Source organism: Benincasa hispida, chromosome 10, assembly GCF_009727055.1.
Source record: "Benincasa hispida cultivar B227 chromosome 10, ASM972705v1, whole genome shotgun sequence".
NCBI classification, from domain to species: domain Eukaryota; kingdom Viridiplantae; phylum Streptophyta; class Magnoliopsida; order Cucurbitales; family Cucurbitaceae; genus Benincasa; species Benincasa hispida.
The window spans coordinates 45235215-45307303 of NC_052358.1; the positions used below are offsets into that span (position 1 = coordinate 45235215).

A 72089-nucleotide genomic window follows, 5' to 3' on the forward strand; every position below is an offset into this window, starting at 1 on the left:
CTTGCTAAGATATGCATAACATGGTCTTCATGGGATACTCTTCAACCAGCTGCCTTTAACGAATCAACTAGGGCTTTGATTTTCTGAAAATACTCCTCCAATTTCATGTTCCCCTTCTTCATTGTTTCCAAATTTCCTTTTAAATCAAGAACACGAGCCATATTGCGTGAAGCAAATCTTGCAATAAGAATACTCCAGATTTCTTGAGACGTTGAACAATCCAACATTTCAGACAAAATTTCTTTTGACATAGCTCCAAAAAGCCAAGAAACAATAAGACTGTCTTGCCTTACCAAGAAATCATACTCTGGATTTAGTATTCTTGTAGAAGACGATGGTGATTCAGTTGAAATAAACTTTGGTGGAGCAATAGTTTCTTGGTTGATGAATCGTTCAAGCTCATATCCTCTCAAAGTCGTTGTAATCTGAAGTTTCCAGGATTGATAACTTTGAATGGAGTTGGAGAAGAAATTGTTTCAGACGAAATTTGCTCTCTAGTGGGAGTATCCATTGCTGAAGAGACCTACCAGAAAAAGGGGAAAATTTTCAGTTGATTAGACTTCAAGCTCTGATACTATAAAGGAATTCTAAACAAAACAGAATTCTAACAACAGGGAATTTGATCACAAAAATACGTTTTTATTCAGATGATTAAAAGTGAGCAACATAGTGAGTTTATATAGAGAACTCACTATGAAAAAGAAACAAACAACCCAACAACTGATTAACAGAAAATGAACAACAAATGAATCAGTTGTAACAACAAATAAAATACAGGAAAATCAACTTAGTGAGCTCTCTTAATAATTTATACTAGAAGAGACAAAACAAATTTTTGAGTTCATGTAAAGCTTGTAACCACATTTAACAGAGTATCGTCCTTTTTTGTCATAATGCCAAATCAGTCTATCCTTGAGCTTCTTATTTAGGGGATTTTTTTTTCTGATAACCCCAATATCTTCATAGGTCACAGCATCTTTCAACTTATTTAGCATCCACCTATTGTTAGGAGAAATGAAATAAACAGCCATTGATTCATAATCGGGATTAAAAACCAAAGGTTTGAATGTAGAAGGCCTTGGCATCCATGGATCCTAGAATAGCCTCAATAAATTACCATTTCCTACTCAGTATCTTAGTCCCATGGACAATAACTCTCTTCCCCATAAAAGGCTTTTCCAGACATATGAAGAATTTGGATTCAACTTTGCTGTTATGATCTGGGTTATTAATGATTCTCCACAATTGTTTAGCCACTAGAGCTTGGTTGAAACCAACTAAATCTCTAAAATTTAGACCACCAATCGATATAGGAAGGCAAAGAGAGTCTCAGCACTTCCAATATAATTTCCTCTTTTCAGAAGTTGAACCCCACCAGAATCTAGAGAAGGATCTGGTAATTTTACTGCAAAACTCTCTTGGTAATTTGAAAATGCTCATTGTGTATGTTGGAATAGCTTGGCTTCCTTTCCTGCCACAGGTAAAAGTGATCTTTTCCAACCTTTGATGACTCCCCATACTTTCTCAACAATGTATTGGAAACCTCTAGATTTGCTTCTTGCAAGTGTAGATGGGATGCCAAGATAAAAACCAAAATTTTCAACCATATTAATGCCCCAAGTGTTTCAGGTTCTCCATGCTCCATGTTTACATTTGATTAGAAGATCATTGATGACTTTGATAGGTTGATGCATTCTCCAGAGGCCATTTCATACATCTATAGGATGTTTTTTAGATAAAGCAATTGACTTCATTTGCTTTGCGAAAAATCATACTATCGTCTGCAAATAAAAGGTGTGTTATAATAGGACCATGATGAGGGAACGACATTCTTGAAAGTACTCCTCTTTAGCAATTAAAATAAAAAGATGAAGACCTCTACTAGGATATATTAAGCTTCTTGCTTCTCCATTAATAAGAATAGAAAAGTTAACTGTTGAAACACATTCCACAAAAAGAGAAACAAAGTTAGTGTCAAAACCAAGACGAACCGTCATGGTTTCAAGAAACGATCACTCAATACGGTCATATGCTTTACTAAATCTAGTTTAATTGCAGCCACTTCATCTTTTCCTTGTTTTTTGTGTTTTATATAGTGAAGGCATTCATGCCCAATTATGATATTATAAAAAATGGATCTCCCTGGAATAAAAGCGGATTGAGTTGGAGATATAATGTGATCAATAATCGTTTTTAAGCGATTTGCAATCACTTTTGTAACAATCTTATAACAAACGTTACAAAGGTAATCACCAACCATTCTAGGATGCTTAACCTTTGGAATAAGCACTATATTAGTGTGATTCCATGGCTTTATACTACCTTTATTATTTAGAATCTCCAAACAACTATTGATTGTGTTTTTCCAACTACATCCCAATATCTTTGGTAAAAAAGAGCTGGGACATATGGAACCGGGGCTTTCGTTGGAAACATTTGAGAGATGGCAATTTCAACTTCTTGTTTTCTGTAGGAAGTAATAAGTTCTTCATTCATTTCTTAATCAACGTTTGGAATTACAGTGTTCAAATCAACATTTATTTGCCTTTTTTTTTCTTTTTGGATTAGAATAAGTGAAAATATTTTTGTAATATGAGATGATTCTTCAATGATCAAGGGATCAATAGTCCAGCAACCATCCTTATCAATGATTCCTGGAATATCATTTTTTTGTTCTTCTCATAGATGATACACCCCTTCCCATATTACCCTTTTAATCTAAAAAAAACTTGGACTAATACGGACTAATGAAAACTTGGCAGATCCTTTGACGAAAGGACTAGTCAGAGAAAAGATTTTCAAAACCTTATAAAGAATGAGACTCATGCCTTTAGAAAGATAAATCATGTGTGAGGAAAATCAAACATGTTCAAAGGGTAATAACTGACCATAAGTGATATGAAGTGAATCATGCTAAAAACACTACAGAGTTCCATTGCTATGACCCAAAGTCATAGCATGATATCCCGAAGCGTATGAAAGATTGAACTTAGTCCTTAAAGAGATCTATACTTGATGTCAAATGGAGTACCTAGCTATATGAGTACTTTGATAGACTCACCTTTGTGAATGTGGAAGTGGGAGCCGCTTCCTATGAAATTTTAGTCAAATTCTCTAGAGCGTTCACTAAATTGGAATACGTATGCTAGGCATTAAAGCATAGATTTTCAAACTACACCCTAATAATATTGTGTGTGAAATGTTGTTAGAGATAGAGTTTAAAACCAAGAGTACTATAGTATGTTCTACATCATCTTCACTACATAAAGGTTCAAGTTGTAAGACACCTTTGCTTATGCACAATCTTGTACAAACTGATATTGCTCGAAGAAAATAGTTTCTTGTGTTTTTAAAATTTTCAAGTGGGTGATTGTTGGTGAAAACTTATTATTTTTTAATGAAGGAAAAAGAAAAGTGGAGAATCCCACATTGGTTGGTACAACAAGGAGATGCCTCCTTATTACCTTTATCTTTTCTCGTGAGTTTGGCCCAAAGGGGCATTGAGTTTTGGAAGTGGTGAGAAGCTAAGAAAATTAGGGTTTGATGGCTTTTCCACACATGCTTGCTTTGGTCGCTATTGTCTCGGCAGGTGTGGCATGACTATGGAATAAATAGTTTATTTAATTATTATTTTAAAAAAGCTTCCTTAAATTATTAATTTTTTGACCCATGATACTGGTCAATAAATCACCCGTATTTTCCTCTAATCCATTTTGCCCATTCGGTTTGTGCCCCCATTAACATGCCACGTTACTCTCGATTTTGTGCATTCACCGTTGGCCTTCAAGGCCCATAAATTGGGCTTCGGTTTTTCAAAGGAGAGACGCATAAAATAATAACAGTTCTTGTATTTTCTTTCTCAATTACAATTCTTTTCTACATTTTTTTAAGCACAATCTGGAAAGGTGTGAGCATTTTTTATTAGTTTTCGATACAGTTCCGATCGAGATAGATTTGATCTGGACTGTTTTATCCTGGGACAACGTGAATTTCTTTCCAAACTGGTTGCACAAAAGGCGGAGCCGCAAAACATCCTTAAGAGAGCGTGATTCACGACTCAGCCTTTCATATGCTTCTGTTTTGTAGGTTCTGTACGCTGCTGAGAATTTCTGAGCTTCATTCTTATCACTTCTCATCAGGTAGCTGTTCCAACAATAATTATAACTACCACTTTACTTTATGCATAAATTTTAAAATTTGCCTAATAAAATATAGGTTCATTAGGACTCACCACATTCCTAAAATATGTGGCTTGTCTTCTAATAAAAATCAACACATGTATAGCCCAAATCAAATGAGGGTATATTAAAGAAGATAGAACAAAAAATATTTCATTAAACCTTTTCTACACTCGTGATCTTGAAGAAAATAATGACATCACTATACAACAAATTTATTCTAAGGATATAACCTAGTAGACTTATTTACAAAGGCATTACACAACATTGGAATGCAGTAACTCCGAGATCTTAAGTGATATTTCCATGAGATGGAGCACATATATTATATTCTTTTAGGTTTATTAGATTATATGAAATACGTACTTTTTTTCCTTCACTAGGATTTTTTTTTTCTACTGGGTCTCTTCCGAGTAAGGTTTTAACGAAGAATATTTTATATATAATGGGCATATAAAGAGGAGCATTATAAATATTATAAACAAAATTAGATGTCAATACTTAGCATCCTAAAAGACCAAATTTCTTATCTCCCATTGTCCATACATCTAATGCCAAAATGTTCATGTCTCTTATTGACTAGAATAATAGCTCATTAGACTAGGTATATTTATTTAGGCTATATGTATAACAAGTCATAATTTAATTGAATATTGTCATTTTTTCCGTTGATCAATTCAATTAGCTTGAAGATTTATGATTATTTTTTAAACATAAAAGATTAAAATGTTGGTAACAACTTAGCGCCCAATAAAAATTAAAACTCAAAATTTATGATTTTTTCCCCCAAATGTAATTTGATAAAAAAAAAAAAAAAAAAAAGTCAATTGAATTTAAGATTTATACCAATTTATTTCAATTTGAAATTATCATGTTATGGTTAAAAAAATTGATCATTTTGAAATTAGTTAAAGTAGCAAAATTCTATGAAGTTTTATCTCAAAACCTTATAAAATCAAAATACCAAATTACTAAAACAATAAATTAAATAAAATTATAAAAAATTTAGTCACAACTCTATTTTAAAAAAATAAATAACAAAACAAATATTTTTCTAAATTTGTTAGTTTATTTTAAACTTAACTATATTAAAATAATTAAGATGAAAGTTTGAACTAATCTAAAATCTAACGGTTGATTAATTGCAAGAAAATATTTTAGAAACTTAATATTATAAATCTGTATTTCATTCCCAGGCTTCTTAAGCTTGAAGTCCAAACACAAGCTGACTTCCAAAACCTATACTCCAAACAGAGTTTTCTTAAAGCCAGGCTACCTAAACCTTACCGCTAACTCATGACTTAACATTTCCAAGATTAAGATTCCAAACCTGTACACCAAACGCTTAGTCTTCAAGTGGTTCCACATCTTAGGTTGGCAATTTGCATATAAATAGGAGCTTTTTGTGGATTTTTTTATACACAATTTGGTGAGAACAAAATTCAAAGAGAAATTTCTATAATTTCCTATATTTTTGTTAAATTTTTAAATTTATTTATTTATTTCAAATATTAATTTTTTTGTCTGTATTATGGTGCCTCATTTTTGCTCCTTAATTTTACCACAAATACAACTTAAAATATTTTTAAAAAAAAATCTCAATTTATTTAAAAAATTAATTATAAAGTTTATAACCTTTTGCTTTTAATTATGAATAACAATGGAATGTCAATAAAGAATTATTTTTTTTGTAGTTAAATAATGTTTAAAAACAAAGATATAAAATAGATTAAAATATTATTTTTTATTTTATTATTAGATATCAAATGTTTTAAAATGTCCAAAATTTTTGTAACTTCTTCCTTTCCTACCATTATAAAAGGCTTTCTGCTACTCATTTTCATCAACAAATTAAGCTTTTTTTTTCTTCTTCTTCTTTACTTTTTATACTTTCTTTCTTTATTATTTATTTTATTTTTATAGGTTAACTTCTTATATTATATTTCAATTTTTGATTAAGCAATTTTGTTTAACGACCTTCAATTTGTGTTAAGTAAATCTATTTTTTGTTTAAGTTATATAATATTAAAACCATGATTTTTCTCCATCATAATTGTTATTTTATTTTATTATTTTATCATATGATTGTTCTTTTTTACATGAATATGTATTTATAATACATAGTAGAATAAGACAAGAAATATAAAATTATATTACATCCTTAAAATATTTATAAATATGGATGAATTGACTAGTCAATTTTTTATTTTTTTTAATTTCCAATTTCACCCTCCCTATCTTATTTTGTTTTACATCTTTTTTTAGTCTTTTTATTTTCATTCTTTTTTTCGATTTTTGCTTCTTCCATCAATTTTTTAATTTTCTTTTTTTTCTCATTTTTTGTTTCTTTCCTTTTTTATTTTATTCTTTCCTTTATCCGATTTTTGCCTCTTTACTTTATTTTTTATTTTTTCATTTTCTTCTTTTTTCCTATCTTTTTTTTAAATTTTCTTTTCTTTCTTCAGTTTTATTGTTCCTTTTTTTTAATTTTCTTTCTTCGATTCTTGTTTATTCCTTTTTTTATTTTTATTTTCTTTCATTTCTCCAATTTTTTCTTCTTTCTTTTCCTTTTTTTATTATTTTCTTTTCTTTTCTTTCCCCGATTTTTTGCTTCTTCCTTTTTTTCTTTTAGTTTTCTTTCATTTCTCTGGTTTTGCTTCATTTTTTCTATTTAATTTTCTTTTCTTTCTTTAGTTTTTGCTTCTTCTTTTTCTCTTATTTTTAGAATTTTTCTTTCCTTTATTTAAATTTTTTCTTCTTCTCCTTTTTTTTCCACAAGAATTATGAGACTGAGTTTCGTACCCAATACTTGAAAGTACTCAATTCATAAGTGACTTAACACCAACAAGCCAATCGTCAAGTTTGATTATTATAACAAATAATAAATATAAATAGCAAATGAAAATCTATCAGTGATAGCCACTAATATTTTCTATCATTGATAGCTTAATCTTTGATTATATTTTTATAGTTAATAGCCACTTATAGAATTCTATCATTGATAGCCAACTTAGTGAATTTAATTAATAAAGTTTGAATCTTGAACTAAAATATAAGTGGAATGCCTAGAAGTTATCACTAATAGCATGTTCATCAGTGATAGATGCTATCATCGAAAAGAAAAGGGACTTAAAAATGTTTGGGAAGGATAAGAAAGGGGGAAAAAATGTGTTCAGTGGCTATGATTGATAGAAGCTATTACTGATAGCATGTTACTGGTGATAGAAGCTAATACTAATAGCATGTCATCGATGATAGAAGCTACCTGATAGCACGTTATCGGTGATAAAAACTACCCAATAGCACATTACCGGTGATAGAAGCTACCATTCATAGCACGTTATCGATGATAGAGAACTATCACTGATAGCATGATATTAGCGAGATCATTGATAGCATCTTATCAGTGATGTTATCAATGAAAGAAGCTATCACTGATAACCACAATATGAGTGATGTTAATGATATCGGTGATAGAACTTAGGTGTTATCTATATATCAAGTTTCTTTCAAAGGTGATAACCAGTTATAAAAGTCTATCATTGATGCCTTAAATGTTAATATTTTAAGGTTGATTATAATTTATGAAAGTCTATCAGTGATAGCGATTGATAGCTGCCATCAGTGATAACCATGATAAAAGATTATTAGTGATAGCTATTGTGGTAATCAAAGTTGTTGGTCTTTTTTAAAAGTTGATCACTATTTATAAATCTATCATTGATAGTCACTAATAGTCTTAAGTATTAATATTTCAAGATTGATTCTAATTGATAAAAGTGAATCAAGGATAGCTACTGATAATTGATAGCAAATTAAAAGCTAATATTTCAAAATTGTATTAATTTTTCTCAAATTGAAAGCTATCGTTGATAGCAACTATCATCGATGGTAATTGATAGAAGCTATCAGCGATAGCAGCTGATAGCAACTATCAGTGTCTATCACTGACACTGATAACTGCTATCAATGATAGCTTTTAATCTGAGAAAATCGGGAAGAAGCGAGCAAAATGGTGACTAGGCATGAGTTTTTTAATCTTTTACCATTTTTTGATCTATATATGCAAATATTTTATCGTTGTACTACATATTTTATTATTTTGGGCTTGAATTCTATTTATGCAACTACTAATGTCTACGCATATACTGCACATTATATATTTTTTAGTTAAGTTATGATTTTCATATTTAAATGAATTATGATTTTTAAATTTTACTAATTAATGTCATTTTTCATTAGTTTGAGCTCGTAGACACTCATCAAATAGCCATGAAATTGAAAAAAAAAAAAAAAAAAAAAAAAAAAAAAAACTTAAGAGGGATATCAACACAAACATATTGTTTTTATATTTTTGGCCAATTTATAAAAAATATCCTTGAATTTTGTAGTTTGTGTTAAAAATACTCATGAAATTTCAAGTATTTGTATATACTCATAAGCTTTCAGAAATAGTTCAGAAATTCCCTTATGCACTATTAGTTTTTGGATAGAAGTCCTTACTATTTTGTTTCAAAATTGTCATTGAACTTTCAAAAGTCTCAAAATTTCTTTTAAATTGAAGAAAAGATCTAAAACACCCTTACTATAATCATATGAACAAAAACCGTTAATATCTTATTATAAAAGTATTTATTTTTGGCCAAATTATAAAAAATACCCTTAAACTTTATACTTTATGTCAAAAATATCCTTGAAATTTTGAGTATTTTAAAAATACTCATAAGCTTTCAGAAATAGTTCAAAAATACCCTTATGCACCATTAGTTTTTGGATATAAGTCCTTACTATTTCATTTCAAAATTGTCGTTGAACTTTTAAAAGTCTCAAAAATTCTTTTAAACTTAATAAAATGTCTGAAACACCCTTACTGTAATTATATGAACAAAAACTATTAAAACCTTATTATAAAAGTACCCATGAACTTTTCAAAGTTACATTAGTACCTTTACTTTTAAAATAATAAAAAAAAAATTAAAAAAATATCCTTACTATTTCTCTATATCACATCATTCTTCCATTCTCTCTCTCCCATTATATCCAATCATATGACCTAACCTTTCTCTATCTTTCCCATTTTTTTGCCTTTCTTTTTCAATGACCTCTTATAACTCTCTTTCTTTGTTACTCACGTCCTCTGGTTCTCTTATCTTAGTGATTCTATTGCTTCATATATTAACTTTTTGACCTTTGTATTAGAATATACTAGTTTAATATTTCTAGGTTGTTATATTTGTTGTAAAGTTGTTAGACTAGTAGCATATTATTAAATATTATTATATCTTCTCTGTCTCGTAAATTCTCTATAAGTATCTTTTAAGTATTCATTAATCACATGAAGGGAGAGATTATAATTTTTTTATGGTCATATGGTATCAGAGCGTTGTGACTCACGTCAAAAGATCCTTTTTGCAGGTACATATCTGATTTTTTTTCCCTACACATGTTTGCAAGTTACGTAAGACGATATGGCTTGAAGCAAGTCCATCAAATGTGATTTGATTGTTTCATTGATCATCTTCTGACTTTTGGGTTTGTTGTTTTTCAAATCGATCCTTTTTTATTTGTACGAAACTACAATGGCTCTTTGACATATCTTTTACGCTGATGATATCACTTTGACTGGTAATGACAACTTATATGTTAACAATCTTGTTCTTCAACTGAAAAAAATATATTTGAAATGACTGATCTTGGGCATCGACTTATTTTCTTGGGCTAGAATTCAAAGGCAAACCATTGGGTTGTTTGTTAATCAAACCAAGTATGCAAGAGATATTTTGGCTGGTTTTGGTATGTCTACCGCTAACTCATGAGTAACTCTCTATTCTACTAGTTCTTTACACACCGATTCTCTATTATGTACTCTTGAGGATGCTAAAGTATATCGTTCAATGGTTGGCACGAAATGGTATTATGTACTCCTGAGGATGCTAAAGCATTCTGCAAAATGGTTAGATGTCATGAAAGAAAAATTAAAATGAGGTTTGGGACTTTGTAGAATTGCGTAAAGGAAGTAAAAAAAAAAAGTCAAGTGTAAATGGGTTCTTAAGACCAAACATGAGTCAAATGGCAATATCGAACGATATGAGACTAGACTTGTTGCCAAAAGTTATTCTCATAAAGATGATACTGACATAAGGAGACTTTTTCTTTCGTCTCTAAAAAAAATCATTAAGGGTTATTACATTTATGGCTTTAGTTGCACGTTATGACTTAGAGTTTCATTAAATGAATGTAAAAACTGCTTTTCTAAATGAGAATTTAAATGAAGCGTTCATGGATCAAAAAAAGGTTTTGTGGTTGAAGGAAAGGAGCATATGATGTGTAAAGCTAAAAAGATCAATATATGGACTTAAACAAGCTTTTCGACAATGGTATCTTAAGTTTAATGATTTTATCACATCTTTTGGATTTAAAGAAATGTCGTTGATCGATGTATATATCTAAATATCAGTGGGAGTAAGTTTATAATTTTTGTTCTTTATGTTGACAACATCTTGCTGGTGATTAATGACTTTGGTTTTATTATGTCAAACCAAAGATTTTTTCTCTAAAAACTTCGAAATGAAAAATATGAGAGGGGTACCTATATGATTGGAATTGAAATATTTTGTGATTGAGTAAATGAATTGTTATGATCGTCTCAAAAGCATATATTAATACAATTTTATAGAGATTTAAGATGGATACCCTTCAAGCACAATTCCAATTCATAAGGGAGATAAGTTTAGTTTGATGCAATCTTGAGGTGATTGGATGGAAACCGCGGACTAAAGAATTGCCACAAAAAACATTTAATGAACATGTCCAAGTAGAGTATTAGTGGATACTATTATTGATATTATGATTATGTTATTTGACACTCGGAGATCAATTATTTATTATTTCTAATTTTATTTTACGGTCTTGTTTCTTATGATTTGTATATATATAAATGAATTACGTAAATTAAACAAGACATTGTCTTTGATAAAGACACTTATTGTTTGACCATTATGATTATCTTTAGGAAAAATTATCTTTTTGGTCTCTAAATTTTTAGTTATAGGTTCAATTAGTCCCTCGATTTTTGAAATGGACGACATTTTTAGTCCCTAAATTTTAAGAAATAAGTTTAAATAATCCTTGGAGTTAACTTTACCATTTGTCATAGTATATCACTGATTTTTTTAAAATTATTTTTAATGGGTAATAAATAATAATAAATAAATAAATAAAACCTCCTTTTTCTCTTATCATCTCCATCCTCTTCCTCTAAAACCCCATTTTTCTCTCACTATCTTCCTCCTCTATAAAAATTGATATAAGAATTAGATAAATGAGAGAAAAATGAGAGTGTCTATATGAAGAAAAAAAATGAGGTTATCTATATAAGTTGTTTTAAAATTGTTTCTTTTTTAATTCAAGATTACTTCAAATAAACTTATTGTTATATTAATGATGGAGCATTTATTTATTATTATTATTTTAAAGGTTAAGAGTATTAATACGACTTTTGAAAGTTAAAAAGTTATCTTGGAACAAGGTATTAACAATAATGATATTTTTAACCTTTTTTTTAAGTTTAAGGGTATTTTTAAATTTTTTTTGAAAGTTTAAAGGTATGTTTTTAAACTTTTGACCGTTCAAAGTTATTAGAGAAATATTGTTGTAGATACACTTGAACGGTCAAAAGTAAAAACTTTTGACCGTTCAAGTGTATCTACAATTAATATGAATATTGTTGTTTTCAAAACTTATTAGAGAAATGTTGTTGTTTTGAAACTTATTAGAGAAATATTGTTGTTTTGGGAGTTCGAGGCTAGAAGTCAAGAGTTGAAGATTCGGCTAATGTAGAGGTCGAACGTTGAGAACTCGACATACAAAGAAAAACTTGGAAACAATACGTAAATTAGGGTTGTCGACGGTTGAAGTTTTGACATACATAAGTCGAAACTTCAACCCTCGACAAGGAAGATAAGTGGGTGAAATAGATTGTAAGAGAGAACGAGATTGTAAGAGAGAGCGAGATTGAAAGCGAGATTGTAGAAGAGAGCGAGATTGTAGGGATGGGACAATCTCCAACGTCTATGGAATGTATGCATCTCGCTCTCTCCTACAATCTCACTATCAATCTCGCTATCTCTCAATCTCGCTCTCTCTCATAATCTTGCTCTCTCTGAACATCTCGATTTCTCAATCTTGCTCTCTTTTACAAAATCTCGCTCTCAATCTCGCTCTCTCTTATATCTCGCTCAGAATCTCGCTCTCTCTTACAATTCAAAATTTTGTTTATTTGTTATTTTTTCATTAATGATTACTAGCTTTTTTTTCTCATTGGTCATATATATTATATATATATATATATATAATATTATATATATATATATATATATAACTTCTATGGAAAGTAAATAAATTTATTGTATATTTCATTTTTTTAATTATAAAGTTGTACATTATTCTTTTAATTAACTTGTTACATTATTATTTTAATTAAGTTGTACATTATTCTTTTAATTAAGTTGTTCATTATTCTTCTAATTAACTTGTACATTACTTTTTAATTAACTTGTACATTATTCTTTTAATTAAGTTGTACATTATTCTTCTAATTAAGTTGTACATTCGCTCAACCCTCGAATACTACCGCTACTGCGCACATCTGGATTCTATGGGGTTGTCGATATGTTGTTTTAATTCAATTTAATTTTTTATATCACTGATCTAGTTAATTTAAATTTTAAATTATCAATTTAAAAATTTAGGTGGAGAGACAAACTTTGTGTGGCTAGGACAGCCACACATGTAGTCAGCCAGTATAGATACATGTTTGATCTACTTCAACCTACAGGTACATTACATTAAAACTAATTGATTATTTTATACACATTTTTATTGTATTTGTCTTTAATATTCTCCAATATAATATTTTGTGTTTCAAGTTATTTGGATCCGTACAAAATTATTATGCATACTTTGCCTAATTTTTGTACGAATGGTCAAAACATATGGCGGACGATGAGTCCTCTCATATGTTTTCACATTGGTGAATGATATCTTCCTAACAGGGTGATGACCACAATTCGGTTTTTAGCAGAATATCTCATCGTCTTGTAATACTAAACCCTCCTGCATGATATTGACCTAAGGACTAGAGATTGATCCGAAAAAGTTACACATTTGGTAGTGCGATGGCACTATCATGCAAGGTTTATTGCAAGTGGAGGTTTCTCTTTGAACAGTTTTACACAGATGTTAGAATATATTCATTGGTATAATTAATATCACAAGCCGCTATGTCACTCGTCCGGAGCAGCTGTGGGTCATCTGGTAAATGAAATATTATCTAATTATTTTTAATTTAAATTTATTTTAAATATTGTCTAATTTTTTATAATTCATAGAAATCGAACAACCGTAGACTCCGTGAGGTTACGAATTGATTCGAACCAGAGTTTTGCTATATGTAGTGACAACCAAAAGTTAGGAGGAAATTCATATTAATGTACGATATACCTATATGTCCTCCACTAGCTCCTAAGACGTCGGAGGACCTATTGTGAAGAGGATGAGTTTGATGAGGTTGATCATAATGTGGAAGAGTTGCCCCCCTATGATGCAGACGCAGAGGCAGTCAACTGATTATGTTAGTCCGATTGATGATGATGCCAGTATTGGTTCAGGACATTATGACTCAAAGGCTGGTCCTTCGTCTTCATACGTGCATGGACATGGTCAGGGTCGTGGAGAGCATTAATGGATATTTTTATTATGAAATGCCTGTAGAGAGTACCAGAGCAACATCAAGAAGAACCCGAGCAACCTCAAGTTCGAAGTGGACGACGATAACCAGCTCGAAATCGACGACGTCCGCCTTGTGAGACACATATTGATTTGTATAATTATTTTTATATAAATGAGATATTTAATTTACATTTTTTTTTATGAGATATTATTTTTTTAATTTTATTTTTTTATATATTATGATATAGTTATAATTATTATTTTGATATAAAAACTTTTAAATGTTCACCTGACATAAATAAATAACATCAGATAGTCTAAATCTAAAAAGTTAGGTAAAAAAAAACTTCAATATTCAAATTTACATATTTTAGATAATATATTGGGACATTAATAAATCAAATCAACATTCAAACCTTCACATGCAAGTCTAATAAATAAGACTGTATTATTGATATAAAGAACAAAAAAAATTTAATTGCAGTAGTGAGGTTAATAATTTAAAAGATTTTTACAATAATGATCTTGGATTCCTTTTGTACAATTTGGCCCAAGATTTTGATGGAGTTTTTTTTTTTTTTAAATTATAAATAATAATAAAATATTTTTAGAAATTATTTTTATAAAATGAAAAATTTTAAAAAAAAATAAATAAAAAAAAAAGAAAGGAAGAAAGAAAGAAGAAGGTGGAATGTGTAATAATTAAAAAAAGAAAAAAAATAAAAATTTGTACGGATATCTCGCTCTCGCTCAAAATCTCGCTCTCACTCTCAAAATCTCACTCTCTCAAATCTCGTTCTCTCTCAAAATCTCGCTCTCTCAAATCTTGCTCTCTCTCTTACTCTTCCCTCTTTCGTTCTCTCCTAACACAAAATTACTCTTACTCTTCCCTCTTTCGTTCTCTCCTAACACAAAATTATTTTTAACACATCAAATAATTATGAGGAAGGTCTCCAAAATGATAATTAAACAGACTCAATAATAATGTTAGGGCAAGGTCGAGGGTTCAAAGTTCGACGTGCAAATATGGAAAGGTCGAGGGTTCAGGTTGAAACCCTCGACTTATTTAAAAAAAAAACAACAACAATATTTTTATAAATAGTTTGAAAACAACAATTTTTACTAAATAGTTTCTAAAAGGACAATATACTTTTAATTTTCCTTTTTCTTAACAGATACTATCGAATATAATTATCAAATGAAAATGCCATTTATTTTCAAGAAGAGAAAAGGCCACGTTTTTCACATGCAAAAATTGAGCATAAATGTGCAGTTTTATTATTATTATTATTTTTTTTCTTTTGTCTACTTTTATTTGTAAATTGTGCTTTGGAAATGATTTGTTGTGTTCTTTTATAAAAATACAGGATTTTTTTTTATTAAAAGACAATGAATTAGGGGAGCATCATTATGCTATATCTGTCTCATAAAATTTTATAATTTTAACCACACTCCTAATAACTTATGTTCTATTTTTTAAAAAAAAAAAAAAAAAAAAACTTTATGGTTTATATTGAATAACCAACTTTTTAAAATAAAATAAATATTAACATAATCATAATAGATAATAACACATATGATTTCTAATTTTAAATATTAGTCATCATATCAATATGTCAATTTTCATCTTTTATTTTAATGAACAAGATTGAAGATATTTATTTTGGAACAAACTCCAATAATTAAGAATGAAAATAAAACTTTCCAACATAGTAGAACATGATATAATTGAAATCTATTCTAAAATTGAGTATTTTATATAATTTAATCCAAATCTTTAACTACCTTACGATGAAAAGAGGAAATATTTTTAATGTTATAACGAAGTTGAAAATAATAAAACATTAAAAAATAATTTATAAAGAATAAAAGGTAGAAGAGGAGAGGAATACAGTTTTTAAAACCAGCAAATGAAATGAATTTTTTTTGGTTATGAGATAATAATAAGATTAGACAATTGAATGGACGATAGAGGTGTCATTAATAAGTGTTGATTAAGTTTTTTTTATTTTGTTTTTAATTAAACCATCTCCATATATATATAGTTAAAAAGCATATTGTTTTCACTTGTGGCAATAAATAAAAAAGATATACATATTTTTCAAAGTGGGAGTTTTATTTTAGCCATACAGAGGTTATTTGGGATCCTGAGTTGAAATATGATGTCTGATATTCATGAGTTCATATATATGTCAAATTTATATGTCTGTGTTTGAAGTGTAAAATTATTTGATTTGAATTCATATGCAGAGATGGGACATGTTTTTTGAACTCTAAATAATCTACTCTTTTTTTTTTTTGGTAATTAACAAAAATTAGCTCATTACATTTCTTGCATAAATATGGTTAAGAGAAATCAATATTTTTTTATTCCTAATTATTTTCCATGAATTTCATTATCATCATCTTCTTTTTCTTTTTTTTTTTTTTTTTGTATTCCTCCAAATTTAGAAGATCATCAAAGAAAAAATCTCCATTTTTTTATTAATTCTGGCTAAAAAATGTTCAAAGAGAAAAAATCTTCATTTTATGGTTTTGTTGTTATATTTTACATAATTTCAACTTCATACATATTTTCGTCTAAATTTTCTTAACACTCATTTGATATTTGAATTCAATTAAATAAAAATATATTTTACAAAATTTTACGAATAGATATTGCACTTAATGTAGACAAAATACTATTATTATATAATCAACAACCCTACAACATATTTTAACAATCACTTGTCGCATAATAATCGGAAGTGGTTGTCGAAGTTGATTATCGATGATGATTTTCATTGGAGTTTATAGTCGGAGGTGGTTTTCGAAGCCTGAAGTTGGTCACATGAAGGTAGTATTGTAGTCGGTGATTGGAGTTTGTCGTCAAAGGTGATTTTCAGAGCCCAGAGTTGGCCACACGAAGGTAGTCGTCGAAGTTAATCATCAAAGATGATTTTTGCCAGAATTTGTAATCGAGGGTGATCCTCAGAGCCCGAAGTTGGTCGCACGAAGGTGGTATTAAAGNCGAAGTTAATCATCAAAGATGATTTTTGCCAGAATTTGTAATCGAGGGTGATCCTCAGAGCCCGAAGTTGGTCGCACGAAGGTGGTATTAAAGTTGCTTGTCGGAGTTTTTCGTCGGAGGTGGTTGTCAAAGCCTCGAGTTGATCATCGAAATTTGTGAGTCGAAGGTGGTTGTCAGAGCCGACAAAGGTGGTTGTCAGAGTTGGTCATCAGAGTTTGTTGTTGAAGGTGGTTGTCAAAGCCTGAAATTGGTCGTTGGGGTTGGTCGTGCAAAGGTGGACATCGGAGTTAGATCAGCAAAGTTGTCAGGTGGTTGCTGGAGCTCAAAATTGGTTGTCAAAGTTAGTTGTGCGAAGGTTGTCGGAGCTTAGAGTTGGTCGTCGGAGTTGTCATTTGATATGACTATCGGAGCCCAGAGTTGGTTGTCGGAGTTTTCAGCTAAGGTGATTGTTGGAGTCCAGAGTTAGTTCGTAGAGTGTGACAGTGATAGTCGCTAACATTGGTTGATGTGTAGAGCCATTGTAATCTTTGGAAGAGGGGAGAGTTACTAAAATATATCAATTCAACTCCACCAACATTTAAAATTGGTGGACAACTCAATTCAACTGTTGGTGAGCGAAACAACTCCACAGTGTCCAATGTCCTTTATATAAATGTACATGAGGAAGTTTAAAAAAAAAATCAAAACACAATCTTTTTAAGAGAAAGCATAAGCGTCAAGCTTGGAACCATGCTCCCAGAAAACACAGAGTTCAGAATCACGGTCCTTCCGCTTTTTGCCTCCGGCCACGTGATTCCGATAATTGACATGGCCAGGCTCTTTGCCCACCATGGCGCCACTGTCACCATCATCACAACCGAGTCCAATGCCTGCGTTTTCCAGAACAGCATCGACCGTGACTTTGAGGCCGGATTCAAAATTCAGACCCACATTGTTACCTTCCCCGGAGCGGAGGTTGGCCTCGCCCCCGGCATCGAAAACTACAGTGATGTCTCTTCCCGCCACCTCCAAGCCAAAATCTATCAAGCCTTTCTCATTCTCGACAAACTTATAGACCAGGTTACTTCCACTGCCACTCAATCTCAAAACACACTCGATCCTACATTAAAAGAAAGATGGAGACATCTTACAATATTTATCTTAAAATCATGGTATCAGGACCAGTGTTCAAACTCTTATAATAACATTTCTTCTCGATTGGTATTGATTTTGGTATTTTATGGCAGGAAATCATTCCAGCAACCCAACCAGACTGCATTCTGAGCGACCTATCGCACTCGTGGACAACGGATACGGCGGAGAGGCTCGGGGTGCCGCGGCTGGTGGTCTCGGTGTCTAACTTCATGGCATACTCTGCAGAGCACTCTGTTATGCAACATCATCCTGAACAGAAAGTAGCCTCGGACACAGAGGCATTCGAAATCCCAGGATTACCCCACCGCATCCAAATGACCAAATCCCAGCAGCCAGAATTTTTTATCCAGCGAAACGCCTTCACGGCGATGCTAGAGAGGTACAAGGAAGCAGAGAGAAGAAGCTACGGAACCGTAATGAACACATTTTATGAACTAGATGGGGTTTATTTAGAGCATTACAAAAAGATAATCGGAATCAAAGCTTGGGGAATAGGCCCAGTTTCATTGGCAGTGAATAAAGATATGAAAGGAAAAAGCGAGAGGGGAAACAAATCGAATGTGGAGAGTGAAGAGTTATTGGAATGGTTGAATTCTAAGGAACCGAATTCTGTTTTGTATGTGAGTTTTGGGAGTATGGTCAGGTTTCCGCCACCACAAATGGCTGAGATTGCACATGGGCTTGAAGATTCTGGCATAAATTTCATATGGGTCATTCGAAACAAGGGTAAAAACGACGGCGGAGAGGAGGAGGAGGGACTGCCAGAGGGGTTTGAAGAGAGGATTAAGAACAAGAATAGGGGATTAATTATTCGGATTTGGGCGCCACAACTTTTAATTTTGGAGCACCCATCAACGGGGGGTTTCTTGACGCACTGTGGGTGGAATTCTTCCATTGAAGGGATCAGCGCCGGTAAGCCGATGGTGACATGGCCGGTCAGCTCGGAGCAGTTTTATACTGAGAAACTTCTGACAGAGGTGCTGCAGGTGGGGGTTCCGGTGGGGGCGCAGTGGTGGTGGAATATGAACGAAGAGATGAAGGAGATTGTGAGCAGAGAGAAAGTGGGGAAGGGTGTGGGGTTTCTAATGGGAGCAACGAAGGAGGCGGTGGCGATTAGAAAGCGGGCCGAACAACTCGGGGCTGCTGCGAATAGGGCGGTTCAAAGCGGCGGCTCGTCGGAGCAAAATTTGGTTTCATTGATGAAAGAGTTGAGGGCAGTTAAGTTTAAAGGCAAAGCTTAAAATGTTTGTGGTCATGCAACTGTCGGCCTCAATCCTACGAAGACGTCAACGAAAATATCTTTAAAATGTTTAATGGATATTTCTGAAAAAATAAACACAAATAATAAGAAATGCACGACTTCTTTTTCTTAAATAAGTTAACATGTTTATGTTTATTAGTTAGGTTATGTTTATTGACATTATGTTTGGTTTTTGAAAAAAATTGCAAAAACAACTTGTCTACTTTGGGATTCGTTATGATTTATACTTAAATTTGATCCATTATTTTCTGATTGTTTCTTAATATTTGCAATCAACCCATTTTATTAAATTAATATTTAGTTGTGGATATATGTGGTTTTTCTCTCCTCTCTCTTGTTCTTTCTCCTCTTCATCCTCTGTCATTATCATCTCTCTCCTCCCCTTTTTCTTCACTTCCGACATAGTTATTTGATTAAAAGACGTACGGATTATGAATTCCTTCAAAACCATCAACAGCCGTGGTGCTAGCATCCAATATGACAAACATTATAATTCATCCTTTCAATATTCATGATTGTTAAACTAGAGAAAACATAGATGTGAGAGATTGTACTCAACCTTTCGAATTTAGAACCATATCGAATGACAATGGCATTATCTTCGACGACAACCATATTTAGGTTGATCTGTAATGCCCCAAAATCTACGTAAGATTTAAATTAAATCGTGCATTTGGGTGTTTTGGTTTAGGTCTTCCTTTTTTTAAAAAAAAAAAAAAAAAAAATTAATGAAGTGGTTGTTTTACCCTTTCCTAGAAAGAAGTAGGGTGAAGGGTTTGGTAATTGTTTTAAATAAAGTCATTGGGAAGCGTGCAGTAGAAAAAGAAAATAATAAAGAAAAAAAAACCCTCCTTCTTCCTCTTCTTTCCCAACCAGACGTCCGCCGCCCTCCAAAGGTCTTTTTTTTTTTTTCTTTTTTTCCTTCCGGCCGATCTTCTGCTTCCAGCCGTGCGAGGAGCCGCCAACGGTCCAGTCGCTCGCAGCCGTGCTCATTTTGGGATGACCAAATGTATTTAAGTGTCATTTTTGTGCACCTCATCTTAATTTTACAAACGATAATGAAATAGATGATGGATGCAACCATTTTATGTGTTCTTATTTTGCTTGCAAACGAAACCATGTCTGCCATATATATAGATGTGCATAAAGAAATTCAAAAATTAAGATTCAATTGTTAGATAAAATTTCTTATAACCACTCTAAAAAAGATTTGTCTTTAATATCATTCATGATAAATTGTCAAAAATAAATAATATATTGGATTCCAATTTTAAGATTAATAGTAATTACAAGGTGACTATTGTCTTCCTCAACTAAAACTCTGTATGCCCTAAATGGGGTTTCTCTTTAGATTAGATTATAGAAAGATCGAGTGTGTATTTTTTTGGTATATTGAGGACCATAGTCCTAAGATCTCTTTATATATTAGTTTAATTAGGATTCCCATGAATCCCTAATTAACTTACAATGGGCTTTTATCCATTAAATCTATACTCAATTAGAAATTTAAAGCCTTAATTAAATAGATCACATAATAGAATCCAAACTAATAAAATAATCCAAATACTAACTCACATATATAGCCCATACTTCAATTATATACGTTATAATAAAACACATCTAACATCAATTTTACAAGAGCATAAGCATCAAACTTGAAACCATGCTATTGGAAAACAAAGAGTTTAGAATCAGTTCTCCGGTTGTTCGCCTCCGGCCACATAATTCCAATTGTCGACATGGCCATCATCGCCACCGAGTCTAACTTCTACGTTTTTCAAGACAACATTGGTTGTGACTTTGCTGGTGGATTCAAAATTTGTGGACGATGGACGATGGTGAAGAAACCGTGAGGTCCGCATCGGAAGTGGAATCGATCCCAATTTTCAATTTTTCACATAATTAAAATTATATAATAGAAAATATGCATTATACAGATAATTTTACAACATACATTGGAGAAGGAATTAAGGAAGAAGTAACATTTACCCTTGAAGAACCAATTCTTTGCGAGATCCCTCCTCAATCCGATCACGAACTCTTCGTTTGGAACTCGATCTCAAAAAAATTGCAGCAACCCACTTTTGGCCATTAGTACGTACAAGTGAACCTCTTATATTCTCTTTTAAGGATTGAGAATTAGTAGGAGGTATGGGCTCACTACAACAATTATGACTTATTATAGCTCTTGGACATAGCCTTTTTAAAAATAGGCCATAGAAACTCTATAAAAAAAATGTTAAAAATTAATTTTTGTGGGTGCGCTCAAAATTTTGTAGTTATCCGCCCAAACATGCAAAATTTTGTTCGTTTGCATCATAAATTCAAAGAGTGGTAGGCTCTTGCTAATTTTGGTTAGAGGGGAAGTTTAGAGTTTGAGGAGGAAGATGATCAAGTAGACGAACAACACTATTGTGTCAATGAACAAGTCTATTGCATAGACAAGTCTCTTGATCATGTAAATAATGAGGCTACGTGTAGTCTCTCAAGCAATATAATAAGAAAACCATTTTCATTTATCCCACTTTTTCCATAAAACCAAATAACTACCCACTAAGGGTGGTTAGAGAGAAAAAAGATAATTATCAAATAATTAATAAACTATAAATAAATATGATAACTAACTTATCATATTATATATATAACCTATAGTTTTAATATTACATTATATACATATATAAACCATAGTTCTTTTTCTCTATTTTATAGAATTTAATATAAATCATATTTATATTAAATTTAACAACTATGAATCTAATTCATAGAAAATATATTAGAATCATATTCAAATATTTATTCCTAAAATTAAACAATAATGTATCAAATACATTAGATTAATTGTATCATATATAATTGAAATAATTTAATTATATCATATATAATCAAATTCCCTCTTATTAATTTGAACATTTCAAATTAACCCAAAAACTGATTCTCAACTTAAATCTATTGAGCTACCAAGGGGACCTTATGGACCTGTAGCTTGAAGCTCTAACCGTATGTGAATAATTAATCAAAATCTTTAATCACATTATCCTCCATCCGTCAACTGTCAGGCACTTCATTCAAGACTGACAGTTACACTCTTTGCACTACAGATATATTTTTGTGTCCATTGGATATAACTAATCAACAGTACGATGACCCTTCACAAATTATTCGTAAGTACAGCTGGGCCAAATTATCGTTTTGTCTCTATAGTTACATCTAACTCCTTAAGTACTACTGATCCCTATAATGAACAATAGATCATAGTTCCACTATGACTATACCCCTTTCGGGCCAAGAGAGGGTGTGGCGCTACATTGTTCAAGACCCGAAATCAGCTCTTAAGGGAGCAATTTATCTACTTACCCCTGCTTCAGAGAAGGAATGAATTCCATCTTGTGTATTGAGTTCCCAACTCCCAATCAGAAAAATCCCCAAAATGGTAGGCTTGTTGAGTCGGGGATCTGACCACTCTCACCCATGCAAATCAAAGGATCAGCCTCATAGGCAGGAGTTTACAACCCACTCAGGATTAAGGTCATGTCACCTATTGTCATCCTAGTGAAATGAAAGTCTCAATTATGAATGGCGTTATATAACGAGACTAAACATTTTGTGGTCCGGTCTTATACAAACTCCTTTGTATAGAATATTCCCGCTCGCATGTCTAATACATGAATGATAAAGATCAGATCATTTGTAGCACTTTACAATATTTGTAACACCTATAAAGTGGGTCATACTCGTAGTGTCATCAGGATAAAGTGCCAACCTTATCCATATACTACAGGCCATTTAGTTTATCATTTAAACACAATTCACTTGTATGTCTCCACATACATGTTTAAGTTACAATGATAACCATGGATCTTAGTTTATTGGTTTGTGGTCAATGCAACTAAAATATCATATATTTCATAGACAGAAGTGAATAAAATATCATATATTATTAATCACAAAAATGTTTGTTCATACAAGTGTTTATAAACTACAGGACCCTACGAGATTTAGGGTATCAACCCCAACACTTTTGAATATTCCAAAGTAAAATGATGTATTTGTGTGATAAATACTGATTCATTTGGAAAGTTAAAGGTTGCAAACCTATAAAAAAAAAAATTGAGCTGTATTAGCTGTATTGATGAATTAGTTCTAAGTAAAACCACATGATAGTTAACAAATGTTGTTAACCATTTATTTTTATTTGAACGTCAATTTCTAGTTGTCAAATAGATAAGTCTTCCTCGTAGTGAGAGAGTTATAAGATAGCTCAACCTTCCCAAAGGCTTACTTGAAGTTTTCATTGTCATATAAAATGACAAGATAAAAATTTATAAACCTTTAAGTAACGAGAGAACTTTGCAATGCTCTACTTTAGTTATGACTTATTGGAAGTCAAAGCTATCATGATGGATGAAAAGAATTGATGGAAGTTAACAAAGTGAAATTTTGTTAAAGTCATAAATTTGAGATAAAGTAGTGTACTTAATCTCAATAAGTTTTTTTTATAGATTATAATTGATAAGGGAAAGCTCAAAGGATATGAATAGATTTACAAAAGGGAGACTTGAAAGTGTAGTACTGGGAGATATAAATCTTTAAAGTAAGACTCTTGACATAAGGTGAAAACTGAAGGAACCGGTGAAGATTCATGAGCGGAAGCGGGAATCAGACCCAAATCTCAATTTTACCGAACACGAAATTTACAGTAATAAAACAGAAACATTATGCATTAATTTAATTATAGCATGCTAATAGGAAAAAGAGAAAAGAGATTAGGAGATACTAACCCTTGAAGATCCGATCTTCACGTATTTCCTTTTTTCTAGAATCGATCATGGATAACAAACAATCTACATGACCACCACCACAAAAGAGTCCTTTGTATTCTCTAGGTTGAGAATCCAAGGAATTGTGGGCTCTTGAAATTTTGCGAGAGAAAGAAGAATTGCGAGAGAAGAAGAGAGATTGAGAATTTTTCTCAGAACTTTTTTGTGTATATTCTCTCTTCTATCAAATGAAGAAGAAGCATAATAATCCAATCACAACCATCCCCTCACTCACACGTCGTGAGTTAAGAGAGATTAGGGGAGGGAAATACCCTCCCTTAATTTCAAAATATAAAAATAAATAAATAAATAAATAATTTTAATATAAATTAGTAGCTCATACATATATAAAGCTAACTAACTAACTATATATATATTATATAAAATATAACCTGTAGTTTAATATTGTATCATATACAAACCTATTGTTTTTAAATTTCTCATCATTACATTTAATATAATTCTATTTATATTAAAATTCAATTATATGAATCCAATTCATATAAATTTAATCATATGAACCAACTTCATATAATAATATTTGATATCATATTCAAAATATTTATATCCTCTTAAATAATTTTTATATTCTAATATATAATTTCCGTTATAGTAATATTCATTAATATAATTAAATTAAATTAATTATATCACATATAATTAATTCTCTCAATTAATTTGAACAATTCAAATTAATCCAAAATTGATTCTTATTTAAACCCTGTTGAGCTACAGAGGGGACCTTATGAACCTGTAGATTGAAGCTCCAATGGTTCTTGAATAATTAATTGAACCCCTCTAATTAATTCATTCAATATCCATTAATTGTCGGGCACTTCACTAAAGACCGACAGCTGCACTATTCGCACTAGAGATATATTTTTGTATCCATTGGATATAACCAGTCAACAATGCGATGACCTTTCACAAATTGCCCATAAGTTACAGTTTTTTCCTTGTAGTTACATCTAACTCCTTAAGTACCACTGACCCCTCTAATGAACAATAAATCATAGTCCAACTATGACTAAACCTTTTTTGAGCTAGGAGAGGGTGTGGTGCCATATTGTTCAAGCCCCATAATCAATTTTTAAGGGAGTAATTTATCTACTTACCCCGATGTTGGGGAATGAGTGAATTTCTTCTTGTGTAGCTGTGTTCCCAACTCACTAAGTAGGCGAATCCCCAAAATGGTAGGCTTATTAAGTCGGCAATGTAACCACTCTCACCCATACAAATCAAAGGACCGCCTTCATAAGCAGGAGTTCACAACTCATTTAGGATTCAGGTCATGTCACCTATGGTCATTTTGGTGAAATGTAAGTCTCTATTATGAACAACATTATATGATGAGACTAGTCATTTCGTGGTTCGTTCTTATACAAACTCCTTTATATAAAATATCCCTGCGCACATGTCTCCACATGAATGATCAAGATTAGATTATTTGTAGCACTTTACAATAGTTGTAACATCTACAAAGTGGGTTGTACTCATAATGTTACCAGGGTAAGATATCTAGCCTTATCCATCTACTACAGACCATTTAGGTTATCACTTAAACATGATCTACATGTATGTCTCTACATACATATTTAAGTTACAGATATAACCTTGGATGTTAGTTTATTGGTTTGTGGGTTTAATGCTACTAAATGTCAAGTAAAACATCCCATATTTTATTAAATAAATAAATGTTTGTACAATACAATTACAAACTACAAGACCTTACGAGATTTAGGGCATCAACCCCAACAAAAAAAAAAAATAAATCCAGAACTATTGGATGAAAATAAAATGTGAGACAATTTTCTAACAAGTTCATATAACAGAGTATTTATGCATTTTTTTTTTTTTATCATTCATTGTTGCATATGAGATGTGTAAGAACGAATAACTTCTTTTATGAAAAGGAGTTCAATGCATCTACGTTATTTCAAGAAAAATTTTCTCAAATTGAATTGCAAAAATGTTTGGATATATTATGAATTTCACAATTGAGATCTTTGAAAATAAGGGTTCGATACAACCAATGACTTTGAACGATGACGATGTTATTATACAGACAAGAAAATGAACGTGGATATCTATCTATTTTTTTTATATTGATTTTTGCTCATTATGGATGAATTAGAAATCAATAAGAAGTTGTGACTGTTTAGCCAACTTCAAATAGTTGATTTGAAGTACTTTTTTATATTTAAAATTCACATACATATGTTTAGGACCTGATATTAAATTGGTCTCATGCATCTTACGTTTACAAAGAAGTTTAATGTTAGATGCAAATACTTCAAATGGATTGGTAATATACCATTCTACAATGAAGTTGATTTGTCTAAGGGAAAAGTTTCCTAGGATACCTCAAATGTTGAGGGAAAGTACATTTTACATGAGACTACACAAGCATTTAATATACAATTGGTTAGTTAGTCGGTAAAGTCGATGGTGTGGCCATTGATTTTTGAAAATTAAAACTTACGAATAATGAAACATTGGTATATATAGTTCAAGATGTGATATTTTACGGAATATATTGTTTCATATTAAATTTAAAGAAATTCATCTTTTATCCTAGTAGGTGTATATTGGATGATAAAGCAATGTCTTGCTTGTGAAGCAATACTTTGCATATCTCAAGTATGTCTTTTGATATTTGAAAACTGTTTCAGAAATAACTCAGTCTGTCCACTTTATGAGATAATGAGGTGCAAGACCTAAGTTTGAGAACATAGGTAGGCTTCAAGTTGTAGGACTGAGAGAAACATCTTATTGATGACTAGATGGTTTTTATTGATATAACTATTTGTATTATATAAAAAAGATTTTCTAGGCTAAAGTGTGAGGAAATTTCCTAGACTGTCTAGAACTACGAGATATGTCTCTAGTGTACTAGGGCAAATGGGAGAGCATGTAAGATATAGAGTATGTCTTAGGATACATGGCTCACTGGCTTATATTTCCCCCAACTTTAGTGCAAATGGAAGATTGTTGGGATGTATTCCCTAAAGTCTCGTAGATATATGTTAGTTGAATCAATGGTCTATTAGTTTTATGAAACTTATGCAATAATCCATTAAACTAAAATCCAGAGTGATCTTCTATAACTTAAACATGTATATATAGACATACAGTTAGATCATGTTTAATTGATAACCTAAATGGTCTGTAGTAGATGGATAAAACTGTGTACCTTATCCTGGTGACACTACGAAAACAACCTACTTTGTAGTTGTTACAATTGTTGTAAAGTGCTACAAATGATCTGATCCTGATTATTAATGTAGAGACATGTAAGCAAGGGTATTCTATATAAAGAGTTTGCATAAGACCGGACCACAAAATGAATAGTCTCTCTATATAACACCATTGATAGATGAGACTTACATTTCACCAGATTGATCATAGGTGTCTTAACCTGAATCTTGAGTGAGTTATGAACTCCTGCCTATGAAAACGATCGTTTGATTTTTATTGGTGAGAGTGGCCAGTTTGTCGACTCGATATATCTATCATTTTGGGGATTCGTCTTATTGGGGAATTGGGAACATAACTACACAAGAAGGAATTCACTCATTCTTTATTGTTAAAGTAAGTAGAGAAATTGCTCCCTTAACAGTTGATTTCGGGGTTTGAACAATGTGGCACTACGCCTTCTCCTGGCTCGAGAGGGGTTTAGTCATAGTTGAGCTATAATTTATTATTCATTAGAGAGATCAGTGATACTTAAGGAGTTAGATGTAACTATAAGAGCAAAACGATAATTTTGGCCCAGCTGTACTTACGAGCAATTTGTGAAGGAATGATGCACTGTTGATTGGTTATATCAAATGGACACAGAAATATATTTGTAGTGTAAAGAGTGCAGATGTCGGTCTTTAGTGGAGTGACCGACAGTTAATGGAAGTTGATTAATTTAATTAAAGAGTTTGATTAATTAATTTTGTATCATTAGTGCTTCAAACTATAGGTCCATAAAGTCCCCTCATTAGCTCATTGTAAGTGAGAATCAAATTAATTTGGATTAATTTGAATTGTTCAAATTAATAAAAGGAATTGATTATAAAAGATATAATTATGAGATATAATATAATTTATATGATACATTACTATAAAGATTTATTTGAGAGAAAAATAATTATTTGAATATGATTCGAATATTATTATGAATTTGATCCATATTAAATATTGTTGATTAAATAAGAAAATGTGTTAAGTTTATATATATATATATAAGGAAATTATTTCAAATGATAAAACTGTTGAAAATATTTACAAGATATAATAAAATTTTAGAATTATCAATAATAAACATTGATAGACACTGATAGACTATCAATGTCTATCAGTATCTATCATTGATAGTTTTAAAATTTTGTTATATATATATTAAAGAAAAATTAGTTTTTTGGTTAATTAAGTATTTTTTTAATTAGAAAATTGATTTTAAGTAACCTTTTCTTTTCATATTCTTTCATTAATTGGCATATGGGAGATCAATGAATTTATGTATATTTATTAATTAAAGAAAATTAGTTTTTTGTTTAATTAAATATTTTTTAATTGGAGAATTGGTTCTAAATAACATTTTCTCTTCATGTCCTCTCATTAATTGACGTATGGAAGATGAATGAATTTGTTTTTTCATCTTAACCTTGCTCACTTTTAAATACACCTAAAGTGTGTAAATTTTGGGTGTGGGGTGTGATATTATGTTGTTCTCTCAAATTATTTTTCTTCAAATTCTTTCTCCAAATTAATCATGAAGCTCACAACTCTCATTGATTATCTATCCCGAAAATAACGAAGTTTCCGCGTGGTGGTGTTCGATTGATTGCTGCGTTTTTACGATCAAAGTGTTCATTGTGTTCAAGTTCTGAAGAGGAATTGAGAAGATATTAGTCTTCAAGGATATGTGACTTTTGAATGTCTTTTTCCTATTTAATTTCTACATAAATATATGCTTAATAGATCTTGTATATCTTGTTTCTATCTTTTAAGTTTTCTGTATATTATGTAAAATTAGAATTAGGACGCAATCACTTCCGCAACGAGTACTCGCGTATCATTTCACTATGCACATTTCTTTGTTCAGTGGCACCCACGACACGAGTTATTTGAAGATCCACATGTTTCTTGTGATGAACGACAAATGCCCTCTGTATTTTCCTCTTATTCAGTGTCTCCTTTAATCGATAGAGGTCGACGATGCTACAACCACAAATAGAGAGGTGACCTCAATCTTGAACAACACAACTCTTTTGATTTTCAATAACATTTTTCTCTTTTGGTGAGATTCAGTTTTAATCCACTCTAAGTTTACTTTAATTTCACTCTACCAACTCCCTAACGACTTCAAATATACAAGACTAAGCTTATTTTGAAACCAACTGGCAAGGTTCTAGGGCTATTTGGGTAGGTTTAATAAGTATTTAACTTGTTTTGAATCCTTTATACTAGATTAATGTGTTGTAGAGTTGTACCTAATACTTAAGAACTACTAATTATAGGTTCAACTAGTTTTGAACTTATTCGAACTCATTCCAACAAAGAATTAAGTTCTTTTGGGTAAGATTTAAGTGGTATCTATCGTTTAGAATTTTTTGAACCTTTACTAAATATTGTAAATTAATTAAAAACCAACGAAGAAGGTATTGGGATTGTTTGAGTAATTTTAGTAAGTATTTAACCCTCTTTGAATCATTTCAAACTAGATTAATGTGCTTTTTAATTGTTTCTAACATTTGAGAATTATTGATTGTGGGTTCAAACTAGTTTGAGACTCCTTCGTACTCATTCAAGCAAATAAGTAAGCTTTTTTTGAGTAATATTTAGGTGGTAAAGTCTCATTTAGATTTTTTCGAACCTTTACTAAATTCTGTAAATTGGTTTAAAGCACAAAGTAAGATTTTGGGACTTTTTGGGTAAGTTTAGTGAGTATATAGCTTGCTTTGAATAATTCTAAATTAGATTAACATATTTTTTTTTAATTTTCTTTAACACTTGAAACTTATGGATTGTAGTTTCAAACTAGTTTTTGACTCCTTTGTACTTATTTCAGCGAATAAAGAAGTTTTTTTTTTTTTTGTACAATTTAGGTACTAAGCTCTTCATACCCTTAAGGACTTTAAATATAATTTTGAACCAGACTGATGTGTTTTAAGATTGTCCCAAACATTAGGTTAAGATTATTGGACTTAGTTTAATCTCTACAACTATATTCTTGTTGTCTAGGAAATCTTACAATTGTTGTGGGAGTACAATAAATAAGTGAAGTTCAAACTAGCAAGATATGTTCCCTCTAAAATGTAATATTATCAGATATTCTTCTTAAAATCTAATTTGTTCTAAAGTATTAGATTAGAATATGTGTTGGAGTGCTCAGACTATCCTGTAGTTATGCTAGTCATAACTTAGTTATTGTTTATATTTCCATTGAGTTGTTATGATTTTGATTTGAGTTATTTTTTAGTTCATGAGTTTCATTAACTTCTTGTTGACTATTTTTTTTATGGATTAGTTGTTTATAAGTATTTTTTGGTTATGCATTTTGGTTTGATAAGTCGGTTTCCATTGAGTACTTTTGTGTTTGTAAGTTTGTAAGTATTTTTGTTCATATTCATGCACATTTCTAAATGAAAATGGTTGCTATTAGTCTTTCTCTTAGTTTGATAAGCTTATTTGTTTGGATTTATAATTGATTGTCCATTGAATTGTTTATAGTGCTTATTGAGTTCTTCTTAGTTCATAACTTTCATTACCTTGTTGAGTTGATTTATTTTGATAAGTTGAATTGTTTGTACTTAGTTATTATAAGTTATTTTTGTTTATGTTTATGCATTTGCCAAGTGAATTTGAGTTTTATTGATCTTTTATTTTAGTTCTGATAAGTTTAAATTACTTGTGTTGATAACTTTGTTTATGGTTTCTATTGGGTTGTATATGTTTATAAGATTTTTTTTTTAATGTTTATGTTTAATTTTTCTTTTAGTTTGATAGGCTTACTTGCTTGGATTGATAAGTAGTTTTCTACTGAGTTGTTTATGATTTCTATTGAATTTGTTGTGTTTGGATTTTTATAAGTTTTTTTTCCTGTATCTTCCTAAATGAAAATGATTGTTATTAGTTTTTCTCTCAGTTTGATGAGTTTTTTTTATTGAGTTGTCTAAGGTGGTAATTGAATAATTCATTTTAGTCCACAAGTTTTGTTACCTTATTGAACTTTTCTTTTCATAAGCTGAATTGTTTGTGTTTAGTTGTTCATAAAATTGGTGTTTAATGTTATTTTCCTTTAGTACTTAGCAATAATTTAGTTCATGAGAAAGGTTACTATGAAGGAAGAGGTGGTTGTTTGACGGATTTTTGGTTCCATTTCAATTAAGGTGAGTGTTTGATCTTAGGTGTTTATGTGAATAACTAAATCAGTTTGTGTTTGTATGTTAGTGTTCATCTTTCTAGAATTAATTATTAATTTTTATTTTCAAGTTCAAGCTAAGATCTCTCTAGAATTATTATATTCATCTTGAGTGCTTGTTAATTTCTAAAGAAGATAAAAGTCTAATAATGTTATATTGAAAATATTCAGGACGAAAGTAGAAAGACGCTTGAGTTCAAGTTGGGTATGGTGAAATCGACAACTTCATTAGAAAAAAGCTAGGTGTGGTGAAATTAACGGAACTTCATGAAGTATTTAAGCTCAAAAAGACAATTATTTGGGGTCAACAAGTAATTTTAAGGTTTTAGAGTTGTACTTATTATAGTTACCAATTTCGTTTATCTTTGTAAGTTGAATATAACTTGTGGAGGGACAAATAATTATATTACTTTTATTAAAGTGATTTAGTTCATTGCTATTTTTGTTGAAAGTTAATTTGTGTATACAAATATCATATTACTTTTATTATATTTATATGAACATTGTTAGTCATCCTTTTTCGATGTAGGTCAGTGCCCTTATAATGTCAGTTTTCAACTGACATTATAGCCCAATTTTGTACTGGTGATAACAGATTTATATATTAAATTGAATATTATTTTTTTAATTAATGAAATACTTTTACCAACGTTTACATATGTTGAAAAAGATACTTGCAATGATCATTGATCCACCATTAGCAATAGTCTTATATGTTGTTAAAATTTAACTTTAAGTGACAAATTGCAACGTTGCGATATAAGACAAATAACGACAAACAACGTGTTACTATAAGTGAGTTTTTAATAATATGTATGCGTCAGTAAAAGTTGTATCTTAGTGACGCGTGGTGAATATGTCACTAAAACCTTTAGCTACACGGCTACAGTGTCATTCTTAGCACACTAAAACCTTTAGCTACACGACTACAATGTCATTCTTAGCAATGCATATCTCAACATTGTTAATACTTTTAGTGACGCTTTTTGATATTTAGCATCTTATTTTATGCACCATTGAAAGTGGTTTTTCTTATCGTAGCCATTTTATTGAGGATGGGCGTTTTGTGTGTCTTCTTCACACAAGGAAGCAAAGAGAAGAAGCTTTGACTTAATGAAAATCCATAGGAATCAATAACATAAAAATCCATAGGAATCTTTTGCATGACTTAATGAAATAATTAAGGAATTTGATACCTTGGAGCATCTTTATCTCTTATGTTTCAAGAGCATCTTTATCTCTTGAGTTTTGAATTTATCTTTAATTGCTTTCTTTTATTTAAAAATCAAAATCTCATCACGAGTCAAATCCTGAGATAAAATCAACACGATTCTTGTGTAGCTAAGTATAATTCGATTTCTTGATTCCATGAGGACAATACTTGGTCTTTTGACCAATTTACTTTACTATAATTTGACCACGTGTATTTCTGTGCAAAATTCCACATCAGACTCTCTGTAGCTCTTGAAGCCAAAAACACTAAGAGTGTGTTTGGGGCAAAAACTATCCTTAGACTATAATAACTACCTCTTACTATAATAAATACTATTTTATATTTTCCAATTAGCTACAATCAACACTATTTCAAAACTCCCATTTGCTATAGTATTTACTATTTGTTATAGTTTTTACTATTTTATATTCATCATTTCTTTTTAATTCTTTGCTTCAGTGTTTACTATTTCCTTTGCAAACTAAAATAGTTTAACCTCAAACACATACTATTATAACCCAAACTAAAATAATCTATACCCTAAACATAAACTATTATAACCTAACTATAATAATTGAGGATTATAATAACCAGCTCTTGCCCCAATGCCCTTAAAGCTATCTTGGGCAGAAGATCAAAGGAATCTCTAAAGTTGTTGAAGTTAGAAATTTTAGAGACAATGTTGAGCAAAAGATCAAAAGGCTCTCTGGAGCTAATAAATTTAGAAACTCCATGGTAGAAGGTTAGAAAACTCTCCAAAGTTCTTGAAGTACAAAAGAAAAAAGAAAAAACTTTGGAGAAAATCGAGATAAGAAGTCAGGAATTCCAAAGGAGGTTTTAAAGAGAATTCGAGAAGCAAAATACTTTCCAAACTCTCGAGGATCAAGCACTCCTTTGTAGATCAAAAGCATGATTTCCAAATTCAAAAACTTTAACGCTTACAACAAACAACAAAGTTCTCAAGCCAAATCAACATCAAGAATAAGCTTCAAAGCCTTCATGACAAAACAAGCTACAAAACCCTCGATACAAATCAACGTTGAGAATAAGTTGTAAAGCCCTCATGACAAAACCACCAATGCGAACAAGTTGCAAAGTATTTAAACTAATCAACATTGAAAAACAAATTGCAAAGCCTTCAAGTCAAATTTACTTTGAAAGAGAGAATAAGATGACAAATATTAGAGATTATACCACATCTACAGATAAATTCAAGTACATTACATCTATGAAATTTCTTGACTCAAATCTAGTGTGAACAGCATCACGATGCTCTATTCGCCTTTCATCTTTTTTTTCCTTTCGCACACAAAACTCGAAGTAGCATGAATTTAGACCTTTCTCAACCACTTTGGAGGCTATAATATAAGGTGATCCCAAACTACAATTGAAAGGAATCTAACAAGGCCTCAGAAGTTCATAGCTTTTCACTCAAGGAGTCTAACCCTTTTGTTGAGAGAAAAAGTTCCTTTGACCGTCAAACACTTTTAGTTCCTTTAGCTAGTGAAAGGATTGTAACACTAAATTCTACTTATAAGAGGTTGAATTAAGTTGGAGTGGCAACCCCTTGGATGTTTAGAATTTTCTTAGGCGAGGAAATTGTCACGACTCATTGTTTTCATTCCTTGTTATTTTTATTTCACCCTTGACATTGGGCTATGCCTTTTGTAGAATTCTCAAATTTTATCCATGTTGAGCTATGTTTTTAAACTAGCATGTTAATTAAACTAAGTGTTGAGAAGGCTTGGGCAATGAACAAATCTCACATCGAAATATAAAACTTATACCATAGACATAGGACGTCACGATGTCTTAGACATATAGAGCACTATAGGGCCCAAAAATTCTATGTTTAATTCTTTCAGATATAATTACGCATTGAAAGATAGGGTTATTTGTTTAGACTTCAAAAGATAATAGAAAAAAGATTGAGAATTAGTCGAATCTAATTAATTGGATTTCAATAATATGTGGTTGCATTCTATGCATTCGCTCAAACAAACTTGAATCTTATAATTTTCATTGATTAATTTTTCACCAAATCAAATATCCTTTACATATTTGGTTACCACTTTTACTTTTTAAAACTAAGCTTTTAATTAAAACTAAATTTTAATCTCTTAAGAATCTATTCATGAAATACTTTTCGTTTTATATTACTTCTTGACAATATATGTTTGCACTTGACCTTATCTTTTCTAATAGGTTACAAAACCAACTTACATGTCACAAATCGATCTTCATTATATAAAGTACAAAAACAATTTTATAATAACAAACACTTCTTTCAATTGGGCTTGTAAAAAATGTTCTAATTTGGAGTTTCAATTATCATGTCTAACGAAAAATCGAAGAATTAATTTTCTTGCTTATGTAATAGTAAAAATATCTAGTTGTACTGCATGGCATATGGTGATCCAAACATATGAACTCATAATAAAATAGAAAACACTATTGTATTTTTTAAATAAAAAAACTAACTAAACTGACTGATTGACCAACAAGTGGCTGAAAAAATATTACCTAAAAAGTTATTCAGTTTCCATTTAGTAGAAACTAATCAATCGATTTTCTTCTAAAACTAACATCGACTGACGAAGGAACAACCCTGTAATTAACTAATATGATTTAAGTCTCCGAACATTTTTTTCTTCTATAGTACATTTTTCCTCTCATGATCCAAGAATAAAACATCGATATCGATGTGAATGTGGATATCAAGATTTCAATTTGATAGATACATCGATGATAGTCATATTGATGAAAAATCCATATCGAGAGATATTTCCATAAATCAAAAAGTTTATAAAAAGTACGTAAATTGTAATCAAGTTGTTTTTACTCTCAGAGTATTACTGTTATTGTTATTAATATTTACAATCATATTAGAAATTTAAGACTAATGAAAGACATCGAGGGGATTGATTAATTATTAATATCAATATTGAACGTTCCAATTTACAGATACATGGCATGCTCATAGATATCAGATATTTTAATATGCTCATGCTTTGCTAAGAGATTAAAAGAAGCATACATACCAATCAAGATATCTAAACACCATGAGTAAAGATTCAGGCTGGGACTACAACAGATGTCGTAGATGTTAACGGAGTGTGGTCACTGGTACCTTCATCTTTTCAAGCATACAGCAGTTGCTTCAGGCTGGGACTCGACAACAGATGTTGTAGATGTCCTCTAATGGAGCATGATCGCCGGTACCTTCGTCTTTTCGAGCATACAACAGTTGCTTGCCTTTGAAAACAAACATCCCTCCCTAATCACAACACACAAAAATGAAATAAGTCAGCTTCCACAAACGAAATATCAGAAATCTAGTGTTTTTCATGCGAGTAAAACACAAACAAGACCTGTTGCAATACGCTACTTTTATCATCCGGGGTAGCTTCAAGACTATAGTTTTTCATGGCTTCTCGCATAGCCTCAAGTCTCGACTTCGAAAACACCTTGGCCTAAAAACATTTTATGATTGGGGGGAAAACAAAGTTCAAATAAAGAGAAGACTTCTATGGAGTAAAACATGCAAATAAATACTGTTAAATGATCATAAAGTAGATGGAAGAAGAATTTTTACACTAGCTGGATTAAAGAATGTACGACCAAAGCCATAGTATAGACCTAGTAAATCATATGCCTGCAAGAAACATATTCTGATTAGCTTTCACAAGAATCAGTGGCAAACATAAAAAAAGATGTGAAATTTTAATCCTTTTCGCTTCTCTTATCTTCAATCATTTATAAGAACTAAAAAGTCAAAGGTTAATTCAAATTATTCACTTTGACAGATTGTTTTACTGGTTTATACCTTGCATATTTACCTTATAAGGTTGATGAATGCTCAAATATTCACCCATGTTCAACTTGAAAAAACAAAGAAAAACAACAATGAATGTAATAATGCTATAGACATTTACAGCTTCGCATTACCTTTCTATCAGGATCAGCATAAAGGCAATCCATTGGAAAAGGCAACTGGAATTTGAAGGATTGAGAAGCAATGTTAATGGCATGAAGGCAGAACAGAGAAACCAAAAGAGATACGATAGTACTTTGTAATTTGATTCAAATTATAAGCTCGGTCTACAAACTTCATCATTGTGTACCCTTACGTTTTCTACAAAGAAAAATCTAAAATGTTCTTAACATTTCAAATTTGTGTTGAAATCAATGCTTTCAAAATTATCATTAAACTTAAGGAGTTAACAATAAATACTTATTAAATACAAACTTAAAAGTTTTAGAAACTGTTTACAATGCAGAGTAAATCTTGAATCTCTTCAAAATCAACAATAAACTATAATAACAATATCTAAATTCAATAATGTCAATAATATAATATTTTGATTTAGAGTATTTAATCTAAATAGAAGAATTATTAATAAATAGATCTTAGAAAATGAAATGTCTTCTAAGAGTTGAAAACATGATGCAGCCATGGATAATTAAGTGATAATTTACAGAAGAAAAGTCGATACCCGCTCGGCTAGGATACGTGCTTTATTTGGAGTACCGATGCCTACGGCTATTAGTTTAACACCAGATGAATCAAATCTTGCTTTGGATTCTTTTAAAGTGGAAGCAAATTCCCAACTAGAAATAAGAACAAGTAGTTGTCTGTCACGAAAATCACACAGATGGAATTACCAAACCAAAAGGGCATTTGACTTGTTTTCTGCAAAGGAAAAAAAAAACTGCAAATGAATGGTCCAAATTGATGAGACTTACCAGCAAAAGCATCCAAAATGTCTCAAAAGTGCAACAACAGCCATTCCCTAGGTGTTTACCAAAACAAATATCATCAAATATCATTTTTTTCTAACAAAGAAAGCAAGTGGAGTTTGTTCTAACATGAAATATTCCAGGTCAGGATAAGCATAAAATTGGAGTTTGTCAAATATGTCAGTAAGAAAAAATAAATAAATAAGAAACCCGAGTTTTTCTCTTTATTTAACAAGGGGAACTGGGGGTGGGCAATTTGAAATTTTGACAAGTACATTACACTCACTGTTTATCAGTTGGGATCTCAGTTAGCTAAGACGTGTTTCATAATTATTTGGTCTTTTTTAGTTTTGAAAATTAAGTCTATAAGTACTGATTCTACCTGTGACTAGTTGGAGAAAAAAAAAAAAGACACTCCTTCCACCTCTACATTTATTGCTTTGTTATCTACCTTTTATCAATGTTTTAAAAAATCAAGCCAAATTTTGAAACTAAAAGAGATTGGTTTTTAAAAAAGAAACAATTACCAAATGGTCCTAAGCTAGTAGTGGTTAATGCAAACTAAGACAAGCAAACTTAGAAATGGATTGCATTGTAGCTCGGGGGTACTCTTTGTTGACATTTATACAACATTTTCCTCCTTTTTCTTCTGTTCTTCAATATGGTACATGCATGGTTTCTATCAGAGTGCAAGGGAACATTAGACTGGAGCTGTCACCTTCTACCCAGTTAGAATCATTCTTTAGCTGTCCCTTTTTTGTTCCATTAACTAGAAGGAAAGAAACATCATAGTTCGGGAAGCCAAACAAATTACCCAAAAAAAAGGTTTATAGCTTATTCTGACTTGGGTCATTCAAAATTATGCAGAATAACAATGAATTCCATGTCCAATTCTCAATTATCTTTTTTCTTTCTCAGCATTATGCAGTCTACAGTTGCAGCCTTCAGTTAATTGAGCAATTAAACACACATTCATCACCAGAATCAATCAGCGAAATAACTTCACATAGAGAAACTATCAGTAAACAAAGATAAACCCAGAAGAGGAAATGATTGCTACCTCACTCTGATCCCAGAGATCTTTGAACAGAACTGGATCACCAGCAGCAGTGAAAATGCGAACATCGCCGAGAATTTCTCCAATCTCTGGGGCGTAAGCTGTAGTGGAAGCCTTGAGAACGAGAGGCGACCTGAAATTGCGACGACCATGGGGATTAGGGGTTGATAATTTTGCAGAATAGAGGGTGGAATCGGGAGAATGAGGAAAGGGAAATTGGGAAGGGGGATTGAAAGTGAAAGTGGCGGGGAAAATCGAAAAAGAAGCGGATCGAAAAGGGTTTTGGGTGCGAGCAGAAATCGAATTCATTGCTCTGAACCTTCCCTATGAAACGATATCGCAAGACAAAATTTAGCTTCAGAATTTTGTGGTTTTTTTTTTTTTTTTTGGCTTGTTCTTCTCGGATTAGAGGTCAAGTGAGAACTGAATTTAAAAAATATATGAAGAACGAGAAGACAAAGCAACAAAACAAACCAAACACTCACCACAATCTTTAAATAATAAAATAAAAGAAGAAAAATACCATAATTTCTCTCCACAAAAGTCCCATGTCATTTGTAACAACAAAAGTGCTTTTTTCCATTTTTTTACCTTAAAAGTTGTGTCTGCAGGTATGTTATTTACAAGTTAGGCCTAACGTTTTAGAAGGGTACATTATGTATAAATTCGACGTCGATGAAAATAACATGATTTCGATACCACTTATATGTCTCAACATACATTTTTTAGTTTCATAAAATAATCTAAACGGTTTGTAGTAGATGGACAAGGTTGGATACTTTATCCTAGTGACACTACGAATACTTTGTAGATGTTACAATTGTTGTAAAGTGCTACAAATGATCTGATCCTGATCGTTCATGTGGAGACATGCGAGTAGAGTTATTCTATATAAAGAGTTTGTATAAGACCGAACCGCGAAATGAATAGTCTCTATATAACACCATTGCTAGAAGAGACTTACATTTCACTAGGATACCCATAGTTGACTTGACCTTAATCCTAAGTGAGTTGGAAATATCAATATTGATGAAAATTTTGAGAGACTTTGTAGAAATTGATGGAAATTGTTATAAGTTACTGAAACTTTTATCGTGATTTAGTTAGATTACAATCGACCATTTTAGTCATCATTTTTATAAAGTAAGACAACATTTAAATGTATATTGTAAATGTTTGTGTAAGTATCGATTTAAGAACATAAATTTTAAAAAAAAAATTGATGGCTAATTACAAAATAATATAAAGTTTAGGAATATTTTGAGATGAAATTATTTGAAAATGAAAATTTTGGATGATAAAAGAAAAATAAACTCATATCAATTCAATTTTAAGGTGAAATGATGTGGAAAATTTAATGGAAAAAGTTTGAATAAGAATAAAAATAAATATAGGTTTTTTTTTTTTTTTTTGTAGATTTTTCAATTTCATTTTCTTTAGAAATGAAAGTTTCAGATTAAAATAAATCTAAAAATTGAGAAAATTTGGAAATTATGGAAGAAAAAAAGACATTGAAAAAGCTTAATCCTTTGTTAGAAATGACATTATCATATGAAACTATATAAATGTGTGTAATCAATACCATAAAACAGAAAAACATAAACTAAGCTAAAATAGTTAATTAAAAAAAAAATTCTTCAGAGGTAGGTGTTTTCGTCAGGTTTTGACCCACTGCATCCATTTTGGGCAAATTTTGCAACAGAAAAGTTCGCACACAAAAATTAACATCCAGAGCATCTCGATTGGGACTAGAAACCGTTAGAACACGAAAAGCGCCTGGAACGAGAAATCCTTTTGCAATTCCTTCCAGCTAGATACCTTGGATCATTTGGACTTATTTCGGGGAAAAAAAAAGTGGCACAGATTCGTGCGTTTAAGGTTTCCGATTTATTGGCCATAGTTTCGAACAAGGGGTTTATGCTCGAAATATGCTCGAAAGTTCGCGCACAAAAATTGAAGTCCTGAGCATCTCGGTCGGGACCAAAAGTCGTTAGGGCATGAAAAGCGCCCAGAATGAGAAATCCCTCTACAATGCCTTTCAACTAGATGCCATGGATCATTTGGACCAATTTTGGGGACATAAAACAAAAGTGGCACGTGGGTTTCGAGTTTCTGGTTTCTAGATCACGATTCCAAGGTGAAGGTTTTGTGCTCAAAATGAGCTCCAATCGAAAAATCCTCGATGTTTCCCTAAGGTTTTGACCCACTACATCCACTCTAGGTAAATTCCATGATAGAAAGTTCACATAAAAATTGATGTCCCCGGCACCCCGGTCAGGACCAAAAGCCGTTAAGGCACAAAAAGTACCCAAAACGAGAAATCCCTCTGCAACGCCTTCTAGCTAGATGCCCTTGATCATATGAACCCATTTTAGGGGCAAAAAAAGTGACACAAATTCATGGATTTAGGGTTCCCGATTTCTTGGTCAAGGTTCTAAACGAGGGTTTTCGTGCTCGAAATGAGCCACATTCACAAAATTCTCTGGAGGCAGGTGTTTTCCTAAGGTTCTGGCCTACTATGTCCATTTCGATCAAATTTCGAGACAGAAAGTTCACGTACGAAAATTGACATCCCAAGCACCCTTGTCGAAACCAGAAGTCGTTAGGGTACGAAAAGTGCCCAAGAAATCCTTTTCTTCTAACTAGATGCCTTGGATCATCTAGACCCATTTCGAGACAAAAAAAAAAAAAATGGCACAAATTTGTGGGTTTTGGGTTTCCGATTTCTAGGTCACGGTTCCAAGACGAGGGTTTCATCCTCGAAATGAGCTCATTCGCAAAATCCTCCGAAGGAAGGTGTTTTCCTGAGTTTTAACCCATTATCTCCATTTCAGAAAAATTTTGGGACAAAAAGTTCACATACGAAAATTGACATCCCTGACACCCTATTTAGGAACCAAAAAGTTTGCACACGAAAATTGACATCCCCGACACCCTGTTTAGGACCAGATCCATTAAGGCACGAAAAACGCCCATAACGAGAAATCTCTCAGTAGTCTTTCCAGATAGATGCCCTGAATCATCTGGACCAATTTTGGGGTAAAAAAACAGTGGCACAGATTCATAGGTTTAAAGCTTTCGATTTCTAGGTCATGATTCTGGGATGAGGGTTTCATCCTCGAAAAGAGCTCATTTTCCAAAATCCTCTAGAGATAGGTGTCTTCCTAAGGTTCTAACCCTTTGACTTCGTTTCGAGTAAATTCTAGGATAGAAAGTTTGCACATGAAAATGGACGTCTCGGGCACCCCGGTCAGGACCAAAAGCCATTAGGGGACAGAAAGTGCTTGGAATAAGAAATCCCTTTGCAATGCCTTCCACCTAGATGCCGTGGATCATCTGGGCCCATTTCGATGGGAAAAAAAAGTGGCACTAATTCGTGGGTTTAGGATTTTCGATTTCTGGGTCACGGTTCCTAGATGAGGGTTTCATGCTCGAAATGAACTCTATTCACAAAACCCATCAGAGGCAGATGTTTTCCTAAGGATTTGTGCTCGAACTTTATCGCATTCGAGTAGAACCTTAAACCCATGAATTCATGCGCGAACTTTTTGTCCCACGATACCACGAACCTTAGGAAAACACCTGCCTCTAGAGGATTTTGTGAATGAGCTAATTTCGAGCATGAAACCCTCATCCTAGAACCATTATCCAGAAACTGGAAACCCTAAACCCATGAATCCATGCCACTTTTTTTTGCCCCCGAAATAGTACCAGATTATCCATTACATCTAGCTGGAAGGTGTTGCAGAGGGATTTCTCCTTCCAGGTGCATCTCGTGTCCTACCAATAGAGGATTTTCTGAATGCTCATTTCGAGCAAGAAACCATTGTCCCATAATTATGACCTAGAAATCGGAAACCCTAAACCTACGAATCCATGCCACGTTTTTTTGCCCCTGAAATGGATCCAGATGATATAGGGAATCTAGCCAAAAAGCATTTGAGAGGGATTTCTCGTTCAGGGTGCTTTTTGTGCCTTAACGGCTTTTGGTCTTGATTGGGGTGCCCAGGATGTCAATTTTTGTGTGTTAACTTTCTATCCCGAAGTTTTCCCAAAATAGACACTATAGGTCATAAACTTAGGAAAACACATGCCTTTGGAGGATTTTACGAATGAAGCTCATTTCTAGCACGAAATGCTCATCCTGGAACCGTGACCCAAAAATCAGAAAACTTAAACTTATGAATCTATGCCAATTTTTTTTTTTTTTTAATTTTTCGCCCCACAAATGGGTCCAGATGATCCAGGCCATCTATTTGGAAGGCATGGCAGAAGGATTTCTAGTTTTGGGCACTTTTCGTAAAATAATGTCTTCTAGGCCTAATCGAGGTGCTTGAGACGTCAATTTCCTGCACGAACTTTCTGTTTTAGAATTTTTTCCAAAACAAACACAGTAGGTTAAAACCTTAGGAAAACACTTGCCTACAGAGGATTTTGCGAACGGAGCCCATTTCGAACAAGAAACCATCGTCCCATAACCGTGACCCAAAAAATGAAAACCCTAAACCCAATCCATGCCACTTTTTTTCCCCCGAAATGGGTTCAGTAAAGGGACGTGTAGGGGTTTTCAGGTTTTTATTTCAGCAAGTAAAACTCAGATTGCTTAGTGATCTTCATGCATTGAGTTTCTATATATAGGTAGAATTCATGCAATTATATAGGGTTGCATGAAGGGCAGCTCCAGCCTGAAGATCATCACAAAAAGAAATGGATTTTGGTGACAATCCATCATATTTGTTAGTGGGTTTTTCCCAAAAATTGGAAAACCCCATTAACTTAAAAATGATTTCAAAAAATGATTTCATTTTTATTATTTAAATTAGTTTTACAAAATTAATTCAAAAGACAATTCAATTAATTAAAACTATTTTAAATTAAACTTTTTAATTAAAATAATATTAATTTAATATCTAAATATTAAATTAATAAAATATCAACTTCACCAATAAATCAATTTTATATTTAAATCATAATTTAAATATTAATTGATTTTCCAATTTCGTTTAATTTTAGTTAAACTAAACGTTTTTAATTGTATCATATACAATCAATTGAAACCCTAAAAAATGATTCTGAACATTTCAAATTCATAACCGTAATTTCATACATCAATACTCAATTTGTTATTCCAATTTAATGAGTTAGTAGAGGGACCTAATGGACCTACAGATCATGAGCTCCAATGATCTGTAATTAATTCATTAAAACTCTTTAATCAAATTAATTATTATTCGTTAACTATCAAGACACACCACTATAGCTCGATAGTTGCACTCTCCTCACTGTAGATATATTTCTGTCCATATAAACCATATTCAGTAAGTCGATCATTCACAGGTTGTTCGTACTTACAACTGGGTCAAAATTACCGTTTTACCCCTGTAAATACATCTTGTTCCTTAAGTTCCCACTGACCCTCCAATGAACAATTTTGATTCATAATACTACTTATGAATCATGTCCTTTTTTATCATGAGAAGGCAGGATTCCGATTGTTAAAGACTTGGAATTAGCACTTAAGAGAACAACCTATCTGCTAACTCTAAAATGGGTAGGAGTGAATTCCATCTTGTAGGGCTATGTCCCCAGTTATCCATCTGATCTTATCCTCAAAATGGAAGGCTTATTGAGCAGTGTTGTTGGACTACTCTCACCCATGCAGATCAAAGGATAATCTCGAATAAACAGAAGTTCATAGCTAGCTATGGATTAAGATCGAGTTATCCTAGGTTACTTAAGTATGAAATAGTCAATTTTAACAGTAAACAGTCGTTATAAAGAAAAGTGACTATTTCGTGGTTCACATGCAAACTCATTGCATAGGATGCCCCCACTCACATGTCTCTACATGAATGATTTGTGGATCACATCACCTGTATTACCTATACAAAAATGGGTTGCATCCAATAGTGTTACCAAGATGAGATACCTAATTTCATCCATATATTTATAGAATATTTAGGCTATATACTATTAATTTGATCCTGTTTATGTCACCACATAAAGTTAAAGTATTCATACGATAGCCATGGATATGTTTATTGGATTTTCATAATAGAATGCTAAATCAACAAATTTATTAAATAAGATACTTAATAATATTTTATTAATAGATAGAATGTTTAACACAAAATTTACAAACTGCGAGTTCTAGAACATTCCCAACAATCTCCCACTTGAACTAAAACTCCAGTGAGAACAAATATATATAACACAATATTGAGAAACATAAAGGGAAAATATAATAAACTAGGGTATCTCTAATACCATAGATATTTTCCCACTTGCCCTAGATTACATTGCTCAGAGTCCTAGTCCAATCAGGTGACCCTTGAACACTTTAGCCGAGAGGGCCTTCGTAAATGGATCAGCAAGGTTATCTTCAGAGGCTATCTTCGTGATGATCATGTCTCCTCGGTGTACTATCTCTCTGATGAGATGGTACTTTCTCTCAATATGTTTTCCACGTTTGTGACTCCTTGGTTCTTTGGAGTTGGCAACATCACCACTATTGTCACAATACAGTGTGATAGGTAGGTATATATCTGGAACTACTTCCAAGTCAGTCAAGAATTTGCGTAGCCATACTGTTTCTTTAATGGCTTCACATGCAGCTACGTATTCTTCTTCCATTGTGGAGTCAACGATACAATTTTTCTTAATGTTTCTCCAAACTATAGCTTCTCCATTGAGAGTGAAAACTGATCCTTAAGTAGATTTCCTTGAATCCACATTAGTCTGAAAATCAGAATCAGTGTATCCGGTAAGGAACAAATGCTTAGGTCCATACACAAGCATATAGTCCCTCGTTCTCCTTAGATACTTGAGGATGTTTTTTACAGCAGTCAATGACTGTGTCCTGGATTGGATTGGAACCTGCTGACGATTCTAACTGCAAAGCATATGTCAGGACGTGTACATAATATTGCGTACATCAAACTTCCAACTGCAGATGCGTATGGAATTCTTGTCATTTACTCAATATCTGGAGGTGTCTTAGGACACTGTTCCTTTGACAAATAAATTTCAAGTCTAAAAGGTAACATACCTTTTTTGGAATTTTGCATATTATATCTTGACAATATCTTGTCAATTTCTTGAGATAGTTCTAGGGTTCTATTCTTTCGATTCCGAAAGATCTGTATTCCTAGAACATATTGAGCATCACTCAAATCTTTCATTTGGAACTGTGTTGCTAACCATCTCTTTACGTCAGCAAAGAAGCTTGCCTCATTCCCAATGAGCGAGATATCATCAATATAAAGAACTAAGAATGCTACAGTCTTGTTAACTATCTTCTTGTATACACAAGGTTCGTCAACATTCTATTCAAAGCCATAAGATTTGATTGCAGTATCAAATCTTATATTCCAGGATCTTGTAGCTTGTTTTAACCCATAAATGGATCGTTTGCTTACCGACTTTCTTTTCCTGTCCTTGTTCGATGAACCCTTCTGGTTGAGACATAAAAATACTTTCATCAATATGGTCGTTCAGAAAAGCTGTCTTGACATCCATTTATCATATTTCATAGTCATAATATGTGGCAATGGATAGAAGTATTCTAATTGATTTTATCATGGCAACAGGGGAAAAAGTTTCTTCATAATCAACCCTTTCTCTTTGGGTAAAACCTTTTGCCATGAGTCTGGCTTTATAGGTTTGCACCTAGCTAGTTTGGTCTTGTTTTCTCTTGTAGATCCATTTGCAACCTATAGGTTTAACCCCATGTGGTTGATTTACAAGCTCCCAGACAGAGTTGAAGTACATATAATCCATTTCAACGTCCATGGTTTTTATCCATTGTTCCCTATCAACATCTTCCATTGCCTTTTTAAAGGTTAATGGATCTCTAATCCATCATCATGTATGATGTTTTGAGTTTCTGTTAAACCCATATAGCGTTCAGGTTGTTGAATAATCCTCCCACTACGTTGAGGCATACTTAACTCTTGAGATGGATGTGACGGGATAACAACAGTTGTTGATGGACCAGCTTGATCAACAACTCTTGTTGATGTTTATATAACATCTTTGGTCATTTCTTTCAATATTAGTTTACTACGAGGTAGATTATTATTAATATGATCTTCTTTCAAGAATGTAGCGTTTGTCGATATAAATACTTTGTCTTCTTGGGGATCAAAGAACAATCCTCCTTTTGTTTCTTTAGGGTATCCTACAAAGAGGCATAACTTTGAACGTGTTTCCAGTTTCTTAAGATTTTATACCAACACGTGTGCTGGACAACCGCAGATATGGAAATGACGTAAACTAGTTTTGCGTTCTTTCCATAATTCATATGGTATTTCTAAAACACTTTTTGAAGGAACAACGTTTAGAATATATACAGCAGTCTGCACTACAAACCCCCAAAAGAATTGAGGTAACTGAGCATAACTCATCATTGATTGGACCATGTCTAACAAGGTTTGATTTCTTCTTTCTACATTACCGTTTTGTTGTGGTGTTCCAAGTGCTGTGAGTTAGGATTGAATTCCATTATCTACTAGAAAGTTCTAGAATTGTAAATCCATATACTAACCACCTCGATCAAATCGAAGTGTTTTAATTCTTTTACTTAACAAAATTTTTGTCTCGGTCTTAAATTCTTTGAACTTTTCAAGAGTTTCAGACTTATGACTGATTAAGTAAATGTAGCCATATCCCGAGTAATCATCAATAAAACTGACAAAATACTGATAGCCTCCTCGTGCTTTTACACTCATCGGACCACATAGGTCTGAATGTATAAGTTCGAGAGGCTCTTTAGCATGAAGAACTTTATCAGAAAAAGATCTTTTTGTCATTTTTCCCTTAAGACATGATTTACATGGAGATAAAGAACTATCTTCTAATTGACTTAGATGACCGTTTTTAACTAATCTCTCAATCCTGTTGAGATTAATGTGACCAAGTCTGAGGTGCCAAAGATAGGCATCAGGAGAAATTTTCCGTTTGTTATTTTGAGTCTCAGTTGTTTTAAACATCTCTATATTCAGTTGGTTTTAATATGTATAAGTTATTTTCAAGTCTTGCAGAATAAATATGAACACCTCTTGAAAAAACAAACATTTCATTAAATTCAAAAGATATTTTGTACATATTTTCTAGTAGACAGGAAATGAAGATTAAATTTCTTTTCATCTTAGGTACATAATACACATGCCTAAGTAAGATGAAAGACTCTCCAAAAAATAGCTTGATATCTCCCACTGCATGAGCTAAAATGACTTCACATGTTTCCACCTTGAAAGTCATTTCCTGTTCAGAAAGTTCTCCCCAAGATCTAGTTTCCTATAGAAAAGTGCAAATATGATTAGCGGCGCCTGAATCTAATATCCCGGTTAGGTGAACATTCTTCACTAGACATGTTTCAACTAGTAAATCTGATTTACCTTATTTCGTCTTTTCCGCTTTCTTTTCAGCCAAATACTTTGGACAGTTATGCTTCCAATGCCCATCCTCTCCACAATGGAAACATTTTCCTTTGGGAATCTTGTTTTTGTTTTTGTTTTTCTTAGCAATTCTTTTCTTATTCCCTTTACACTTCCTCTTCATTTGCACAGATTTATCTTTTGAAGAAGAAGGTCCAGACTTCTTGTTATTGGTGGATCTTGTTCCAGATGTCAACCCTTAAAAAAATTCTTAGATCAAGAAATAACATTTACTTCTTTTTCCTTAAGTTTCATCATAGATTGATATGTTTATAACTCGTTCAACAACGTGGTCAAATTATAAGTAATTTTGTTCTTAACAGCATTGGTTCTGAAAGTAGATAACTCTCTCTAGGAGAGATTCCAATATCATACTTACTTGACTTATCTCATTTATCATCGCCCCATGAGCCTCAACAATATTAAAATGGATCATCATATCGAGAACATGTTCTCTAACATCAGAACCATCTTTCATGCGAGTATTTAATGGCTTCATGTCGAACAAAGGATGACGGTTGCCTGAACATCTTCTGAAGCAACGCCATTATCTCACAGGCGGTGGGCATTACCTCATGTTTCTTATTAAGTACATCAGATATACTTGCTAAGATGTAGGCCTAAGCTTTTTCATTAGCCTAAACCCACCGATCATAGATGTCCCAAACATTTTGGTTCGTTGTTGTATTGGGAACCAGAGGACATTCCTCCTCAAAACAAACCCCAAATCATCCATAACTAATATCGTATTGATGTTGAATTTTCAGTTTGAATATCCTTCACCATTAAACTTATCAGAAGCTAGTAGTTGTATAATTGAATTCGACATTGCTGAAAAAATTTAAACAAATTCTATTAAACTTTATGCATCTAAATCCAAATTTAGTAAAATTAATAAAGTACCCAATAAATCTTTATTTATTTGCAACGATACTTTAGTGATTTAGAACAGTGTCTACCGTGGGACAGTCAACAATTCCTTCACTGAAGCAAGACAATTCTTGACCAAATACTATATAAGAGTAACTCTTTACTCCTATAGTTCTTTTGGTTATCATTTTCGATCAAGATCTTTACTAACGATTAGTAATTCTTATAAGTGTGGCCCGCCATTTTCAGATCTTATAGAACGATATGAATATGCCTCCGAGATGGAAGATAATACCCATGATGGAACTATAAGACCCTATTCATTACTGAAGCTTGGGTTGTTCTGAATCCTATGTTATAACCCTCCATGGGGATTGCCATGTTTAACGACTAGCTAATGCTGCCTAAAAATGACAGCAAGCGCAACATAGGAATCTCATGGTTCAAACTAATGGAAGAGACAGTAGGACAATGTTGACCCATTTCCTTCACCCACTTACTATGAACTACTTCCCCCATTCACCTTGTTATTGACCCATGCAAACACTTTCCAAATGAAGTAGTCATGGTAAAAGGACATGAAGTCAAGCATGGATCTCACGGTGTGAACTCTTGAGGGCGTAAGAGCTAATAATTATATATCAAATATATCGTTAATCTCCCACTGAAGTGTTCTAAATGTTTTGGGTATCTATTTATTTAGGTTGAAAAACAACTAACTTTTAAACATCCTAAGTCTATATTTTTATCCAAGTATAATATTTATATTTGGATATAACCCTACGATGTCTAAGTGTTTAAATTAGTTTTAAACCTCACACCGCTCACGCAAGCTCATAAAATCAGTTAACAATACTCAATATTTCAGTCATAATCCCACAGGTAGGAGGTGTTACGTAAACCGTCAACTTAAGTACCCCTAGCCTTAGACAGATTTATGAACTGATTTGAGTTTGTAATTAAATTTTATAAGGTAACAATATTTTAACAGTTAGAACTAGTTGTTAACCTAAGTGAGCATGTTGTGTATCTTTGTTATGGATTTTAAAATCTAATTACATTTTATAACAACTTACAAAAAATAGACATGCTAAATATCCACAACATTCATCAAAGGCATTCAATATAACATTTATATTAAAAGAAGCTCTATACATGCATACTATATATTATAACAATTTATAACATACTTTCAATGCATGTAACATGCTTCCTACGGTGGGATTTTAAATCTATATGGCATACTATATGCACATACAATATTTATTTAATTATAACATACATCACATGCATAAACAATTAAACACATACTGATACGGTTTTAGTTTTGGCATTTTTAAGTAAATAAAAGCCTATGTATTACAAAAAACAGTTGACAGCTCCAAACAACTTCTGGATCGCTCGAACAGCTCCAAACCAGGCCCAAAATGCTTGAACCAGATGTGAACCACCTGAACCAGGCCAATCAAAACGATTTTGAAAGTGAACCAGGTCAAGTTTGAAGAAAACTGGTCAAACCAGTCAATCCTCTTAAACCGGTTCAAAAATCTCGCTTGGATAAATCGGATCTCACTGATGGACCAATATCTCACTTGGTTTGAACATGATCTCGCTCCATGTTAAAATCTGACTCAAACTTGATCTCTCGCTGCCGGTTGAAATGTTGTTCAAAACATTAAAATCTCGCTCCTGGCTTGAAATCTCGTTCGATCTTGATTCAAAATCTCGCTCAAACTTGAAATCTCACTAGGTCTTCCATCAGAATCTCACTCGAACTAGAAATCTTGCTCAAACTTGATTCAAAATCACGTTTGAACTTGAAATCTCGCTCGAAATTCCAACAGAATCTCACTTAAACTTGATTCAAAATATCGCTCGAACTCGAAATCTCGCTCGAACTTGGTCCAATCTCGCTGGAAATTCAAACAATAGCTGAAGAACTGGAAATCTACAGCTCGACCTTCTTCACCTCTTTCTTCAATTACATCCTAATTTCAACTTCTAATGACTCCATATAAATTACAGACTCTTAAACACACATTAAGGCCAATCAAACAAGAGCCAATTACAAGAGAAACAACATAATTGAAAGGATTAAAATGCCAAAACACTGGAAAAATCATATCAGCATACTATTTCATGCAGTTCATGAAAAAACACCCACCAAACTCAAATTAACAATAGTTAAGCACTTAAATCATGCTCTGATACCAATTGAAGGAATGAAATAGCATGCAATGGAAGACTTCAGAATCAATAAGCATTTAAACTACATTTAATTTGAGTTTTAAACATGTTCTTCATATGATATTCAGAAGAGGGTTTGAAACACATATTACCTTTGAAGATTTCCTTCAAAAATTCTGCTGAAATCCACCACAATAGAGCTTGAAACTTCAAGAGGACTACCATCGAGATCTTCTCTATTATGCTCAAGCTGGAACGTGTGGTGGAAACACTTAGATCAAGTTGAATTGATGAAGAACAAGTGAGGGATGTGTAGGGTTTTTCAGGTTTTTACTTCAGCAAGTAAAACTCAGATTGCTTAATGATCTTCATGCATGGAGCTTCTATATATAGGTAAAATTCATGCAATTATACATGGTTATATGAAGGGCAGCTATAGCTTGAAGATCATCACAAAAAGAAATGGATTTTGGTGACAATCCATCATATTTGTTAATGGGCCTTTTCCCAAAAATTGGAAAACCCATAAACTTAAAAATCATTTCAAAAAATCATTTCATCTTTGTTATTTAAATTAGTTTTACAAAATTAATTCAAAAGATAATTATTTTAAATAAAGCTAATTTTTATTAATTTTAATTAAAATAATATTAAGTTTATATCTAAATATTAAATTAACAAAATATCAATTTCACCAAAAATCAAATTTATATTTAAATCATAATTGATTTTCAATTTTGTTTAATTTCAGTTAAACTAAACGTTTTTAATTGTATCATATACAATCAATCGAAAACCCTAAAAAATGATTTTAAATGTTTCAAATTCATAACCCTAATTTCATACATCAATACTCAATTTGTTATTCCAATTTAATGAGCTAGTAGAGGGACCTAATGGACCTACAGATGATGAGCTCTAACGATCTGTAATTAATTCGTTAAAACTCTTTGATCAAATTAATTACTATTCATTAACTATCAAGACACACCACTATAGCTCGATAGTTGCACTCTCCTCACTATAGATATATTTCTATCCATATAAACCATAATCAATAAGTCGATCCTTCACAGGTTATTCATAATTACAGTTTGGTCAAAATTATCATTTTACTCCTGTAATTACATCTTATTCCTTAAGTTCTCACTGACCCTTAAATGAACAATTTTGATTCATAATGCTACTTATGAATAATGTCCTTCTCTATCATGAGAAGGCGGGGCCCTGATTATTCAAGACCTGGAATTAATACTTAAGAGAAAAACTTATTTGCTAACTCTAAAATGGGTAGGAGTGAATTCTATCTTGTAGGGCTATGTCCCTAGCTATCTATCCAATCTTATCCCCAAAATGGAAGGCTTATTGAGCAGTGTTGTTGGATACTCTCATCCATGCAGATCAAAGGATAATCTCGAATAAACAGAAGTTCATAGCTAGCTCAGGATTAAGATCGTGTTATCCTAGGTTACTTAAGTATGAAATAGTCAGTTCTAACAGTAAACGGTCGTTATAAAGAAAAGTGACTATTTCATGGTCCAGTCTACATACAAACTCATTGCATAGGATGCCCCCACTCATATGTCTCTACATGAATAATTTGTGGATCACATCATTTATATTACCTATACAAAAATGGGTTGCATCCAATAGTGTTACCAGGATGAGATACCTAATTTCATCTATATACTTACAGACCATTTAGGCTATATACTATCAACTTGATCCTGTTTATGTCACCACATAAAGTTAAAGTATTCATACTAGAGCCATGGATATGTTTATTGGATTTTCATAATAGAATACAAAATCAACAACTTTATTGAATATGATACTCAATAATATTTTATTGATAAATAGAATGTTTAATACAAAATTTACAAACTACGAGTTTTAGGACATTCCTAGCAATCTTCCACTTGGACTAAAACTCCAGTGAGAACAAATATATAAAATACAATGTTGAGAAACATAAAGGGAAGATACAATAAACTAGGGCATCTCTAATACCATAGATATTCACCCACTTGCCCTAGATTACGTTGCTCGAAGTCCTAGTCCAACCAGGTGGCCCTCGAACACTTTAGTCGAGAGGGCCTTCGTAAATGGATCTGAAAGATTGTCTTCAGAGACTATCTTCGTGATGATCACGTCTCCTCGGTGTACTATCTCTCTGATGAGATGATACTTTCTCTCAATATGTTTTCCACATTTTTAACTCATTGGTTCTTTCAAGTTGGCAACAACACCACTATTGTCACAATATAGTGTGATAGGTAGGTATATATCTGGAACTACTTCCAAGTTAGTCAAGAATTTGCGTAGCCATACTACTTCTTTAACAGCTTCACATGCGACTATGTATTCTGCTTCCATTGTGGAGTCAGCAATACAATTTTTCTTAATGTTTCTCCAAACTATAGCTACTCCATTGAGAGTGAAAACTGATCCTTAAATAGATTTCCTTGAATCCACATCAGTCTAGAAATCATAATCAATGTATTTGGTAAGGATCAAATCCTTAGGTCCATACACAAGCATATAGTCCCTCGTTCTCCTTAGATACTTGAGGATGTTTTTTACAGCAATCAATGACTGTGTCCTGGATTGGATTGGAACCTGCTGACGATTCCAACAACAAAGCATATGTCAGGACGTGTACATAATATTGCGTACATCAAACTTCGAACTGCAGATGCATATGGAATTCTTGTCATTTACTCAATATCTTGAGGTGTCTTATGACACTATTCCTTTGACAAATAAATTCCAAGTCTAAAAGGTAACATACCTTTTTTTGGAATTTTGCATATTATATCTTGACAATATCTTGTCAATTTCTTGAGATAGTTCTAGGGTTCTATTCTTTCGATTCCGAAAGATCTGTATTCCTAGAACATATTGAGCATCACTCAAATCTTTCATTTGAAACTGTGTTGCTAACCATCTCTTTACGTCAGCAAGGAAGCTTGCCTCATTCCCAATGAGCGAGATATCATCAATATAAAGAACTAAGAATGCTACAGTCTTGTTGACTATCTTCTTGTATACACAAGGTTCGTCAATATTCTATTCAAAACCATAAGATTTGATCGCAATATAAAATCTTATATTCCAGGATCTTGAAGCTTGTTTTAACCCATAAATGGATCGTTTAAGCTTACAGACTTTATGTTCCTGTCCTTGTTCAATGAACCCTTCTGGTTGAGACATAAAAATACTTTCATCAAGATGGCCGTTTAGAAAAGCTGTCTTGACATCCATTTTCCATATTTCATAGTCATAATATGTGGCAACAAAAGAAAAAGTTTCTTCATAATCAACCACCTTCTCTTTGGGTAAAACCTATTGCCACGAGTCTGGCTTTATAGGTTTGCACCTTGCCAGTTTGGTCTCATTTTCTCTGATAGATCCATTTGCAACCTATAGGTTTAACCCCATGTAGTTGATCTACAAGCTCCTAGATAAAGTTGAAGTACATAGACTCCATTTCAACGTCCATGACTTTTATCCACTGTTCCTTGTCAAAACCTTCCTCCGAAGGATTTTGCGAATAAGGCTCATTTTGAGCACGAAACCCTCATTTCGATACCATGACCCAGAAACCGCAAACCCTAAACCCAAAAATCCTTGCCATTTTTTTGCCCCCAAAATGGGTCAAGACAATTCAAGGCATCTAGCTAAAAGGCTTTGCAGATGGATTTCTTGTTCCGAGCACTTTTTGTGCTCTAACAGCTTCTTGTCTTGATCAGGGTGCCTGAGACATCAATTTTCATGCTTGAACTTTATGTCCCGATATTTGGCCAAAACGGACATTATTGGTTAAAACCTTAGGAAAACATGTACCTCTGAAGGATTTTGTGAACAGAGCTCATTTCGAGCACGAAACCCTCATCTACGAAACTTATTCTAAAATCTAAAACACTAAACCCAGTAATCCAGGCCACTTTTTACTTGAAATGGGTTCAGATGATCCAAGGTATTTAGCTGGAAGGCATTGTTGAGGGATTTCTTGTTCCAAGTGCTTTTTGTGCCCTCACGACTTCTGGTCCAGACCAGGGTGCCTAGGATGTCAATTTTCGTGCTCAGCTTTCTATCTTGAAATTTTCCCAAAATAGACACAGTGAGTCAAAACCTTATGGAAACCCCTGCCTCTAAAGGATTTTGCGAATAGAGCTCATTTCGAGCACGAAAGGCTCGTCCTACAACCGTGGCCTAGAAACTAGAAACCATAAACCAACGAATCTGTGCCATTTTTTTGCCCTCAAAATGGGTCCAAATGATCCAAGGCATCTAGCTGGAAGTCGTTGCAGAGGAATTTCTCATTTTGGGTGCTTTTCGTGTCCTAATAGCTTCTGATCCCAATTGGGGTGTCAGGACGTTAATTTTCATGCATGAACTTTCTATCCCGGAATTTTCCCTAAACGGACACAATGGGTTAGAACCTTAGGAAAACACCTGCCTCTAGAGGATTTTATGAATAAAGCTGATTCTGAACATGAAAGCCTCGTCCTAGAATCGGGGCCCAAAAATCAGAAACCCTAAACATATGAATCTGTTCCACTTTTTTTTGTTTTTTTTTTTTTTTTGCCACAAAATGGGTCTGAATGATCTAGTGCATCTAGTTGGAAGTCATTGTGGAGGAATTTTTCATTCTGGGTGCTTTTCATGCCTTAATGGCTTCTAGTCCTTACAGGAGTGTCCGAGAGGTCAATTTTCGTGCATGAACTTTCTATCCCGAAATTTTCCCAAAACGAACATAGTGGGTCAGAACCTAAAGAAAACATCTACCTCTGGGAGTATTTTGTGAATGGAGCTCATTTCGAGCATGAAACTCTCGTCCTGGAAACGTGATCCAGAAACCAAAAATTCCAAACCCACAAATCCACGCCACTTTTTTTTGCCCCTGAAATGGGTCTAGATGATCATAGGCATCTAGGTAAAAGTCATTGTAGAGGGATTTCTCGTTCTGCACGCTTTTTGTGCCCTAACGGCTTCTAGTTCCGACCGGGATGCCAGGGATGTCACTTTTCGTGTGCGAACATTCTATCCCGAAATTTGCTCGAAAATGACACATTGGGTCAGGACCTTAGGAAAACACCTACCTTCGGAGGATTTTATGAATGAATCTTATTTCGAGCACCAAAGCCTCGTCCAAGAATCATGGCTTAGAAACCGAAAATCGTAAAGCCACAGATTCGAGCCAGTTTTTTCTACCCCAAAATGGGTCCAAATGATCTAGGGCATCTAGCTGGAGGTTATTGTAGAGAAATTTCTCGTTTGAGGCGCTTTTTATGCTCTAATAGCTTCTAGTCCCGATCAGGGTGCTCGAGACATTGATTTTTATGCTCGAACATTCTATCCTGAAATTTTCTCGAAACGAACACGATGAGTCAGAACCTTAGGAAGACACCTACCTCTGAAGGATTTTCAAAATGGAGCTCATTTTGAGTACGAAACCCTCGTCTTACAACTGTGACCGATAAATCGAAGACCCTAAACTTACGAATTCGTGCCACTTTTTTTTACCCCCGAAATGAATCTAGATGATCCAGGGCATCTAGTTATACGTTTCTTGACTCCAATGATTGTTTAGTGATCTCTAAACCTAAGTAGAGGGGAAAAAATCGAGGCTTACATAAATCCATGATCAAGGGCATCTAGTTTGAAGTCGTTGCAGGGGGATTTCTTATTCCAAGTGCTTTTCGTTGTCCAAGTGGGAGTTTTTTGGGTTTTATGTCCTAAAACTCCTCATTTGTAAGCAATAAACTTATTCTGTTAATCAATATAGATGTTGTTGAAGTTTGATTCAATAAAGATGTTATTGAATGTATGAATTGCTCATTTCATTTTAGAAATAACCTAAATCCAATAAACTAAGATTCATGGCTATTACATGCATACTTGAACTTTATGTGGAGACATAAGAGTAGATTAAGTTCGATTAAATAGCCAAAATGGTCTATAGTATACGAATAAGTTGGGTACCTTATTCTGGGGACACTATCAGATGCGACCGACTTTGTAGATGTTACAATTATTGTAAAGTGCTACAAACAAAGTGATCCTAATTCGTTCATGTGGAAACATGCGAGTGGAGGCGTCCTATGCAAAAAGTTTGTATAAGATCGGACCAAGAAATTAGTCACTCTTACTTTATAAAGTTGTTTACTGTTTAAGACTGACTATTTTAAAGTGATGCCTTAGGTAACTTGACCTTAATCCTAAGTTAACTATGAACACTTGTTTATCCTAGATTATCCTTAGATTTGCGTGGGTGAGGGTTGGCTCAACAGTAGAGGCTCAATAAGCCTCTCATTTCAAGGGTAAGACTAGGTAAATAGTTGGGGACATAGGATGCAAAATGAAATTTACTTCTACTCATTTTTAGGGATAGTAGAAAGGTTGCTCCCTTAAGTGCTGACTTCGGGTCTTGAACAAGGGGTCCCACCCTCTAATTGGCCCAAGAGGGACTCAGTTTAGTGATTGGATCAAAACCAATTGTTCATTAGAGGATCAATGGGGCTTAAGGAGCAAGATGTAATCTCGAGGTAAAACCGCTTTTGATCCAATCGTTATTACGAACAACCTGTGAAGCTCATTTCGTGCATGAGACTCTCATCTTAAAACCTTGACTCATAAAGAAAAAATCCTAAACCAAGGAATCTGTGCCTTTTTTATATTTTGTGCCCCCGAAATTTGTTTAGATGATCCAGGACATCTAGCAGGAAGTTATTGTAGAGGGATATTTCGTTTCAGTCGCTTTTCGTGCCTTAATGGCTTCTGGTCTGATAGGGGTGCCTAAGATGTCAATTTTCATGCAAGAACTTTCTTTCCTAAAATTCGTTCGAAACGGACATAGTGGGTCAAAACCTTAGGAAAAAACCTGCCTCTTAAGAATTTTGCCAACGAAGCTCATTTAGAACACAAAAACTTCATCCTAGAATCGTGACCAATAAATAGGGAACACTAAGCCCATGAATCCATTCTACTTTTTTTCCCCTCTAAATCAATCCAAATGATCCTGAGTAGCTAGAAATTTTTGCAGAGGGATTTTTCATTTCGGGCACGAAACAGCTTCTAGCCATGACCGTGGTACGTAGACACAATTTTTCTGCACGAACTTTTTGTCCAGGAGTTCACCCAAAATGGACATGGTAGGTTAGAACCTTAGAAAAAACACCTGAATTGTGACCTAAGAATCGGAAACCCTAAACTCACAAATCAGTGCCACTTCCCCCCCCCCCCCCGCCCCCCCCCCCCCGAAGAAATGGGTCTAGATGATCTAGGATTCTAACTGTAAGTCATTGTAGAGGGATTTCTCATTTTAGGCACTTTTCGTGCCCTAACGGCTTCTGGTCCCAACCGAGGTGTTCGGAACGTCAATTTTTGTACGTGAATTTTCTATCCTAGAATTCTTCCAAAATGAACAAAGTGGGTCAAAACCATAGCAAAACACCTACCTTATAAGGCTTTTGTTAATGAAGCACATTTCGAGCATGAAAATCTCGTCCAAAACCATTTCCCAGAAACCGAAAACCCTAAACCCACAAATCCGTGCACTTTTTTTTTTTTTTTTGCCCCTGAAATGGGTCCATTAATCTAAGGCATCTAGTTGAAAGTCGTTACAGAGGATTTCTCATTCTGGGTGCTTTTTGTGCTCTAATGGTCTCGACCTGGGTGCCTGGGTCATCAATTTTCATGCATGAACTTTCCATTCCAAATTTTTTTTGAAATAGAAACACTGGGTCAAAACCTTAGAACAACACCTACCTCTGGACGATTTTGTGAATGGAGTTTATTTCGAGCACGGACCTTAGAAAAACATAGTTGCGCCCTACCCAAGCTCAATAGCGTTGGATAGCCTCTATAAATATCTCCTTCATTTTTTAGTCAGGGTATCGAGAAACTAACTTAATTTTTACCCTAGTTTCTAAATTTCTACCACTCTCTCTATCAATTGCCATTCTTCCATCCTTGCGTGTAATTTCTTGATGAATCTTGTAAGAACTCAAGGCTATGGTAAGTATTTCTAGTCTAGGTTAGGATTGAATCTTAATTTTTCTTAGCCATGAGACTTTGATTTTTCTGAATTTCTTGATGAATGCTTGTTGTATTTTGTTCTTGAATTGTAATTGAACTCCTATGAATGGAATTTTAAAGTTTTTGGTGAATTCTCTCTAATTATTTGATTGCTAGGGATTGTTGACATGTCTATGTGTTTAATCTCAAAGAGCAAGAACATAAGCATGATTAATTTAGGCATGCATAAGCATGATTAATTTAGGCATGTAGGATTGATTGAGTGATTAATCATGAAATTAGGATATGTAATTCTAGGCTTTTAGGTTTCATAGGCTAAGTTAATGATTAGCAAGCATTTGATTTGTTTAAAGTCGATGAATAACCAAGAAAGATAAGAGGATTCCATATACTAGGCTAGATCTTTTTGTATCGAGTTATTTTCTTTTCAATTACACATTTAAATTACTGCTTTTACATTCTTTGCAACAATTTTACAGCAAACCCCCTAGTTATCACTCGTATTTGAGATTAGGCTAAATATCTAGTGTTGGAGTTTATTCCTAAATCTCATGTATCTTGCAGTTTGTAAAGAAAAATTATATCTAATAAAATAAAAGGTATTTTATTGACGTTTAGACTACATTAATTCAATCCATTAAACTAAAATCTAAGGTTATCTGATGAAACTTAAACATGTATGTGAAGACATACAGGTGGATCATGTTTAAGTGATAACCTAAATGATTTGTAGTATATGGATAAGGCTGGGTACCTTGTCCTAGTAATACTATGAATACGACCTACTTTGTAGTTACAATTGTTGTAAAGTGCTACAAATGATGAACATAAGTGACTTGACCTTAATCCTGAGTGAGTTGTGAACTCTGCTTATGAGGGAAATCTTTTTATGTGTATGAGTGAGAATGGTTATATTAGCCAACTCAATTAACCTACCATTTTGGGGATATGTTCGAGTAGGGAGCTGGAAACACAGCTACACAAGATGGAATTCGCTCAATCCTGTCTTTAAGGGAAGTAAATAAATTTCTCCTTTAATACATGATGTATAATACATGATGTATCTGCAAAATTTAGATAGCTTAATCTTCCCGACTGACTTTTTACGTCCTAAACTATGATCGAAATGTTCAATTTCCCTGGAAATTTGTGATTTTAGGTAGACCTTTCTTAAAAACAGCTCTTGCAAAAATTGAGTAGAAGAAGGATCCCTATCTGTTGAATTTGATGGAATTGTTAAAAAATAATATCTTAGACGAAAATTCTTCCATAATCTGTTTGCTTCTTGTAAATTACTGTTACATCAAGGTAATGGAAAAGCAAGAGAAGTTGAGATGGATGGAAAGGAAGAGCCAATCAACTTCGATCCAGGATGATCATGTTGATACGATCGAGCAATTGACTTTAAAAATTTGCACTTCTTGGAGGCAAGTAGACATAAAATTTAAAATTTTTCTTTTATTTTTCATTTTTTTTTCCTATTTTGTAGTTTAGTTCGAAATTGATTGAGAGAATTTTGAATGTCTACTCTTGGCAGTTGATCTTGTGCTGTAAAAAGTTGTTGCATGCTCAACCAACGCACATGCCCAAATCCAGTGAAGTATTTTGTTCCCCTCTCTTTTAATTATTCCACGTGCTTTATGTCTACTTTTTCATACATTAAGGACAATGCATGATCTAAAAGTTGGAGGTGGGTGTGGTTTCGCATGCTTGCACATTGACCTTTCTTGTCTGGTTGATGAAATTTTTTTTTATGCGCTTCTGGATAGCTCTTGAGCATCTAAGCTCATGTTTGTATTTTTTATATAGAGAATAATTTTTTATTCTAAATGAATGAATGATTGATTGATAAATGCATGAGTTGTTTTCTCGGGCTCGTTTCAATGAAAGTTGGTGATACACTTCTTTTGTTTATGCTTGCATGATCTTGGTATGAAGAAATCATTCATGATTTTGAGCCCTTTTAAAAAAAAAATTAAAAAAAAGTTCTTACCATTTCATGCATAGTTGAGTGCTTGTTGAGTAATTTTTTAATCTTTGACTCTTAGAAATTGATTGTCTAGCTCGAATTTTTGTTGTTATCTCAAAAAGCCCAATTTCGGTTGGAGCGTAAGCTTTCTTGTTTTAGAGTAATACTAAACTAAGTGGATAAAAGTGTTAGCCTATGTGTTCGTAAAATTTTTTTAAAAAAAGGCTTCTAAAAAAAGTAAGTTAGAAAAAGCTAGCTAGCTAATAAAAAAAAGTGTGCATGAGTGTATAGATAAAGGTGAAAAGAGCTACCTCTGTTGTATTCAGTTAGGAGCTTGCAAGAAAAGAGTGGGTATGAGTACCTGCAATGGGTGTGTGAAAGCTAGCACCTTTAGGTAAAATGAATGCCATTTACATTTTTTTTTTTTTTTTTTTTTTTTTGTGTGTGTAGGCACCCTAACCAAGCAAGAGTAGAGGAAACAAAAAATGGGAGTTTGATAAAACTTTTCTGGGCATTCTTAGATTTTAAAATAAGAAGCTTTCTACTCATCCATTCATGATTTAGCTTGAAAAATATTTTCAAATGCATCTCAATTAATAGTTTGAATTTAGATTGCCCAAGTGAGCATGACTTGAAGACTATTAAAACTTAAGTCTCGAATCGTGTAATTGAGTGAAAAAAATTCCAATGCATGAATTATGTTTTTACCTTGCTTCGGACGATTAAGAATTAAGTTGGGGGTGTTTAATAGCATCGTAAAATTGCTATTTTCCTTAGCTTAATTTAGGTCCATTCATGATTTTTATGCATTTATTATCATATTTTGTAGATAAAATCACTCCAAGAGGGTAAAATAGTCATTTGAAGCAAAATACCAAAAAAGGAGCTTAAAAGCGTTAACCATGCCAAAGTGAAGGAAATTACGAAAATACCCCTGTAAAACAGCGCAACGACACCTATTATACAATGTGCTCTATGCTGAAAGGCAGAGAGCATCGTTTCTGTGAGCACAACGGTGTTACCCTATAGCGCAGCTGCATTACGTTTATTGATGGAAGCGTAATAGGCACGCACGCACGAACAAACGAAAGGAGCGCCCCTCTCAGGGAAGCAGCACTATGCGCTACACTACGACAAGAAAAGACAGAGTGCAGCTATGCTCTACCCAAGCGCAGTAATGCTCGACAGCCTCTATAAATATCTCTTTTGTTTTTTTGTCAAGGAATCAAGGAAATCAACTTGATTTTTACCCTAATTTCTAGATTTCTACCATTTTCTCTTTATCAATTACCTTTCTTCCATTGCATGTAATTTCTTTATGAATCTTGCATTCTCTAATATGAATTACTTTATCCACTTTATGAGATAATGTGGTCCAAGGACTAAGTTGAGGATATTATTAAATACCAAGATGTAGGAATAGAACAGAATAAGAAAAACATCATGATGGTGACCAAATGGTATTTGTTGACATAACAGTTTGAATTATATAAAAGGATTCTCTAGGTGTGAAATGATCTCCTATAATGTCTAGGACTACAAGATATGTCTCAAGTGCGCTAGGGAAAGTGAGAGAACATATTGAGTATAGAGTATGCCCTAGGATAAATGTCTCACCCACTTGTATGTCACTAGCTTTAGTGCAAATGGAAGATTGTTGGGATGTATGCTCTAAAGCCTCGTAGTTAATATGTTATTTGAAATAATGGTTGATTATGTTATAAATGTAATAATCCATTACAGGAAAATCCAAGGGTGTTTTATGAAACTTAAACATGTATGTGGTTGACATACAGGTGGATCATGTTTAAATAATAACCTAAATGATCTATAGTATATGGATAAAGTTGGGTGCCTTAGCCTAGACTATGGATACGGTCCACTTTGTAATTGTTACAAAAAGTTGTAAAGTATTACAAACGATTTGATCGTAATCGCTTCATCTGGAGACATGTGAGTGTGAGAATCCTATACTAAGAGTTTCTATAAGAGCGAACCACAAGATGATTAATCTTTCTTTATAACATTGTTGACTATAGAGATTAACATTTCATAGGATGGCCATAGGTAACTCGACCTCAACCCTGAGTAAGTTATGAACTGTTGTCAATGAAGGTAGTCCTTTGATCTGTATGGGTGAGAGTTGCCAGATTCACTGACTCAATAAGCCTACCATTTCGGAGAATTTTCTAAGTGAGGAGCCGAGAACATAGCTACACAAGATGGAACTCACTCCTTGTCTTTAGGGTAAATAGATGAATTGCTCTTTTAAGTGTTGACTCCGGATCTTGAACAATGGGGTCCCTCCCTCTCATTAGCTGAGAGCGTTTTGTTTATGGTAGAACCATAAACAAGTTGTTCATTAGAGGATTAGTGGGACTTAAGGAGTTAAATATAATTATAGAGGTAAAGCGATAATTTGACCCAGCTGTAATTATGAGCGATTCGTGAATGATTGACTTACTGTTGATTGGTTATATCCATGGACATAGAAATATATCTACAGTGTGAATGTAGTTGTAGGTCTTTAATAGAGTGACTTGCAGTTAATGAATGTTGATTGATTTAATTAAATATTTTCATTGATTAATCTCATATCATTGGAGCTTTTAATCTATAGGTCCATTAGGTCCCCTTGCTAGCTTACTAAGGATAACAAGGAATAAATGGTTTTGATATAATTTGAATTTTTCAAATTATTTAAGGGAAATAAAGGTAAAATTTATATTATTGTGATTGATATAAAGTATAATGTATAATGATACATTATAATATATAGTAATTCAAAATACGGTTTATAATTAATACTATATATCATAGAGAAAAATATTTGAATAAGAATCAATTTAATATAATATAACGTTAATTTTAAATGAGATTCAAAATTATACTTTATGAGAGTACTATAGTTGAATGAGATTCAAATATTAATTGTATAAATGGGATTCATATAATTACTTTAGGTTATAATTAATATGAATGAGATTCATATTAAAACTATAGGTTACATGAGAGATATGTTTTTGAATAAGATTCAAATATTAAATTAATATGAATAACATTATATTAAAATAATCGGTTAAAATTAATATGAATGAGATTCATATTAAAACCATAGGTAATGTGAGAGTGTTTAGATTTCATTGGATTGGTTTTATATTTTTCTAAGGCCTTGATTCTTGCAGATGTCTCACAAAATTCCTTAACATCGGGTTTAGACATTAGAATATTTTCTTGCAGAATATTTTTTTTCTTATCTAGAAAAACCTGGCAGATTGGTCTTGTCTGATATTTTCTTTATTGAGGCATAGATTATCTTCTCCTATTTGAGAGTTATTTCCTTTTTTTGAATTCGTTTATAAAAAGCGTGGTTTATTGAGAGTCATTTCGAAGGAGCTTAATTGTATTTTTTTTAGAGCAAGACGACTTTTGTACCTCGGTTGAACAGTGCTACCTTGTATACTTGTGCGTCGTTTATTATTCTGCTATGAAAGTTCTTCATTCATTGATTGCACCATGTTGAAGATTATCACGGCTTAGGGGGAGCCCAAGTCTTAGTTGCTAGAAAAGAGATTTTCAATCTTAAGGGAGCCTAAGACTCAACTTCGGAGAGGGAGTTCTCTATCTTAGGAGGATCATAAGATTCATCAGTGAAGGGAGTTCACTAACTCGAAAGAAATATATCATTGTGAGAGAAGTATCATCACTAATATCATCAAGCTTAGAGGGAGCCTAAATACAGTTGAAAGGGAGTCTCATATCTAGAGAGAGCCTAGGTGACTTGAGAGTTGAGCTCTACATGAGCCACTATTATAGTTGGTGTATTGATAAGTACTACGTTGTAAATTTCTTAACTCATCAATATTAGTGGATTATCTTTTCTGGGTACATTGCCCTTTAGACGTTGGTGGTTTATCACTGAACTGGGTTACTAACTCTTGTGTTTATTTACTTATTTTTGTTTATTTTTATAATTATTGTTAGTGCTTTCTATTTAACATCTAGATTTTGAGTGACAAGACATCCTAACGCTTTTTTAATTGGTATAAAAGCGGCTCACCTTTATCTCAGGTGTTTCGATCATGGATGGGATAAAAGAAGGTGGTTTTACCACTCCTCCCCCGATTCTAGATGGAATTAACTATTCATATTGAAAAGCACGAATGATTTCCATGCTTAAGTCTATCGATAGCCAAACATGAAAAGCAGTGGTTGCTGGGTGAACTCATCCAACCATCAAAATTGATGATGAGAAAGAAATCTTGAAGCCAAAATCATAGTGGTCTAGAAAAGAAGATGAAGCTTCATTGGAAAATTTTTGTATCCTGAGCGCCATATTTAATGGTGTAGATGGCAACATATTCAGACTAATTTAACTCTAACTCGAGCTCAGATGCTTATAGGTTCCAGATATGCATTTATATCATCATTATAGAACAAAAATTTTAGTAGGCTCATTTTTTTTATTCCTAAAATAATAATAAGAAAATGTAAAAAATATGCAATGTTTCCCACCCCCAACATAAAAGTTGAATATTGTCCTTAATCTTTAAACTGTGCATATAAGTTCAAGAACAAAAAGTAAGGGATGTAAAGAGAAACTTCCCTGGTTTTTGTGATTGATTATTCTTTTGCTTGAGAGAATTCCTTAATGTTTTTTCTTTGAGATTTTCTTTTCCTTGAGTTTACCTGCAAAGAAAAAGAAAAATCAATTATTCTTTCATTCTTTTATTTATTATCAAAGTTTGTTAAGAAATGCAGAAATAAGAAAATGAAAAAAAATTGAAATTGAAAAGAAAGAGAAAATTCATCATGTTTTTCAAATTTTTAGCATCACTTGCTCGAAGTTGGTGAAGAAAGGGATCATATGTACAAGGGATTAGTCAAACGCAAGTCTTATTGAACTTGGTTTACATGCCCTTCGTTGAAGACTTTAAGCTTATGCCCGCTCACCTTGAAAATTTTTCCTATTTCAAGGAACATCAAAATTCTCGATCTTTTTAGGCCCTTTTTTTCTTAGGATTCTTGAAACAACTACCCAAGAATTTGCTCTTCTCAAGAGATGGGAGATTCTTGGACTCAATTCCTTTTAACTACACTTTAAAAATAGATAAAAAGTTAGAAGCCTTATTTTTGTTTTTCTTATTACAAAAAAGTTTAGATTTAGAATCATGAGTTGAAGGTTTTTTCTTTCCAAAAAATTTTGTTTTGAGATTTTGAATCTATTTTTAAAGTATCAAAATTTTGGCAAAAATCGTTGGAGGAATTCAAATTATCATTTTTTGAAGTTTTTTCATTTTTGCAAATTTTATGAGAAGAATTGGCTTTTTCACAGAAGTTCAAAGAAACATGAGAAGAATTTTGAGAAGTCCAATCAAAGTCAAAATCTATAGAAGGAATTATCAAGCAATTAAAATTTTCATAAAACATGGAATCAACAACATCATCTATCTCATCATGCAAATCAATAGAGCAAAGAGACAAATACTCTTCCAAGAATTTCATGGCATCATAAATGTTGAATGATTATACTTCTCCATCAAATTCTACTGACAAAGACCCTTTATCTACATCAATTCTAGTTTTTGCGGTTTTCATGAAGGGTCTTCCTAGTAAAATAGTAGAAGAAGACGAAGTTTAAACTCCATCCATTTTCAAGATATAAAAATCAATGGGAAAAATCAATTCACCTACTCTTAACAAGACATCCTTAACTATGCCTAAAGGTTGTATGCATGACCTATCAACAAGTTGTATGCAAACATTAGTCTTTGTAGGCCATTCAATTTTAGGTCTTCGTAAACATGGTAAGGCATAACATTTATTGAAGCTCCTAAATCTAGCATAGAATGTGAAATGATTCTTTCTCCTATTTTACATGGCAAGGTAAACATCCTCGGATCCCTAACGGTTACTCTCTTCTCTTCCTTCCCTTTTCTTTTCTTAGTGCATAAGTCTTTTAAGAATTTAGTATACCTAGGTATTTGTTGAATAGCATTAAGCAATGGGATGTTAATTTGTACCTTTTTGAACATCTCAACAAGCTCTAAGTCGGTATCTTCTCCCTTAGGCCTTGCTAATCTACTAGGGAATGGTGCTTTAGGTACATAAGATTCTACTTTAGGAGAAGAGTAATCACATACCTCGGGAAAAATAGGAGTCTCATTTGGTTCATTTACGTTGCTCTCTTGTTCATTTATTACATTTTCTTGCTTCTTTGAAGAGGATTGAATCGAGTTTGCTTCTTGAGAGGAGGATGAGGGAATCTCTTTCTCACTCCTAAGAGTTATGGCACTTATGCTCACGTGCTCCTGTTGGGCGGGAAGCTTTCCAGAGGACTTGCCTTCTAGCTTGCTTAGCACGTTGCTAGTTGGTTATTTGAGTCCCCAAATTGGTGAAGCCTTGCCTTGTTTCTTGTTGGAAAGATTGTGTGTCCTGTTAGAGTGATTTCGTGTCTTGCTGCAATTGAATGTTATCTTTTTGAAGTTGATGTAGGTTCTGTTGAAATTTCAAAGAGTGGTCAGCTAGTGATTTTACAACTTATTCTAAAGACATACCTGAGGAAGAGGATAAGAAGGATTGATTTCGATTTTCAAATTGTCCTTGAGATCCCCACTTGAAGTTAGGGTGATCTCTCCACCCTTGATTGTAGGTGCCTATGCAAATCATGTTGGGTTGTATGTCCTAAAACTCGCAGACTATAAAATTAAACATATTCTATTTGCAATAAAGATGCTATTAAAGTTTATTCAATAAAACTGTTATTGAATATATAATTGCACTAAATCCAATAAACTAAGATCCATGGCTATTATATGAGTACTTGGATTTATGTGGAGACATAAGAGTGAATCAAGTTCGAGTAGATAGTCAAAACGGTCTATAAGTATACGGATAAGGCTGGGTACCTTATTCTAGAAACACTATTCGATGCGGACCACTTTGTATTTAGTACAAACGATGTGCACCTGAATCATTCATGTGGAGACATGCGAGTGGAGGCATTCTATGCAAAGAGTTTGTATAAGACCGAACCAATCGATAAAGCCACTCTTACTTTATAACGTTGTTTACTATTTAAGACTGACTATTTCAAAATGATGACCTAGGTAACTTGATCTTAATCTTAAGCTAACTATGAACTTTTATTTATTCGGGATTATACTTAGATTTGCATGGGTAAGAGTTGGCTCAATAGTAGCTAAATAAGCCTCCCATTTCAGGAGTAAGACCGGGTAGATAGCAGGGGATATAGGGTGCAAGTTAGAACTCACTCCTACCCGCTTTTAGGGATAGTAGAGAGGTTGTTCCCTTAAGTGCTGACTTTGGGTCTTAAACAAGGGCCTCACTCTCTCATTGGCTTGAGAATGACTCAATTTGGTGATTGGATCACACACCAATTGTTCATTAAAGAATTAGTGGGACTTAAGGAACAAGATGTAATCTCAGGGTTAAAACAATTTTTGACCCAGTCGTTATTACGAACAACTTGTGAAGGGTTAACTTACTGATTATGGTTATATCAAGTGGACAGAAATATATCTACAGTGAGGGAAGTGCAACTACTGGGCTTTAGTGGAGTGACCTGGTAGTTAACAAATGTCAATTAATTCGGTTTAAAGAGTTTACCCAATTAATCTCGGATCTTTGTAGTCCATGATCTGTAGGTCCATTAGGTCTCCTACTAGCTCACAAACGGATTAAACCTTAGAATAACATAATGAGAGAATTTGAAATGTTCAAATTCAAATTATGGTTATCACTAATTATATACGATATAATTACACGCTTAATTATCGAATTAAACGAAATTGGAGATTTGAATAATATTTAAATTTGATTTAAATATTAATTATATGAATAGGGATTCATGTTTGTGGAGTTGATGTATTAATAATTTAATATTGGATATTGGATTATTTTAATTGATTAAATTGTTTAATTAAATAAATAAATTTTATTTTGAAATTTGAATTTTATGAAAATTTAAATAATAAAATAATAAAATCAATTTTTGTTTTAATTTAGCTTTTGGAAATTTAAATTAAAAAATAATGAATTTTTTATTTTTAAATAAATTTTAAATAAAATTGATTTTAAAATCGATTTTTTCAACTTAGTGAGTTTATCCCACATTAGACTCTAAATTCCCACTTATTCCACAAAATGATAGGTGTCAATCTCTTGTGTTATGGGATAACATGCTAAATTCAATAAAAACCAACTGGTTTTACTAATAAAAGAGAGGACATGCAAATAAATTTTTGCTGGAAATGAGTTGAAGAGGGGTTCTTCAACCTTTATTGTAAAACTAGTCTCTTTCTCCATAAAATTCCCTAATTTTCTACTGATTTTGGATCCCACAATCCAATCTAAGGTCCAAGAGAATAGTAGGGAAGATCAAGTGGTGGTCTACAAGCAATTGGGGAGGAGATTCAAGCTGAAATTTGAAGATTTGAAGACTTCAACAAAGGTAAATTTTAGAAACTGTATTTTAGTTCTTGAACATGCTTGCTTAGATGCTAAAATTGATTGAGTTATAGTACTTAATGATCCTGATTACTTTTGTTAATTGTATGCTAACTTCATCAGATCGTACTTCCTTTGGTAGCCTCCTATTGCATTCACTTGAGCTTGTAGGCAAGCTTCGAAAGTATGTCTGGCCACTCCACATGCTCCACATGTTTTAACTTGAGGGAGACCTCCTTAAGAAACCTATGTAAAAAGAGATACAAGATTAAAGACTTGAGTTTTAAGCTCACTTACCTCTTTGGATTGAACAATGTCGTTGTTGAGAGTCCTTGATTCAAAATTTTGAGAATTGTCCGACATGGTGGATATAAGTTGACTAGCTTTGGTGGGCGTCTTGTGAGCTAGAGCCCTTCGGCGGCAGCATCAATGTTGCTCCTCTTTGATGGAAGCAACCATGAATAGAAATACTGGATAAGATATTATTTAGAAATTTAATGATGAGGAAATGAAGCACAAAGTTGTTTATATCTTTCTCAATATTCATAAAGTGACTCTTCTACACTTACTTAATGCCATAGATTTCTTTTCTAATATTGTGTGCCTTAGATGCAAGGAAAATTTTTTCTAAGAACTTCTTTTTCAACCCATTCCATGTAGTGGTGGATCCCACGAGCAAATAGTACAACCAATCTTGGTGAGATGGAATTCTTTCATATGTTTGTGTGGATCCTCATCGGGTTGTCCTCTAAATGTAGGCAAGAGATGCACAAGTCCCGGTTAAGTTCGAATGGTAGTTTCTAAGTACACTATACACAATGATTGTTGGTTGTAATCCGATTCTGCATGCTCATGCAGGATTTTCTCCCTTGCTTCTCCAATAATGTTCAATTATGTTAGTTCCTCTTCTTCTTGTCTTAACTCTTCAAATTCTCCTTCTTCTCTTCTCGTTCTTTCTTTCAAAGTCGTCTCTCCTTGCAGTCATATCTACAATCAAATTACAAAGTACACTTCGAGAGAAGCGGGTCATGCACAAAAGAGCATAAAACTAGGATTGATATGAATTTTGTAAAAAACTAATAGTAGAGAGCATAAAAGTACTCTTGCTAAGATTTCAATGTAAAAGATCTTGGGGAATTATGTTGGTTAGTCTAATTCAATCATTGGCTTAATTGTACTTATGCAATTTAATTGTTCCATAACCCATTAGAGAGATGCCCTAATGTCCCAATTAGTTAATTAATCTAAAATTGTCAATTAACCCTAATTTAGTTCTAAGATGTTTCCTAAAGACATTCCACATCCTAAATTGCATTAATTCTAGGGTTTTCTAGGCTATGACAGGCTTGAAATACTATAGAGTCAATTCAAAAATGATTTATTTGAATGCTTTAGACTAGTCACTCTTTCAAGAAAATAGGAAAAAGTCCAAATTTTCATTCAAGATTTCTAGTTCTTGCAACTTCACTACAATTATGCTATAGAGCTATATAATTTTGCATATAAAAATCTAACAAATTTGAGGTGTCAACTCATTTCTATCAGATTTTATTGAAATTAAAATCAAGGACATTCAAGAACAATCAATACACAATATGAAAATACAAGAAAAAGCCTCAAGAATTTATTAACCTAACAATTTCCCCAAGAAAGAAGATTACCTAGCTATGAAGTGGTAGATTCTTGAAGAAATCCATTGAATCTTACAAGAAATTGATACAAGAATTGAAGAAATTATAGAAATTTCTCTCAAAATCATACAAACTGATCTCTCAATCATAAAAATGGGTCTTTCTTTCGTAAAAATGGTCTCTCGTTAAAAAAAAATGATTTCTCTGTGCGAAAATGGTTGAAAAACTGCTTTTATATCAAGGTTATAGCATTGCAACGGTCCCTTGCATAGGTGCACGTGTTTTTTTATCTTTCCATCAGAATCAGTAGTGTTGCAACGCTAGGGACAACTTAGCAATGCTACCATTCTACCTTGACCTTTTAATGACGGAAAAACAATGACAGGTTGTAGAAATCTTTTTTTAATGACGCACAAAAGAAATCAGTTGGCAAAAACTTCAAATTTTCGTAGGCCATATTTTATTCCTTCTTTTCTTCTCTTCCTTTGATTCATTGCTCGGTTTTCACTTCTTTGACCATATTTTTTGTCCTTTTAGCTCTAATTAAATGCAAATTTGTTGCAATGGCTTCAAAATACTCTCGAGACTATTTTACCTATAAAATTGACATATTAGGCAAATTAATAGTATAAAATTGAGGGAGTTATGTACTAAAATGTATTTTTTTTCAAGACCTATCAGGCTGTGTTAAATTTGGGTTCTTTCTGTCCCCAACTTGTCCAAGAATTCACCATCAATCAAATTTTGATAATCCAACAGTTCATGCTTTTAAGAGATTTATGTGTGTTGTCATCCATTTGTTTTCAATCTTGATCTGATTAATAAGTATCTCTATCAAACGGTATTTGTTGGTGTTCTTGAGAAACGACCTTCCTAGATAGAGCTTGTCTTTGAGATGACTGGAGGAGCAAGGACATCCTGGCTTAAGAA

At 32.8% G+C, this 72089-nt stretch overlaps 2 protein-coding genes across 2 annotated transcripts; one reads left to right on the forward strand and one right to left on the reverse strand.

Moving 5' to 3' along the window:
- Positions 1-17581: 17581 nt before the first annotated feature.
- Positions 17582-19428, forward strand: LOC120087918 (soyasapogenol B glucuronide galactosyltransferase-like). Its single transcript, XM_039044931.1, has 2 exons — positions 17582-17976; positions 18144-19428. Exons 1-2 carry the CDS (start codon positions 17647-17649, stop codon positions 19290-19292), a joined length of 1479 nt encoding a protein of 492 aa, XP_038900859.1. The 5' UTR covers positions 17582-17646; the 3' UTR covers positions 19293-19428.
- Positions 19429-35656: 16228 nt separating this feature from the next.
- LOC120089525 (prostamide/prostaglandin F synthase) lies at positions 35657-39009 on the reverse strand. Its single transcript, XM_039047027.1, has 7 exons — positions 38557-39009; positions 37503-37549; positions 37253-37367; positions 36705-36749; positions 36352-36411; positions 36128-36229; positions 35657-36033 (listed from the first exon to the last, which is right to left on the reverse strand). Exons 1-7 carry the CDS (start codon positions 38860-38862, stop codon positions 35917-35919), a joined length of 792 nt encoding a protein of 263 aa, XP_038902955.1. The 5' UTR covers positions 38863-39009; the 3' UTR covers positions 35657-35916.
- Between the last annotated feature and the right edge of the window lie 33080 nt (positions 39010-72089).

Excerpts from the sequence above, each read along its gene's own strand:
- LOC120087918 (XM_039044931.1), top strand. The coding sequence starts at position 17,647 with ATGCTCCCAGAAAACACAGAGTTCAGAATCACGGTCCTTCCGCTTTTT. Across the intron at positions 17,977-18,143 it reads TCGACAAACTTATAGACCAG|GAAATCATTCCAGCAACCCA; the intron begins GTTACTTCCACT and ends ATTTTATGGCAG.
- LOC120089525 (XM_039047027.1), bottom strand. The coding sequence starts at position 38,862 with ATGAATTCGATTTCTGCTCGCACCCAAAACCCTTTTCGATCCGCTTCT. Across the intron at positions 36,412-36,704 it reads ATGCTGATCCTGATAGAAAG|GCATATGATTTACTAGGTCT; the intron begins GTAATGCGAAGC and ends TGTTTCTTGCAG. Across the intron at positions 36,034-36,127 it reads AAAGTAGCGTATTGCAACAG|GGAGGGATGTTTGTTTTCAA; the intron begins GTCTTGTTTGTG and ends TGTTGTGATTAG.